A 72089-nucleotide genomic window follows, 5' to 3' on the forward strand; every position below is an offset into this window, starting at 1 on the left:
CGACCCTGATCCAGCCCCACCTGTTGTCATGCACACATACAAAACAAGACAACAGCCGGATAACTCCGGTGAGAATAAATCCCAGTATAAAACATGGTAAGCATGTATATAAACAAACTAATTCATAAAACATGCGATCATGTATAAACACAATATATTTCATAATCTATGAAATTAAGCATGCAACTCAAATTGGATAAACATGCATATCAACAATCTAAATCATAAAACATGCTAGCACAACTGAAAGCAATAACGATGGGTCCCATGATCTAGGAGCCACATCCATATAAGCATGAAGTCCTAATCAAATCATGTCTAGACTTGACTCGATCTATAACTCTAGGGATCCCGGGGTGAATAAGACGTCACTGGCTGTCACCTACCCTACCAATCGAGGTGCTGTACGTCTTATTCCTAGACTTCGGCCTGATCTGTATCCACGTCTACAAAGGGGCGGTGATCTTCCCCTAAGCTGAGATATCGCCGAACATCTAGAAGTCTGCCTGATCTCCAGACTGTCCTATCTTAATGCATGAATACAAAATCTGTAAACAAGCATAATCATTCTAATGCAATGCCACATGCTCTGTAAACAAAGCATAGCAAGATTTATATACAAGTTCTATAAACAAATCTATACACAATCATATAGTATGTGATTTATTGGGCAACTCAAATGGTGATCTCAATTGAGTTGTTTCTTCCCGAATATCACATGAATTATACCTTTGTCGTCCCCCTCTGAGGAAGACGAAGTCTTGAAGTCCAGTCTTTCCATATCCGATCTGAAATGACAAATATAAATACACTGTATCAATGTGTAACTCAATTCACAATCTGTTCTGATCAATACTCAATTCAGTACAAAATCTGATCAATATCTGAACAAAATACAATCTGAGTCATATCAATAATATCACAATATAATCTAAATCATATCTGAATCTGATTAATCTGTTCCAGCGTATGAATATCTAAAAAATACATCTTCAGAGATGCTGACATACAAAACACAGACATACGGTATTCTTTCTTCGATCTGACTTCACATATCTACTGAATAATCTATCCAGACGTACAAGAATAATCATCTCTCTATTCTTCAATCAAGAACAATACAAATCTAGTGTTTAATCTCAATCAATATCTTCTGAAAATCATAACAATTACAGAAACAGTCTGTTCTTTAATCTGACTTCAATTCTACAATGTCTACGGTAGTAAAAACACCATATCTGAATCCCATGCAATTCTAGCAACATCATATTTTCAAAACACTACAAAACGTAATAAAACTTACGTCCTTGTGTAGCTCTAGTCGAGAGGAGTACGATACTGCGTTCGAATTCGAATTCTGATACACGGATTCTTCGTAACCCAAATTCTAAGCTTAAGAACTAAACTTTCTCTCCCAAGCTATCGATTTCCCCTTTGAATTCTGAATCAAACGTGTCATGCTTCTATATATATACTGCATGCACCAACTGAAACGTGGCATCATTCTCTGCATTGCACATCACACCGCGGGTGCGGTCCCTGCAGCACCGCGGGTGCGCTTCAGTCTCGGCAATTCTATCTAAAATGCACAATTCATGACCGCGGGTGCGGCCCTTCCAATACTGCAGGTGCGGTCTGGCACCGCGGGTGCGGTGTATGCAAGACCGCGGGTGCGGTCTTGCTTCGCCCAAAATTCTTACCCTACTGAACTTACACCGCGGGTGCGGTGTACACAAGGGTGCGGGTGCGGTCTTGCACATTCTAAAATTTATAGTTTGCTCCGAGCAACATCCCATAATCTTATCTGATCAATTCTACAAGTCTTGGGATATTTCATTAATCTTGTCTGATCAATTCTACGACAATTCTGGGGCATTACAACAGTCTAAATCAATCTCATGCCCCTCAAACTGTAGTATACAATGTCTAACTGAAGTCACAGATATCAGACCACTTCCCAACGGAGAAGAAATAGACACTACAGTAGACAATGACTCTACGGGCAATGCATGTGTCAATGCAAAATGCTCAAAAATGAATTTATGGGATGCACCTGTGTCTATCAACACATCTGCAGGATAACCGCAAATAAAACAGTTACCTGCAATCAAATCGTCTGGCGCATCCTGTGCCTGCTCCTCTGTCAGCGCGAACACTCGAGCCTTCTGTCTAGGAGGTTGGCTCACTGTCTGACTACCTCCTGGTCTCTGCTGGGACTGTGCAGAGGGTGGCTGAAATGAATGTACAGATATCTGTCTCTCAATCTGAGGCACTGATGCAGATGACCCTGCACTCTGGGGTCACTGTGCACCTCTCTTGGGACAAACTCTGGCAAAGTGTCCTTGTTGTCTACAAATATTGCATCGGTCCATGACTCCCTGACACTACTCAGAGGCATGCCTACCTCCACAAGAACTGCAATACACACCTGTATAGTCGGTACTCTGGCCAGGACCTCTCTGTCATGACCCACTGGAGCTCGACGAACTCTCCCTGATTTCTTGAATTGTTTGCCCTTGGCTTACAACTGATCTTTCCTCCCGCTACTACTACCACCGCTCTCAAATCGAAGAGGGGGTTGAACTGAAGGTAGTGGCGGTCTAGGAGTCGGAGCAACGTAAGGAATGCTTCGTTGCCTAAGTAATCTAGCTTCTGCTCCCTTGGCACGGTTCAACGCATCAGTAAAGTTGTTAGGCCTACCGGTGTTCACCAAGGTGAAGATTTCTGGATTCAAGCCATCTATAAACTGATCCGCAACAGCCTCTTCATTCTCGGCAACATGAGGAGCAAATCGGAGCAATGACGAGAATTTGGAAACATATTCTTCTATATTCAGTTGTCCTTGCCTCAAATTGGCGAACTCGGCACCCTTATCTTTTCGGTAAGACACAGTGAAGAATCGCTGATAAAACTCAGTCTTGAACACCTTCCAAGTAATCTGTGTACCACGGTGCTCCAATGCTCTCCTCATAGTAATCCACCAGTTCTTGGCCACATCTTGCAGTTGGTGCCCAACTAATTTCACTCGTCAGTCATCAGTGTACTCAAGGGATTCGAATAGCATCTCGATATCCTCTAGCCAACTCTCACACTCGACTGAATTTTCTGTGCCTTTCAGTGTCGGTGGTCGGAAAGACTGAAACCGTTTAAGCCAAGTCTCCATCGGGTGTAGCAGTCACGTCCATCGGATCACTGGACGTACTGCCCTGTTCTGGTGCCTGACCTGCTGCTGGTTGCGGTACTCGTCGAGGCGGCATATCTGAATATCAAACAGAATAGTACACAATCTATATACAATCTGTCTCAGTTCTCCTCTGATCCAGAATCGGTTCTGATTCAGTCTTGACAATTATATGCTTTAAATCAACTCAGATACAATACAACATATAGTAGGGAAAGCAATAAATCATGCAAACATATCAAAAGCAAGGAAGATGACTCGATATACCCCGCTCATTCTAATCTATCTCAGTCTATAGAACCTACAGCTCTGATACCACATGTTGTGGGGACCCGGGCTCTAACTCGATTCTTTTGGGATTAATCGGATCTTTATTATAAAATGTGGATCAAATTTTTGCTTTTAACATTAAATCAAATGTATATAAACTAAACATAGGATCTTTCTTTATTTAATTACAACAACCATAAGTACATATCTTGTTCTAGTACATTCATCCAAACTAGTGTTTAATACAAACTACAATCTACAAGTAGTACAAGCCTAATACGAAACCACTAGTGATCTTCTGCGCCCGAAGTCACCACGCTACCTCGATCTCATCTCTGTCGTGACCCAGATCCTGTCCCACCGGTTGTTATGCACACATACAGACATAACAACAGCCGGAAACTTCGGTGAGAATAAATCCCAATATAAAACATGTATGCATGCTAATACATAATCATAAATCATGCATGAAAGCAATAACAATAGGCTCCATAGTCTATGAAATCAATCTATATAAACATGCAATTCAAATCAAATCATGTCTTGTCTCGAATCAACTCTAATTCTAGGGATCCCGGTGACGTCACTGTCTGCCACCTACCCTCCCAATCGGGGTGAAGGTACGTCTTATTCCTAGAATTCGGTCGTGTTTGTATCGAATGTCTACAATCGGAGGAAGTCTGCTCCTATGCGTCGATACATCGAACATCTAGAAGTTTTGCAAGTCTGCCAATGACTCTCCTATCTTAAATGCATGAGTATAAATCTGTAAATGCATCATCATATCAAAAGATTTGAATATTAATCTATAAACAAATCATAATCATATCAAAAGTTAAATAACTATTCTAGTATGTGATTTTATTGGGAAACTCAAATTGAATCTCATTTGAGTTGTATCTCCCAAAAGTCACATGAGTTATACCTTCTTGACATTGAAGTAAATTGCAGTCTCGAAGTCAGTATCAAATCTGTCAATCCAACTCTGAAATGAAAATGTTGAGATGCACAATGTCAATCCACAACTCAACCTAATACATGTTCATAACAATATTCAATCTCGGTGTATTTCGACGGCATAACGACGTAGTTTCTTGCTACCGATCAACTCAAATATCAATATCAAATCTCAAAAATAAATAATCAACACCATATATACATCATACTCTCAAAATCTGCATATTCTCAATCATAATACATGCTGAAAATCGTAGTACACGCATACGACATCATTTCTTCGATCCGGTTTCGAATCTAAAATAACTACAATCATATGAACACATAATCTCTATCATATCAAAATTCCTCCAATCTCTCAACTTCAAAACATGAAAGAAAGTATTGAAACTTACATCCTTTCGTAGCCCTCGATGTAAGGAGCACGGATATAAGCTTGGCTCAAAAATATAATGGCTAGATTCTTCACAATCACATTTCTAAGATGGCATGAAGTTAAGGCTTCTTTTGAATTGCTCTTGGTTCTCTCCTCTGGAATTCCAGAAAGAATGATTCAGCCTAAGTCTATATATATATATATATATATATATATATATATATATATGCCATGTGTCATCATAAAGAACAAAGGTGGATTTCTCGCATGCAGCACCGCGGGTGCGTTCTCTTTCCACCGCGGGTGCGCTAAGCTCTCCGCATCACTTTTCATTTCTCACAATTCGACAACCGTGGGTGCGGTGTCATGTTGACCGCGGGTGCGGTCTTGGTTCGCACCAAATTTCCTAACCTACTGTCCATCAACCGCGGGTGCACTGCATCTTGGACCGCGGGTGCGGTGACCTTACTGTAAAAATGGCCAATTCTCTGCCTATCCACCGCGAGGGCGGTCTTTCTTGAGGCGCGGGTGCGGTCTCTTCTTTGTGCAACACTTCATTATCTCATTTAGTGCTACTCATTAAATGTCATGCATTCTCATATTTTTGAATATCACATCAATGAAGACTAATAATCTCAAGACTTACAATTTCCCCTTAATAATTGCATATAAATATTACGAGAAGTTTAAGCTAGACGAATTAAATAAAATCTTATGCTTAGAAGGTTAATCGTCTGTTGTAATGACTTTGTCTTTTCATCTTCCTCGTCCCTGTGCTATAAATAAGGGTAGCTCAGTTAGTCTTAAACACATCAGCAAGTAATATTAAACAGATAAATGGCAGGTGTAGGTAGCTCAAAAACTCTAGACTTGGCAGACGACTTCATGTGCTCAACTGCTGAGCAGCGAAAGGCTGAGATGGAAGATGAAGTCTTCCATCAAGTCCTTTGCTTCTGGGAGGAGCTACAAGAACTCCAGTTTCTCTGGGGAGAATGAGATGGCTACCACTCCCATACTGGTGGAACAACTCGAGAAATATCGGGAACGTTTGCACGTTGCTGGTGTAGTGCAAATTTTTGAAAGTGATAATGTATACAAGCTGATGCTCTACAAGGAACGAAGGATCCTGGAGCAAATAGCTGAATTTGATAGCTTCCTGAAGACTTCCACCGGTGATTTAAACCAATGGATGACCAAGTGGAGGTCTTTTGTTCAGGAGGAGTTGTACGATGTAATTCGCACCAATTTCTTCAAATGAATAAAATGATATTTTAGTTTATCTTTTCCTTTTATTTTCCTGCATTACTTAATCTCATCAGTTGACAAGTAAATCACGACCAAAATAACTGATAAAAATTTACTAACAAAAGATTAACTAACATCAGTTGAAATTCAAATGGCTAAAACAAACTGAACATAATAACTGCCAAAGTTAACTGTCATTAGTTGAAATTCACATGGATGAAAAACTAACTGAATGAACAGTAAATGACAATAGAACTGACAAATGAATTAACAACTGATATATCGACAACATAAACTAATTAGGATAAATCAATTAATCCAAGTATATTGCGAAAATGAGAAAACTTAATCTCGGGCAATGGTTTGGTGAAGATATCAGCTGCTTGCTGTTCAGTTGGGATGTATTCCAGTCTGATGTCCTTCTTCAAGGCATGATCTCTGATGAAGTGATGCCTGACATCTATGTGCTTGGTCCTGGAGTGACGAACTTGATTGTAGGTAATAGCAATAGTACTTGTATTATCACAGAATATGGGCGATTCTTTAGCATCAACTCCATAATCTCTCAATTGTTGCTGAATCCATAGCAGTTGAGCACAACAGCTTCCAACAGCAAGGTATTCTGCTTCAGTTGTGGAAGTTGCTATGGATGTTTGCTTCTTGCTGAACCAAGAGATCAGTCTGTCTCCTAGAAATTGAGATGATCCACTTGTACTTTTACGATCAAGCTTGCATCCTACATAATCTGCATCTGAATATTCAACTAGATTGAAAGATGAGTCTTTAGAACACCGTAACCAAACATTTTGTGTGCCTTAAGATATTTTAAAATACGCTTGGTAGCTGAAAAATGTGATTGCATAGGATTTGACCGAAATCTAGCACACATACAGACAACAGATACAATATCAGGACGACTAGCAGTTAGGTACAATAATGAACCTATTAAACCTCTGTAAAGTATCGTCTCAACTTATATTCTCCCTTGATCACTGTCCAGTTTTACTGATGAGCTCATGGGAGTACTTGCAGCTGAACACGATTTCATGCCAAATTTCTTCAGCAACTCCTTCGTGTATTTAGTTTGACTAATAAAAGTGCCTGCCTCAAGTTGCTTCACTTGTAGTCCAAGAAAGAATGTCAGTTCACCCATCATGCTCATTTCAAATTTCTCCTGCATCAAATTAGCACATTTCTCGCATAATTTGGGGTTAGTTGACCCAAATATGATGTCATTAACATAAATATGAACGAGTAAAATATGATCATTCTTTAAAAATTAGAACAATGTCTTATCAACTGATCCAACAGAAAAATCGTGATCAGTTAGAAATGTTGAAAGAGTTTCATACCAAGCTCTTGGAGCTTGTTCAAAACCACACAAGGCTTTGTTCTAATGGTAGACATGATCAGTAAAATGATGATTGACAAAACTTGGAGGTTGTTCAACGTAGACTTTCTCTTGCAACTAGCCATTTAGGAATGCACTCTTTACATCCATCTAGTAGACTTTGAAATTTTTTAATGATGCTTAGGCAAGGAATATTCTGATAGCTTCCAGTCTTGCAACTGGTGCATATGTTTCATCGTAATCAATTTCTTCTTCTTGACTATATCCTTGTGCTACAGTCTCGCCTTGTTGCACACAACTGAATCATTTTCGTTCAGTTTATTCTTGTACACCCATTTTGTACCAATAACAGTTTTTGAGATTGGTCTTGGAACTATGTTCCAGACATTGTTATGGGTAAACTGATTCAGCTCTTCTTGCATTGCATTTGTCCAGTTTAGATCAGCAAGAGCTTCATCAGTTTTCTTCGGTTCCAATTGCGATACAAAAGCTGAATGAATAAATAGATTGAGCATTTGATTTCTTGTTCTTACCAGGTCAGATGGATTACCTATCATCAATTCTGGAGGATGTGATTTCTTCCATCTGAGTTCAGCATTAGTTGCTTCTGTATCAGCAATTTCTTCAGAAAGCAACTGAATGTTTTCAGTTTCAATTGGAGCTATTTCAGTTGGTAACTGACTATCATTTCTTTGCTCTTCCAACTGATTTTCAGGAACTACTTCTTATTCAACTGATTGATCTACAATTTCAGGTTCGGGTGTTTGAAGGATGTTTCGATTGTTATGATTTTCTTCTTCATGATCATCCTCCAAACTGATATCTATAAATCGATGAACTAGCTCAACTGGATCAGTTGGCTTATCAGTTATAACAGTTTCATCAAAAACAACATGTATAGACTCTTCAACTTTTAAAGTGCTCTTGTTAAAGACTCTATAAGCTTTGCTAACTGACGAATATCCCAAAAATATTCCCTCTCCAGATTTAGCATCAAAGGCTTTAAAATTATTTTTGCCATTGTGAAGAATAAAACATCTGCAGCCGAATATTTTGAAGTAGAAAACCACATTTTTTCGTCCATGCCAGATCTCATAAGGTTTTTTCAATTGATTTTTATTAATCATCGATCTGTTCTGATTATAGTACGTAGTGTTTACTGCCTCTGCCCAAAACCTTTGGGAAATACAAGAATCTGCAAGCATTGTTCTAGCAGCTTCTTTAAGCGTTCGATTTCTCCTCTCAGCTACACCACTTTGCTGAGGAGTTCTAGCTGCTGAGAGCTCATGCTTAATTCCCGCATTCTCTAAAAAATTTGAAAGAATTTAATTGATGTATTCAGTTCCTAGATCAGATCTGATTCTATCAATTCCAACTGATTTCTCATTTAATATTCTTTTGAAAAGCTTGATCAGTTGAGTAGCAGTTTGTTCTTTGGATATGAGAAAAATAACCCAAGTAAATCTTGAAAAATCATCTACAACCACCAAGGTGAATTTCATTCTCCCTAAACTCATGACTGCTATTGGACCAAATAGATCCATATGTAACAGCTTTAAGCGTCGAGAAGAAGATTTAGTGCCCTTGTTTTTAAAAGAAGATTTAACTTGTTTACAAAACTAACATTCTGAGCAAACTTTATCTTTGGTAAAATCCATTTTGGACAAACCAGTAACAAGATAGTGATTATTCAGATACGCAATAAATTTGAAGTTCAGGTGGTTTAATCTCTTATGCCACAACCAGTTTTTAGAAGATTTTGAAGCAATAAAACATACTAGTGAATAAGGTTGATCATTCCAACTGACTTTGTAAGTGTTTCCACACCGTTTGGCAGTTAGTATGACCTCATCAGTTGCATCTTTGTCTGAACAAGAATGTTTGTCAAACTGGACTGAGAATCCATTATCGCATAACTGACTAATGATAATCAGATTATACTTAAGATTCTCAACTAATAAAACATCTTTAATGATAAAGTTACCATGGATAAGCTTACCCTTACCCATAGTTTTACCCTTGGAATTATCTCCAAAACTGATGTTTGGACTAGTGAACTTGATCAGTTGAGATAACAAGTTTGCATGTCATGTCATATGGCGTGAACATCCACTATCCAAGTACCATATAGATTCAATGCTTGTACCTGTTACCTGGAATCACACACAAGATAAGATTTTGGTACCCCTTTTTCTATTTGGGTCTAAAGTTGATTAGTCCTTTAGGAATCCAGACTTGGATCAGTCTAACTGACTGTCCAGTTGCCGTATTCCAGATTGTCTTTCTCGATTTGTGTGTGCTTGGTGTGTAGTGTGCAGATAAGACAACATGTGATTCGGCTCTGTTCAACTTATTGTTCGGCCGATATCTTTTCTGAACCGGCTTGTTGTTATAGTAATTGGAGTAGCCATTTGAATAATTCATGCTGAATCTTTTTGACGACTGTGAGTCAGTTAAAAATTTTGGGCTATAACCAATACCATATCTTTTAGCCTTGTTCGTACTTTCAGTAGGCTGTTCAATCAGTTTACTTGGCTCTGTTTGTTCTTGTGCCGCAGCTGATTTGACAAAGTGAATATATTTCCCTTTATCCATATTCAGTTTCGGTCGAGTATCATTGGAAGACATTTCATCTTTGTTACTGAACCCTAAACCAGTTTTATCAGTAACTGATTTCTGTGAGTTCTGTATATCAGTTAATACAACAGATGATTTGTTCCAAGCCTGAATAAGCTAAGTTTTCTTTGAATTTTCAAGAATCAACTTTTGATTTATTGATTGATTCCTGCTTCTTTCAGCATTTAGCTCAGCAATTTCCCCTTTAAAACTCAACACATCAATTGATGCATCAGTTGTAGTTTTATTGTATATGGGATCATTTTGCTTTTCTCTAGCCCTTTCAAATGATAAGGCAAGCTTATGGTACTCACTAACCATGTCATGAAGAGTTGAAATGAGTTCTTCTCTAATGAAATCAGTTGAGCTAAAGTCAAATACCTGTTGACTGCTTGACTCCACTTCTATGTCACCAGTCATTAGACACTTCACTTCCTCTTCACCATCACTGGAACTGCATGAGGTTTCTGGCTCTGACTCTTTGCTGTCAGTTTGCCCATTTTGATTTGCTCTCTTCGGCTAAGAGCACCTCATGCTTCTTCCGGAAGGATTTCTTATCAACTTTGGGTCTCCTCTTGTGCTCATATAACTTCTTCTTTATTTCAATCGAGCCTTGACTGTCCTTCTTGGGTTTGGTACAATCAGCAATGAAGTGACCGGGTTTGCCACAGTTGTAGCAAGCATTTGATTCCTCTTTGGAATTTTTTCTCTGATAGTGCTTCTGGAAATTCCCCAGATTTTTCCTCATAAATCTTCCGAATTTTTTAATGAAATTGATCTACAATTTCAGGTTTGGCATCATTTCTTAGTTGATCAGCAACCTTCTCGACTGAACCAGTTGGTTCTGTTCTAACAGCAGCTAAGGCAGTTGTGACTGCTGGAGTAAAGGGTTCTCCTTCTCGAGTTTGCAGCTCGAACTCATATGCCTTCAGATCAGCAAATAGATCATGAAGCTCAACCTTGTTCAGGTCCTTGGATTCCCTCATTGTCATGGTCTTTACGTCCCACTCCTTGTGTAAGGTCCGAGATTATAGAAATGATATTATTTTAAATCGAGATTATTGAATTAGAGGATTATGGAGTGTTCAATTATATTCCAAGATGTTTGAACTTATTTAGGATTGAAATTGAATCGAAATGATTGAATAGGGGCCGATTCGCAAATAGTGAAAAGTTGAGGGACTAAAATGCAATTAATGGATTGAGTGGGACACTTGTCTCTTCATGCAACTTTACATATATATTTCATTCCTTCGACAATTACAGTGAGGAAACGTGAAAAGCTTCAGAGAAATTCCTCAAGATTCCTTAAATTCTAGAAAATTAATTTTGTACAATCCGTCTATCAGAATTTAAATCTTAACACAGTTCTGTGCTCCTCTCGTCACCTACTACACAAGGACGTAAGTTTCATTACTTTCTGATATGGTTTGAAATTTATGTATTGGTAGAATTGTGATTTGATCATTATTATGTGTTCTGGGAATACTAGACATTGCATAATCGAAGCCAGATCGAAGAAGAGACTGATTATGAAATTGTTATGATTTTCTGATTATACCGATTGAAAATGGGACAGATTTGGATTATGAATTGATTATGGATTATATCAGATATGGATCAGATTATATACTGATTTGAGTATTGATCAGAACAGGTTTTGAATTGAGTTATTTACTGATATTGCAATTATACGATTGTCATTGCCAGACTGGGTATGGACAGATCAGAATACAAGACTTCGTCTTCGTCAGACCGAGAAGACAAAGGTATAAATAAATGTTGATTCGGGATTGCACAACTCGAGTTAGGTTTGACTTGAGTTTCCCTAAATCACATACTTTATTTTATTGCATTGATATTTGCAGATTATCAGATCGATATGTTAAGTTTATTGAATTATAGCAGAGCCTGAGTTTGAGTCTAGGGCAGATCAGCCTAGCTAGGTCAGAACCGCCAAGTCTTGGACAGAACTGCTAAGACACTAGAGTTGTGGTATATCGATGAGCTTAGATATAGATCGACTTCTATTGTAGACACTCGATATAGCATGCCCAAGTCTAAGTCTTTGTCAGAACTGCTCAGACCCTAGACTTACGGTGTATCGATGAGCTTTAGATGTAGATCGAAGTCTATTGTAGACACTCGATACAGAATACCAAAAGTCTAACTTAGATCGGGATCCCTAGATTAGAATGAGAGGTGAGTCGAGTCTTAGATATTGAGACTAGAGTTTGAGTTACACATCCGTATTAATTTATGTTTCGTAGATTACGATTCATGTTTTATCTACAGACTGGTATTGATACATGTTTTGATGTTTGTTTGGGCTTTTATATATGTTTTATATGATTGCATGTATACATTGTTTATACTGGGATATTTATATCTCACCAGAGTTATCCGGCTGTTGTCTTGTTTGTATGTGTGCATGACAACAGGTGGGGCATGATCAGGGTCGAGAAGATGATGAGAGATCGAGATTAGAGTGGTGATCACAGACTTGGATGTAGATAGGTTTTATTACTCGATTGTAGTAGTTGAACCTAATTTTAAATTAAATGCATGTTATACAGGATTTGTATTATTATATTGGTTTGTATAATAGAATGATTCCATTACCTTCCGCATTTTTAAAAGAAAAATTTTTAGACCCTGTTTATCCTAATTGATAATTAAACCCCAAGATGATTAAGAATATGATTCGCGTCTGGGTCCCTACAACAGATTGTATCAGAGCGATAGATCCTTTAGACTGAGGTAGAAGAGAATGAGCGGGGTAGATTGAGTTTTCTTTCCTTGCATGTGATTGCTAGCATGCGATTTATTTTAATGTTGATTGACATTTTATATGTTAGCATGATACTATTTGTTACTGCTTTGAAATACATGTTATCTAATTATCTGATTTGAATTGGTAATATGTATTATTGAGTATGAATCAGATTTGATTCTCGATCAGCAATAAGATGATCAAAGAAAGATTGGAACAGATTTTTAGTATTGGGTTACTAATGTTTTGATAAGCAGATATACCTCCACGGAGAATTCCAGAAAGAGGTAGTACTTCGACTGAACAGATGGATGTATCAGAAACTCAGATGGAAATAAAGTTGAAAGAGTTTCAGTTATTACAGCCGCTGATTCTGAGTGGTACCGAGACGTCTGAAGATTGTGAGAATTGGTTTGATGACATAGAAATACTGTTCGATTTACTTGCCTGTACAGATGAACAGAGAGTTAAAATGGTGCCTAACCAGTTACGAGAAGCCGCCAGGAGTTGGTGGATTACCAGTAAAAGAATGTTAGAACAGAGAGGTACAGTTAATTCGTGGGAAATATTCAGAACTGAATTTTATCGAAGATTTTTCTCAGTTTCTTACCGAGAAGACAAGAAAGCAGAGTTTGAGAATTTGAACCAAGGACAACTGAATATTGAAGGATATGTTGCTAAATTCTCTACCCTACTGCGTTTTGTTCCTCAGATAGTTGGGAATGATGAGGCTGTAGCGAATCAGTTCATCAGAGGATTGAACTCGGAGATAGTTGCATTGATGAATATGCAGCGACCTTATCATTTTGCTGATGCCTTGAGTAGAGCGAAGAGAGCGGAGTCGAGTCTGATTAGACAACTAACAAGGGTGTGTGCGATACAACCCCAGACACAGCAATCCCCTCTCCGAATTGATCGCGGCAGCACGAGTGGAAAGCAAGATTTGCTGAAAGCTCGAAAGAAACAGTTTAAGAAGTTATGGAGTGGTTCCTATAGCTCCAGTGGTTCTAGCCCGAGTTATACTGGAGTGTATTGCAGGGCCTGCGGAGGAAGACATCCCATGGAGCTATGCCAGGGAGTTACTGGTAGTTGTCGTATCTGCCGATAGCCGGGGCACTTTGCTAGAGTTTTTCCACGAAGAGATTCCCGAAGATTTCAGGGATCAGGACCATCTGGTGATAGTGACCGAGGAACAGACCCAAGAGACACTTGATGATATAGTGACAGGTAGTGTTCTTTTAAGATTAGATTGCATATGTATTGATATATACTAATGCATTCTCTACTATTATTTTTGACTGAGTTGCATTGAGATATACTATATCTGTTGGGTCTGTATTCACTATAGTATTGATGTCTTTACCTTTTGGGAAAGAAAGATTGATATCAGAGAGTTCTGTGAAAGGTTGTATATTACGATAAGAAAAGAATGAGATCGAGTTAGATTATGTACTTGTGGTTTCTGATTTGATTGCATTATTGATATTAATATGCTAAACAAGTACAGAACTATTATAGATTCTTTTCAGAAAATTGTAAGATTCAGACCAAATATGGCTGATGAGTAGAGATTACACAGGTAAGGATTTTAGATTCAGAATTCCTTTGATATCTGTGTTGTCTAGGGACTCGATTAATACAGAAAGGCGCAGATGGTATCCTTATGTATTCAGTAGATGTACTGAAATCGAGCCTAGAATTGACAGATCTGCCAATGATATACGAGTTGGCTGATGATTTTCCAGATAAAATTGCAGATTTGCTTTATATTAGAAAGATAAATTTCAGAATTGAATCGATACTAGGTATTGGTTGTATTGTAGAATTCAGTACAGAATGATATTGAATGTACAGAATGATACAGAGTGAATTGAAAGAATTGAAAGATCAGTAGAAGAGTGTCGACCAGGAGTTACATCCGATTTAGTGTTTCTCTTTGGCATGTTTCAGTATGTTCAGAGATATTCTGATGAGTCATGCTTATTATATCTATGATATTCTGATATAATTGCATCATCTGATTGATTGAATCGAATATCTAAAGATTGTATTGAATACTCTGATAACTGTGATTTGTATACAAAAAATTATTCAGATAGAAATCTTGCTTGAAACAGATTGTATTCAGAATAAGCGATATCTGAAGTTAGTATACTGCTTGATTTTGACACAGTTGAGATTGTGATCAGTGGCTGAGAATGATACCGATATCAGAAAGATCAGAAGTATCAGAAATTTCAGAAATGTCAGAAATTTACTTTTGCCTGAGTTGGCAGATTATCTTATACGATTGTTGTTTTGTGTTTTCTTGAGTATTGTTATATTTCCACAGCCGTATTTGATACAGATCATTGTGAACCGTTGAGATTATATACAGTTCAATCCGAATCAGAGTTGAATTCGAGAATTTCAGTGATTCAAAAATGTGATCAGAATGTTCAGAACTTGAATTCGATAATCAGAGCAGAGCATCGATCAGAGTAGCAGATATGTGATTTTTACTGTATGAGAATGATTATCTTGTGATGTCAAATGTTTCAGAATTGTATAACAGAATCTTACTGATAGTCAGAGCCGAATACCAGGTAGGTATTTTTCTTTAATTTATATTGTTAACTGATTAGTTGTATCAAATAGTTCGAATTTGAAATGACAGACAGTGTCAGCAACACACAGTAGTTGATTCAGTTTTCATTCAGTGACTGTAAATGTATGATATTCGGACAGACAGTTTTGATAGAGACATAGTAAATCAGTTATGGCAGAATTTATGCTGAAATATTGACAGAATTTGTACTGAAATGTCTGAAGCGCCAATAAATGAAGATAGAAAGATAGAGATCAGAATATTTATTACAAAATTTGTATATTTCTGACCAAACATGGGGAGTATAATTCGATGAATTTCGTAATAAGATCACTGTAATACTTTCCAGATTGTGATATGGTATGATTGTGATTGACAGATTGTTCAATCTATATCTATTAATTTGTACAAGATGACGTACAAACATGACCATATGACAAAGATCGATGTCAGAGAAATGGTCAGATTGACCAAAATGTAGAACTAGACTATATCATATTGTGATTTTGATTGATTTTGTACTTGTGGCAGAATATACCATAAGCTTTCTCATATATTATCCACCGACTGACAGATAGCCAAAGTGGACTATCCAGATATTGGAAGATATTGGTGGAACTGTAGTGCTAGATGCTAGCATTAATTGATATGACAGATGGTCACTTTATGAATTATCGTACAATGATAGTCATCAGGTGGGTAATGAGATAGTTACAGACAAGACAGTGTACAGTGAGTACTGCAGATTTCTTTGACAGAGGAATAAAATCGCGGAGATATTTGAGATTGGATCCGATAGAATCAGAAATATGACAAAGAAATTGAAGATAATTCAGAAGAGAATGAAGATAGCTCAGACCAGACAGACTTAATATGCCGACGTCGGATGGTGACGATTGGTATTTGAGGCCGAAGATTTAATATATCCTTGAATGGGATAAAAATATTTGGTAACAAATGATGGTATTGATTTGTTATGAGCTTTAGTGGGTATATACGGATGTTGTATAGCCAGTATTGCGAGATTGATTTTGTCAGAGCTATTTTGAAGAGTATTATGATATTATACTTTTGAATTCTTATTCCAGATTGGAATCAGAGATCAGTAAAAGAAAAATATTTCAGAACGAAGATTATTTTGTTGTTGAAAACACAGTAAGATTGTCAGTAGATCAATGAGGCTATCTGAAAGACAGAATCTGATATGAGATTGAAATTTCAGAATTGATTCATTGAAATAAGTTTTCTGATTTACCTCTTGTATACGTTTCGTGTTAATATTTGACTTGATTACCTGTGATTTCGAGGACGAAATCGTATCTTAGAGGGGGAGAAATGTAAGGTCCGAGATTATAGAAATGATATTATTTTAAATCGAGATTATTGAATTAGAGAATTATGGAGTGTTCAATTATATTCCAAGATGTTTGAACTTATTTAGGATTGAAATTGAATCGAATAGATTGAATAGGGCCGATTTGCAAATAGTGAAAAGTTGAGGGACTAAAATGCAATTAATGGATTGAGTGGGACACTTGTCTCTTCATGCAACTTTACATATATATTTCATTCCTTCGACAATTACAGTGAGGAAACGTGAAAAGCTTCAGAGAAATTCCTCAAGATTCCTTAAATTCTAGAAAATTAATTTTGTACAATCCGTCTATCAGAATTTAAATCTTAACACAGTTCTGTGCTCCTCTCGTCACCTACTACACAAGGACGTAAGTTTCATTACTTTCTGATATGGTTTGAAATTTATGTATTGGGAGAATTGTGATTTGATCATTATTATGTGTTCTGGGAATACTAGACATTGCATAATCGAAGCCAGATCGAAGAACAGACTGATTATGAAATTGTTATGATTTTCTGATCATACCAATTGAAAATGGGACAGATTTGGATTATGAATTGATTATGGATTATATCAGAGATGGATCAGATTATATACTTATTTGAGTATTGATCAGAACAGGTTTTGAATTGAGTTATTTACTGATATTGCAATTATACGATTGTCATTGCCAGACTGGGTATGGACAGATCAGAATACAAGACTTCGTCTTCGTCAGACCGAGAAGACAAAGGTATAAATAAATGTTGATTCGGGATTGCACAACTCGAGTTAGGTTTGACTTGAGTTTCCTAAATCACATACTTTATTTTATTGCATTGATATTTGCAGATTATCAGATCGATATGTTAAGTTTATTGAATTATAGCAGAGCCAGAGTTTGAGTCTAGGGCAGATCAGCCTAGCTAGGGCAGAACCGCCAAGTCTTGGACAGAACTGCTAAGACACTAGACTTGTGGTATATCGATGTGCTTAGATGTAGATCGACTTCTATTGTAGACACTCGATATAGCATGCCCAAGTCTAAGTCTTTGTCAGAACTGCTCAGACCCTAGACTTACGGTGTATCGATGAGCTTTAGATGTAGATCGACGTCTATTGTAGACACTCGATACAGCATACCAAAAGTCTAACTTAGATCGGGATCCCTAGATTAGAATGAGAGATGAGTCGAGTCTTAAATATTGAGACTAGAGTTTGAGTTACACATCCGTATTAATTTATGTTTCGTAGATTACGATTCATGTTTTATCTACAGACTAGTATTGATATATGTTTTGATGTTTGTTTGTGCTTTTATATATGTTTTATATGATTGCATGTATACATTGTTTATACTGGGATATTTATATCTCACCGGAGTTATCCGGCTGTTGTCTTGTTTGTATGTGTGCATGACAACAGGTGGGGCTTGATCAGGGTCGAGAAGATGATGAGAGATCGAGATTAGAGCGGTGATCACAGACTTGGATGTAGATAGGTTTTATTACTCGATTGTAGTAGTTGAACCTAATTTTAAATTAAATGCATGTTATACAGGATTTGTATTATTTTATTGGTTTGTATAATAGAATGATTCCATTACCTTCCGCATTTTTAAAAGAAAAATTTTTAGACCCTGTTTATCTTAATTGTTAATTAAACCCCAAGATAATTAAGAAGATGATTAGCGTCCGGGTCCCCACACCTTGGGAAGAACTCTAATCACTTCTAAGGGAACTTCTTTGTTGGTATACACTTTTCCAAGTGCATTTAATTCATTGATGATTTAGCTGGTTCTTTCATCATATTCATGCATCGTTTCACTAGCTCTCAGTTTGATATTGTCAAACTTCTGAACAGCAACAGAAATTATATTCTCTTTGGTTTGTTCATTCCCTTCGCAAAGCTGGATCAGCTTTTCCCAAATCTCTTTGGATGTCTTACATATTTTGATTTTACTGAATGTTAATTTGTCCAGTGTTTTGTACAGTATGTCCTTTGCTACATTTTCAAGATTTGCTTTTCGTTTGTCCTCAGCAGTCTACTCATCTCTGGGCTTTTCAATTCTATGAGGTGCCCCATCTGTGATTGCAACTGCTGTATTGGCTTTCATAATCTTCATTGGTCCGTCAGTGATGACGTACCACATGTCATCGTCTTGTGCAGTTAAGTGATCCTGCATCCTGATTTTCCAATCATCGAATTCCTCTCTGGAAAACATTGGGATCTTGTTGATGGAATACATGATCAATAGTTTGAGTAGAAATATTCTAAGACAAGATACAACCGCTCTGATACCACTTTAAAGGATCGGTTACAAAGGTGATAAGTGTTTAGAAGGGAGGGGGTTGAATAAACACTCACTTCGAATAAAGGGTTCAGTTTCGTTACAAACTGATACTCGGTATCTCGTCAGTCGATAACAATCAGTTTAACTGAAAAACATTTGCGGAAATAAACTGACTGAAAGATAGAATAGCTGAAATGTAAAACACGCGATTTGTTTCTGGATGTTCGGAGAATAGAATAACTCCTATGTCACCCCTTCTATCACGAACATAGGATATTCACTAAAAGACTTTGATCGAATACAAACGTTGTACTGACTCACTTCAGTTTGTTCTTAACACTGCCGAACTAAAACTCTTAGTTCACAAGTGCTTTTACAGTGCGTGACTGAATACAACACAACTGAATAAATCTAACAAAGATTTCAAGGTGCTAGTAAGCTCGTAAATATAGCCTTGATTGGTACTGATAAAACTGATTAGAGTGAGCTTTGATTTCTGATTGCGAGTTGTATTTTAGTAGAGTAACAACAAGCTTGAATAGAATAGTAGTTCGCGTGTTATTTATCTCAGCTGCTCTCTTCACCTATTTATAGGCTTCACTCTCAACGGTAATACTAAATATCATTTGAAACTTTATATCTGTTGATAGCCACATCGATATACTCTTACAATCGTACACTGCAATCTCTGAAATGCGGCGTCCCACTACTAGTTGTAGTCTGTTGTAATATTTGTCGGTTGTCGTTCTCAACCGATGACATGTACAGCTGAAGAACCAGTTGAAAGATACTTTTCTTGAAAACTTATAACTGATTTGTTTCAACTGATCAGTTCCCAACTGATCAGTCAGTTATATTTCTGCTTCAGCTGATGACGTGTATAATTTATAGCTGGTATGCATTAATCTTTAGCTAATGGCAACTAACAGTTGCAATTCTTGAATCAGTTAAGCTCGATGCCTTTGATCAATTATTCAAAATACGTTTCGAAGCTTAGTTTGTCAAATCACTGAAATTTATTTTCCAACATATATGCTCTGCCAGTAGTGGGGCACATGTTTTTAGGGCAATCTACCGCCTTGTGGCCCTCTTTCTCGCATATGAATCATTTGTAGGTTACCCATAAACATTTTCCGAGGTGGAAGCAGTTTGATTGCTTGCATGGCTGACCCTCTGCCGGCTTCGGAGCCATTGGTACCTGTGGTGGCCTCTGTTGACCCGACCTCTTAATCTGTCACTGGGACTTCTCCTGCCCCTGATGTTTTGGTGGTCCCGTGAATTGTTTCTTTTGTGGCTGGGAGCTGGACTGGCATGAGATATCTTCCTCTGCATCTCAAAATCAATGTCCCTCAGGGGCTGCTCCACCCGAAAAGCACAAGCGGTGGCCTCACCATTAGCTAGCCGGTCTCATCATCATAACATCCTGGTGCAACGTGGGTCTTAAGCCATCCATGAAATTCCTCAGCTTCTGGGCAGCATCTCTCGCAATAAGGGGCACAAAATGACAGTCCCTGTCATACTTCTTGATAAAGTCAGCCACAGTCGAGTCCTCCTGGCAGAGACTCATGAATTCCCTCGTCAGGTGACCCCTGACATCTGATGGAAAATACTTATCGTAGAACACCTCTTTGAACAGATCCCATGTGAGGGTAGCCAAGTTCAACCCGTGCGCTGCTCCCTCCAACCAAAGGGATGCATCATCTCTCAACATATAAGTGGCGCACCTGACCCAGTCGCCATCCAGCATCTTCAAATACTGGAAATGTATCTCCAAAGACCAAATCTAACCCTCCGCTACGAAAGGGTCAGTAGTACCCCTGAACTCCTTCGGGTTGAACCGTCGAAACTGCTCAAAAATGTCTGTCTGAGGTCGAGGAACCTGCTGCGCCGCTCTAGAAGTCTAGCATTCCTAGAGAACTCGAATAACGGCATCCAATGCCGCTGGTGGGGGCAGTGGAAGACCTCTATCGCCTCTGGAAGTATCATCATGACAGTTTGTGCTAGGGGTGCGTCTAGGAGGCATGATATATGAATACAATCCAAATTCTAAACGTAAACAATCATGCAATTTAATATAGCTTTCAAAACATTTAATCCTTAAACCCTGAAAACATCTAGACATGTACTGTAAATCGCTGTAAAACGTATAATATGCAATCATGCAGGTGATAGCAATAAACTATTTAAAATATTTAAAACATAAAAGCTTACAGACTTGAGATTTGGATACTGAGCTGTAAAAGTTGGCGGTGGCACAACCATTCACATGACCCTTGCTCTGAGACAAATTGAAACGTCTACTGCTTAAAAATGCTATAATTTTTTTTTAACAAGCTCAAACTCAAAAATTACATAAATTAAGAATGCATGCAACACTGCTGAAAGTATCACATTTCAAAAATAGATTTAATACAATGACAAATAGAAATACTGCAGTTTAAAAATATCAGCCGTGTCGACGACACTAGACTTACGTTAAAAATAAAATAACAGGAAGTAAGTAAAAATTCTCATGACTACCAACATGTCAAAACAAAAGCATATAAAATAATCACGTCCACTCCTATATCAAATCATGATGTGCGGAAATTATATGGTCCTCGGGTTCAAATGCGCACATCCAGCCTTGCCTACTTAGACTTCGACGCCTCCAACCTCCTCAACAAAGTGCTCACCTGCAACATTCACGCCTAGTGAGTCTAAAGACTCAACACACCTGCCACGTTAATAGCATAACAGGCAACAATGAAAACTTCCCTAATAAAAATACATTCCATGAACTTGAAATAAGCATGAACTTAAACATTTCATATCATGGCATAGCGTGTAATAACATCTCATCATATCATTAGATACTTATTCATTCTCCTTAATCAAATTTAGTTCGCTAGTTGTGACTTTCGTATCAGCTCTATTCGATAGATCCATATACATAAAAACCGTGGTACCCGTCACCGAGGACATCATCGACAGTAATACCTATACACTGAGCCTTGGCCTTACAACTCATTGTATACATATATCGTCTGTCACAAAAAACTATCATCCTTCAAAACATCATCATTTTCATCACTTTTAAAAATATTAAAACCAAGCATGCAACGTATTTTTTTCATAATTACCAAAAAGGTCATATACGTGATACATAAACTGTAACGCCCTTACCCGAGACACTACTAAAAAGACTAATAAACATGCAACATTAAACTTAATAACAACAATTAAACAACGGAAACCAAATACTTAATCATCTTACAACTCAAACGAAAACATAACAATAACAACAGTCTTATACGTTAATACAACCATAACGAAAACATCATACTGAACGAGAAAAATATAAACCACATAAAACCTCCACTGGATCACCACCGAAAACCCAACTGCTCTAGCCACTGCCCTGGTCGTCCGAACCGTCCAAATTAAGACATGCCCCGTGGAATGGGGTGCCAAAGATTCAAACAAGGACGTGAGCGACAATCGCCCAATACGAGAATGTACGAGATACAAACTGATATGATGATGCGAAATGCAATATGCTCGGATATCAAGGATCAAGTCAAGAATCTCATGCTCAGTCTAGAGGCGCCTGAGTGTGTAGTCTCTGATCTGCCCTAGGCATGTTTTGCCTTAAACACTCATCATCAAGAGGTGGACCTACAATGTCCAGGTCATCGGAACCCGCGGGTCCCGTCGGACACTGTAGCTCTCGATGCCTCATCGTCCACAATACAGAATGAGGCTGAGCGTCCCCAACAAATGAGATATATCTCAAAAGATATCAGGCTCAACATGATATGTCATTCATAATATGCCAAAGAAGTAAAACATGTATCATGCAACAGATAAATATGCAGCATATAAGAGTGTCTACTACGCTTGATATCTCAGTCAGTACATCACGTACCTCAATAAAACAATCAGACATAAAGCTTTGAACATAGACAATACCAACCTAATGAAATCACTATCAAACCAGATCCTGAATTAAAACATACTACAAAGTTTTCCCTAATGATCCTTAAACCAATATTTAAGGCTTTAGGATTATGCATGTCCTTCATATGCCCGCTGCTGATGTCTCGATCTTAGTTCATTGACCCCTCCTCAAGTCGACACTAGCTCCGAGACTTTCCGACACCAAAGTGCCCTAAAACCTGGCTAGAAAACCTAAGGTATATGGCTAGAACTCTCTATGGAGAATGCGGTGAAGGAAACAAAAGTATTCAGCTTCCATTTATAGGCTGAATCCGGACTATTTCAAAAAATCCGAATCAATCTTATCTACCATGTGTCAGAATCTCATTTGTCTTGTTGGATTTCTCGAGATAATGTAATCTGATGTAGATCGGGTTATCCATTTTGAAATTCGATGGATCCCAACAGCTTGATCCTGAATTATCAATTCCTTAATAATACTTAATTAACAACTCATTAATTATCTCTTAATTAATACTTCACTCCAAATGAAATTCGGGTCATTACATCCTCCTCTCCTTACAAAGATTTCGTCCTCGAAATCAGAACAGATGTACAATACAACTGATTAAAATACAACTCAAAACAAATGTTGATACTTTGAGTGCATACGACTCTCTAACTCCCAAGTCGCTTCCGCAGCACCTCGGTGTTGCCATTGCACTAAAACAAGTAAAATGGTCTTGTTTCTGAGCTTTTTCTCTTTCCTACCTAGGATTAAAAGCGGCTGCTCAACATAAGTCAAGTCTTCTTCAAGTTGAACATTTGTCGGACCAAGAACGTGCGATTCATCAGCTACATACTGTCGTAGCAACGATACATGAAAGACATTATGAATGCTGGATAGATACGGTGGCAAAGGCAATTGATATGCCAAGTTTCCAACACATTCCAAGATCTCAAAAGGCCTGATGAATCTTGGAACTTTAAGGAAAACTGTTTCCCCTGACTGAAACTATAGAGGTCTACGCTTGGTATTCGCGTAACTCAATTGACGATCTTGTGCAGTTTTAATTCTCTTATTGATCAATTCCACTACGTCAATCATTTGTTGCACTAATTCAGGTCCTTGAAATTTTCGTTCTCCTACTTCGTCCCAAAACAATGGAGTAAGACAATGTCTACCAAATAATGCTTCGAATGGAGCCATACCAATGCTACTATGGTAGCTATTGTTATATGCAAACTCCACAAGCGGAAGGTGATCATGCCATACTGGTCCAAAATCCAAAGCACAAGCACGCAACATGTCCTCGAGTGTCTTAATAGTCCTCTAAGACTGATCATCGGTCTCTGGATGATAGGCAGTCCTCAGACTCAATGTAGTTCCCAACGTTTTTTGAAAACTTCCCTAGAACCTTGAGGTAAAGCATGGATCTCTGTCACTAACTATACTTGTTGGCACACCACGATATTTAAGAATCTCTAGGATGTATAGTCTTCCCATGTGATCGAAACCATATTCCCGACTATATGGAATGAAATGTGCTGACTTATTCAGTCGGTGAACAACAACCCAAATTGCATCACAATTCATAGAAGACAGGAGCAAGTGGGTGACAAAATCCATCGTTACATGCTCCCACTTCCACTCAGGGATAGGAAGATTCTGAAGTAATCCTCCTGGTCGTCGATATTCAGCTTTCACTTGCTGACAAACCAAACACTTGGCTACAAACTGGTAAACGCTTTCTTCATACCTTTCCATCAAAACTTGGTCTTCAAATCCTTATACATTTTCATGCTTCCAAGGTGGATACTCAAATTACTCCCATGAGCTTGAGATAAAATCTCGTATCTCAATTTAGAATCTTCTGGAACTACGATTCTTCCTGACAGACACAAGGTTCCATCTGTTTCGAACGCAAAGCCAGATGTGTTGTCTCTGTTAGCTAAACTTGCTAACTTTTTCACCTTCTGATCAGGAAACTGAGCTTCTCTGATTTTGGCATACAACATCTGTTCAGATAAAATGCTCGTTACTCGAATGTGTTCCATTCCTTTCTTATGACGGTAGTGAAATCCCAGAGAACAATAATCTTGGATTACACTTGATATGAAGCTTGTCTGAAGTGCAGATAATCTCACCTTGTGACTAAGAACATCAGCTGTAAGGTTCACTGATCCTCGATGATACTTGATTTTGCAATAATAATCCTTTAACAAATCCATCCATCTTCTTTGGCGCATATTCAACTCTGCTTAAGTGAAGATATACTTCAAACTCTTGTGATACGTAAAGATCTCAAATCTCTCTCAGTAGAGATAATGTCGCCAGATTTTCAAAGAAAAAATCGCTGCCAATTCCATATCATGAACAGGATAATTTTCTTCATGCTTCTTCAACTGTCTGGATGCATATGCAATCACATGACCATTCTAGGTTAAAACACACCCAAGTCTTTCAAGTGATGCATCAGTGTAAACAATGTACCTCCTGATCCAGATGACAGAACTAAAACTGGTGCAGTTGTCAAAATTTGACGCAGTTCATTGAAACTAGTTTCACAATCATGTGTCCATTCAAACTGCACATTCTTACACATCAATTGTGTCAATGGTTTGGCAATCTGAGAAAACCCTGAGATGAATATCCGGTAATAACCTGTCAAACCTAGAAAACTTCTTATCTCTTGAGCTGATTCCGGTCGTGCCCAACTCAACATTGCTTCGATCTTGCTAGGATCCACTGATATCCCATCTTTCGATATAACATGTCCCAAGAAGACAACTCTGTCGAGCCAAAACATGCACTTATTCAATATAGCATACAATTGGTGATTACTTAAGGTTAGCAATCGAAATCCTCCATAGCCAATATCATCAAATTGGCAGACAAGTATTTTCCCTCAAACTCTAACCAACAGTCTACTACAATCCGCTTAGCTAAATCCTCTTGTCCCATCGGTGTAGACACCGACATCAAAACATCTATTGACACGTAGGGGAGTTTATGCTTCTTAACAAACATTGATGCTATGAATGAATGCGATGCCCCAGTGTCAATTAATACATATGCATGAATACCACATAAAAGAAAATTACATGCAATGACTCTCTCGTTTTGCTCCTCAGCTAGTTCTTGGTTTAGGGCAAACACTTGCCCCTAAACTCGTGGGCGTTACTGAGATACTTGTGATATTCCTCCACGACGAGAACCTTAAGCAGGAAAAACTTTCTGTTGTACAGTGGCCTTAGACTGTTTTCCACTGTAAGACCCTGTCATAGAACCTCCGCCTCCAATCTGATTCTCCAAATTAGGGCAATCCCTCTTCATGTGACCAAAACCACCACAATTGAAACAAGCACCTGTAGCTCTTCCACAATTCTCCGTCGGGTTATTGCCTCCTCAGTGGACACATTGTAGCTTTTTCCTACCAAAGCTGTTCACCCCTCCAAAACCGGAAGAAGAAGAAGATGCAAACTTCTTGAAAAACTGAACCCTCATTCCCAACGAACTAGAAATTTTGCTAGATTGAATAGCCTTCCTCCTTGCAATACTAATCTCGGCTTGACGACAATGATTCACTAATCCTTCGTACGAACTAGGATCATCACAGACAGAAACCCCATCAAAAATCTCCTAGTTCAAACCATTCAAGAAGTGAGAATATTTTGATGTAGAATTCTCACTGATGTGAGGAGCGTACGACCACAGATCTGTAAAACGCTTCTGATAATCCTCAATGCTCGAATCTGTTTGCTTAATGGTAAATAGTTCCATCTTCTTCGCCTGACGAAGAGCTGGTGGAAAGTGATGATTGATGAAGGCCTGACGGAAATGTTCTCAGCGAATCCGCCCATGCTGCTGAACTAGAATGGCAGAAATAGGTTTCCACCATTTCCGAGCTTTTCCTTGGATCATGAAATCGGCTAACTCCATCTTCTCATCCTCGTCATAGTGCAGCACTCGAAAACACTGCTCCATGATATATACCCAAGCTTCAGCAACATCATCATTATCATCTCCGGTCAACGGAGGAGGTCCAATCTTCATGAAATCCATAATGTTGACACGGTTCCTACGTCTCCTTTCATCATGATCTCGGTGACACCTTCCATCACGTGACGATGTTCTCGGCTAGCTTCATAATCGCCATAACGGCCATGTCCAACACTTCCATGACTGCTTCCACTTATTGACATCTGAAAGGAAGCAAAAATCAACCTATTGATCCTCAAAACAAAATTTCTAACGTCCCAAAAATTTTTGCATGCTCTGGTACCACCAAATGTAGCGCCCTTACCCGAGCCACTACTAAACAGATTAATAAACATCCAACATTAAACTTAATAACAACAATTAAACAACGGAACCAAATACTTAATAATCTTACAACTCAAACGAAACAGAACAATAACAACAGTCTTATACGTTAATACAACCATAACGAAAACATCATACTGAACGAGAAAAATATAAACCACATAAAACCTCCACTGGATCACCACCGAAAACCCAACTGCTCTAGCCACTGCCCTGGTCGTCCGAATCGTCCAACCTAAGACCTGCCCCGTGGAATGGAATGCCCAAGATGAAAACAAGGATGTGAGCGACCATCGCCCAATACAAGAATGTACGAGTATTCAAACTGATATGATGCATGGAAATGCAATATGCTCGGATATCAAGGATCAAGTCAAGAATCTCATCCGTTCACCGACCCCGTTAGCAAACATACTACAAAGGTCTTCCTAATGATCCTTAAATCAATATTTAAGGCTTTAGGATTATACATGCGTCTGTCGTCAGCCCGTTGATGATTTCTAGATATCAGTTCACCGACCCCTCCTCGAGTCGACACTAGCTCCGAGACTTCCTGACACCAAAGTTCCCTAAAAACTGGATAGAAAACCTAAGGTATATGGCTAGAACTCTCTCTAAAGAATGCGGTGAAGGAAACAAAAGAATTCAGCTTCCATTTATAGGCTGCATCCGGACTATTTCAGAAAATCCGAATCAATCTTATCTTCTACGTGTCAGAATCTTATTGGTGTAATTGGATTTATCAAGATAATTTAATCTGAAGTAGATTGGGTTATCCATTTTTAAATTCGGTGGATCCCAACAGCATGATCCCGAATTATCAATTCCTTAATAATACTTAAATAACAACTCATTAATTATCTCTTAATTAATAATTCATTCAAAATAACGATTCGGGTCATTACATAAACATTTTAAAACACGATGAATTTGTGATCAGGGCGCTGCCAAGACTAAAAACTCGACCGAGGTGCAAAATGACCATTTTGCCAATGGAAACCCTAAATGACCATTTCACCCATAGACCTAAAAGTTTCAACCCGAAGCCAACCAAACTCCTTAAAACCCTTAAAACATAATTGTAAGAATTCTTAGACGTAAACTCAAGCCCGTTTCAAAACTTATACGATTCGTTTTAAAACTTGAACTGGGTCCCGATTTTAACCCGAATCGACACGAAACTTAACCAAACTTTTCCAAAATTTTTAACACAACTTTATCACATCCCAACAGCCCTTAAACCATCTATACCAATTCTCTAAGCCCCTCAAACCGCCCCTGCAATATGATGAATTTTTCGGCCTTTTCTAATCTCCAAACCCTAGCAACGCCAACTCATGTTTAATCAATCCTAAACCTATCCCTCGAGGACCAGCCCTTCCTATCCCACCTTAGGACCCTCCTGGACCGACCTAACGCAAACTCACAGCTCCATGCATGCTGGAAGTCCAATCCACTCACTAGCCTCCACAACGGCCAACCATGACACTCCCTTCACTCGTCTCCCTCGTGCGGCCCTAAGGTCAAAACCAGCAGTGTTTGAGCCATTCCAGACCATGACTCAGACCCACTAGAGTCTGGTCCAAGGCCTGGAGCCACCCTCGCACCATCGGCTGTCCCTAGTATCATCCGTTCTACCTGACACCTTGAACAAAGTTCAAGATCCGGACGATTCCCTCTCAAGCTCGCCAACCCGATACTCAAGCGCCTATCACACCTTGATCCTCGACGTGTAAAGCCCCTTAAGATCCTAATCCTTGCAGTCCCTTGCACCATAATTGAGCAAATATCAGAATGAAGCAAAAAGATGCACTTTCATGTCAAATATTTGCATAAAAATGAGACCTCAAGATAGTTAAATGAATTCTCGTGCATTTACATGTATTTCAGCATAATATTTGCGTGAAGTAAGGGAAAAAAGAGATACATGCGTGCCTTAACGCTTTTACGCTTGAAAGCTCGAAGATACCCATGTCGAACTAGCACAGGAGGAGCGGTGAATAAGCTTGCTTTAATACTTCAGAGAAAACCGAGACTTGCAGCTGCAGAGGGCTTCGAAAATATGGCTGCTGCTATAGTGTGGGTGGGCGAATGGGTTAGGGTAGGGTTGGGGTTTGATGGTCTTCGGTTCAAGTAGAAATTAACACACCAATTGCACTCCAGAAAAATATTTCGTTTCGATACGTTTTTGAAAATATTGTCTTAACCCTCAAAAAGTCCTATGAATCGTTAAAATGTGTACAGTTAAAAATATAACCCGGCGGGTAAAAATACCCAACAAAGGTCCATTTTAAAAAATCATAAAAAAACACCTCATATTACAAAATTTAAATTAATTATTCAATAAAAATATTTTTCTTAATTTATAGTGTCCCGAAAAATTTGAAGGTTCACGTGAAAAACATGCATCCAAATTATTAAATTTCTTTGGTATTTTATTAATTTGTTTTAAAACATTAAATGCATGTTTATTTCTTAAATTAAGTGTTTAATTTTTTTTATGCATTTAATGATTAATTCATGCATTATAGAATTTGTTTCACAAAATTTGAAAGGTTTATGCTTTAAAGATTTTTAAGCTTCATTTCGCGCTCAAACGAGGATCGGAAACCGAAGAATTTTCAGGAAAATTATTTTAATTAGATGATTCATTTTTATTAATTAATATAAGATGTTTTAAAGGTTATTTTTAAGAAATGAGATTTATTGGGTATTTTACCCGCATGATTTTTATTTTTAACGATATGTAAATTTTATCGAATTGGGGGATTTTTTGAGTGTCCGGCTAATATTTTCAAAACTCTCCAACAGGAAATATTTTTCGGGAGTATGTTTGGATTTAATGACAACTATTTTTAAGCTTATTTTTCGGGAGTATGTTTGTATTTAATGACAACAAAATTAAGTATTTTTAAGTCTATTTTTAAGCTTATTGGGCTTAAATATTTTTTTAAACCTTAAAATGTCAACTAGGGCCCATTTGCTTAACCTTAATCTATATATATTAATACCTAATTAACTCTACACCTATAATTGCACACTCCACCAACCTACACCTCTTCATTTCAAATTATCCCCAATCTCATTATATCGATTCCAAGAGTCTCCCTTCAGCTAAAGCATCGGCCATATCAATTCTCTTGCAAGAAATACCTATGGTGCCTTCCCTTCGCGCAGCTCTTCAAAGTTTTCATTCAAACAAAATCAAAGGCATGTCATGTACATTATCTCTGCATCTTTTACGCCATAATATATGCTGATATGTGTGTCATTCATGTTGTTTTCAGTTCATGCATCGTTTTTATGGGTATGTTTCGGTTGATCATGAAATGTATATTTTCTTTGCATCCACTCACGTTTTCTGGAATTTTGCAAAGGGAATGCTGTTTTGTGGATGTTAAGGGAACGTTCAGAAGAGCAGAGCGAGGTTGTGAAGCTGGTGTAAGGTTTGGTGGGGTTGGAGTGAAGGCTGAGAGGGTAGCGGGCTAGGGGTTCTTCGTTTCCATTGGTTAGATCGGGGTGTAGGTGAGGGTCGGTAGTGCAAGGGCGACTCTAGACCTTGGACAGACTCTCTAGAAAGGCACGAATGCTGCTGGTCCTGTCCTAGAAGCCGCAAGAGAGAGTTGGGTGAGTTGGGTTCGAATTTTGTGTTTTGGTTCCTAGCGATCGGGTTGGTGTCTGTAGGCTACATGGAGCTGAATCTTTGGGTTGGTTTGGTCCCGTAGAGTCCTAGGGTAGTTTAAGTAAGGTGGAGTTGAGGCTTGATCTGTCGGTGGTGAGCAAGGATGCGAGTTGGAGAAGAAAAGGGTAATAGGGTACAAAAATGGGGTAGGGCCGAAATTTATGGCATTGTCTGGAACCATCAGCCGTGGGTTTAAGGGTCTAAAATTAAGATTTTAGGACCATTATATTGTTTTTAAAGTATGGTAACAAGTTGAGAAATATTTGGTTAGGTTTCAGTTCGAATCGAGTTAAAACTAGGACTGCGGTCCATGTTTTAAAACAATTCGGTTAAGTTATGAAATGAGCTCACGTTTATGTCTAAGAATGCATTTAAATATTTTTTGGGACATTTTTAAGAGTTTGGTAAGTTTCGGATCAAAATAATGAGTTTTGGAATTATCCGTAATTTAATCACCGCACGAAACGTTAATTAAAGGATTAATTGAAACGCCTAGATTTTTAGGCTTAATAAAATTATGGGAAATTATATTTAAGCTCAAATAATTATTAGAAGTCTAATTTTTTAATTTGAGAATTTTATGCTAAGGTTTGGATTAATTCGGGATTAAAACGCATTAATATGTTATAATAAAGATTAATTTAAAAGTCATCGATTTATGCCAAATAAAAATATGAGAAAATTCATGTAGGCTTAAATAATTATTTGGGACATGTTAGAGTCAATGGAATTAAGAAAATGTCAAAAACGAGAAATTTTACATCTAGGGGCAAAATGGTAATTTTTGCCAGGGCAAAAATGGTCATTTTGCACCTGGGGTGAGATGTTGGTCCTGGCAGCACCTTGAGCACAAATTTATGATATTTTAAATGTTTATGCATCATAATCACGATTTTAAGATTTTATGAAGATACACGTCGCATGCTTGGATTTAAGAAAAATTGCATTTATTCATAATTTTTATAAGTGATGAAAATGGTAATGTTTTGAATGATGAGAATTAGTTGTAGCTATCAAAGTATATGTAAATGTTTAAGACGTATATGTAAATTCTGATGATGTGGCCTAGGCATAGTGGATGGGTAATCCTGTCACTGATGTCTGACAGCCGCCGGGTACCGCGGTTCTATGTATGATGGATCCATCGTAAATGTTGAATGATGTATGATAGTCACCTCTAATGAACTGAATTCACCAAAGGAAATCATAAATGATAAACGATGAATGATGAACGATAAATGATGAATGATAAATGATGAACGATGAATGATGAATGATGATTAACGATGAACTATTTTGACACGTCATGATTATATACGACACGTTTATGTTACGTTTCTAAAGTTCATGAAAGAGAGTATGGTATTTTTCACTAGTTGGGCGATGTACATGTATTTGCTATTAACAGTGCAGTTGTATTGAGTCTTTAGACTCACTAGGCATTTTTTATGCATGTGAGCTTGATGATGAGGGGACTGAAGGTGACGAACTCTGAGTAGGCAGATCTGGTGCGGTGACAAGACCCGAGGACCTCATGTTTTCCGCATAATGATTTATGAGATTTGAGAGGAGATGAATATTTTAATACATTGATGATTTTAAGATTTTTATACGTTTATGTTTACGTATGATTTTGCATGAGTTTGGTTATTTCAAACTGCATTATTTTTACTGTCAAATATATAAGGTCATTTTTTTCAAATGTTATATTTTTCGAAACAGCGCAAGCATGCGAAACGTTGATATGTTATTTGAAAATGCAAGCTTTAAAAAAATATATATTTCCGCACTTTTAAAACGAGTAGTCGCTAGGTATCAGAGCAAGGTTCCTGTATAGGGTTGTGCCACCGCCAGCTTCTGCCGCTCAGTCTTCAAGCCTCAAATCTGTAAGCTTTTATGATTTAAATGTTTTAAAAGATTTACTCTTATCACCTGCATGTTAACATGATTTACGTTTTATGACGATCTATGGTATATGTTTAGCTTCTTTTATGATTTAAAGATTTACTGTTTTTTTTATAAAAAAAAAACCAGATAAAATTGCGTGTTGGTTACGTTTGGAATTGGAGGTGTCTAAGAATTCGAATATTGGGCTTTAGGAGAAGTTGATAGTGATTTGACTATATTGATTTTTAGGTCAGTAGTACTGATGTCCTCCTTATGGGTCATAATTTAATCTTGAAGATTATGAAAGATTTTGGGACTTTAGAAATTCTAAGAAATTACTGATGGTTCGTGGTTGCTAGTTGAATTAATTTTTGTGGATAGACTACGAAAATATTTGGAAGTATAAAAAACATAGAATTTATTTAGGATGCATGCCCCATCTAGTTGGATTTACTGATTCCTAATTGTAGTGACCATTAATTTGAGGACCTAAGTGCAAAATTAAAATTCTGAGGGACTATTTTCTAATTTACCAAATTTTGAGATTAAATTTTTAGTTTCAAGAATTTTAAGGTTTAATGAAAAAAAATCGAAATTTTTATGCGGACAAAATGCAAATTTCGAAGAGTTGTAGGCAAAAAATGTAATTTTCGAGAATTTAAGGACGAAATTGAAAATTTCGAAATTTTGAGGAATAAATTTGAACTTTTGAGGAACACTTGGGTTAAACTAGTAATTTTCGAGGTTATGGAATTGATTTTGGGTTTAATAAGCTTAAAATTATTGAACCTTATGTTACAAGGACCCTATAAAATGGAATTAGGAACGCCAAGAATTTATGGTTAATTGTGGAATTTCCAAAATTAAGGACAAATTGGATAAGTTTTGAGGAAATTAAGAATTAATGTTGAAATTTTAAGAAATTTGAGGGACTAGTTTAACAGTAAGTGAGAATTGATGGCTTAAATGATAGGAATTTTCGGTGATTTATGCTTGAAGGATATTTAGAACCTTTAGATATATGGGTTACAATGTTATAAGGAATGGTAATCAAGGACAATGTAGGATGAATCAATCTTGGGATTGAAAATTTAAGCGTTAGAGAAATGATGTTGTGGCAAATTAAGAATTTAAAGTGATGACAATTTAGGGTCAATTTGATCGGTTAGTTAAGTTATAAGTATAAACATTACTAAAGTTGATCGGTTAACAAATTTTTTGGAACTTGAGTTTAATGTGTCATAAGTTTTTTTCATGATCTTCACAATTAAGATTATACCTTTGTTAGAATTTAATCTTTCTAGAAAGTTGGGTACGACTGATGGTTAGGTTATTTGATAGACGAAAGTAAGAGTTGAGGTAGACACCTTGTCTTGAGTAATTCTGAAAGTCATTAAGAAAATTGGGGCTAACATAAACCGTAAAGCATTTTAAAACCCGAATAAATTCCAAAACATAATATTTTCATGCGTAAATTTTAAACTTTGACTTTTCATTCCTAAACTACCCTCATGAACCATGATCCAAAACTTGTGGACCAAGGTTCAGGAACATTTTTTCCTTACATAGCCCTAACCGAGCCCTTTCTTTCCCAAGCCAAGCCACATGCCTACAACCCCGAGCCACCATCGGACCACCCTGACCCACGACAGCCCAGACACGAGCTTACACTTCCTATACCACGCTGACCGGCCTAGACAAACACTGAGCCAGCCCTGAGCCGTGCGAGTTCTCCTCTTCCTCCTCCCATGCGCGCGCCTCAGCCCTTTTTCCGCAACAGACGCGTCCAGGCCCTAGCCACATAGACCAAACCCCTAGACAAAACCCCTAAGACTCTTTTGGAAACTCTCGGTTGTTGCCCTCCTTCATCTAGCCTCTGTCCAGCCAGTGTTGAGCCCTTCCTCACTCTCAAGCCATAGCCCCACAAGGATTGGTCCAAGCCCTGGTGCTGACTCCCCTTAGCCGAGACCCCTATGTGCCCAAAAGCACCATGGAAGGCTCTAGAAACCCTAGGTTCCGATTTTCCTTAGCAATGCTCGTTTCTAACCTACATTCCTATGTTAAAAGAATCTTTTATGACCCCTAAATGTCTCATATTGGTAGTGTTTCATTTGGATTGATAACACAAATCATACATTCATAGAAACGTCAAAAACATTGAGAATAGACCCTTAAACGTTGCATATTTTGATCTAAATAATTTCCATGTATTATGGATTGAATTGTGCAAAAAAAAAAGTTTAGAAGCGTATGTTTACATTTGGAACACTCGAATATTCAATCGTTGACATGGATTGCGAAGAAGACCGAACGGGCGGAAAAATACGTTGGATTTTTGCTCTCCAATTTTTCAAAAATTTTAGTGTGTGATGTGTGTGATTTTTAGCCCCCACTAGAAGTGTTAGAATCCTAAGTTTTAATTTATAAATTTCAAAAATCATGTTTAAAAAGGTTGGGGTTTTGGGGTTTTTGAGTTTGGGATAATTAGGCCCAAAAAACCTAGTTAAATTAGATCCATTTAATTATAAAATAAAATTTTTCAAAAATAATAACTTTCGAGTCCATAAAAGTCCTTCGTTTGACTAAAACCTGCTTCTCAGATAGAATAAGGATCGACTCGTAAAATCATCTGGGCTCTAGAATTTTCAAAAAATCTTAATCATATTTAAACATATTATCAAGCCTTAGAAACACTTATCGAAAAATATTTCCATCTTGGTCGTCCCCAGTCTTCTTTCCCCGGCATAATATTGAATATTCGGAAAAAATCCTTAATTTTATGATATCGTATAATTTAAACATTTAATCACATAAAATATATCATTTTAGCATTTAAAATCAATTAAATAAAATAAAAAAGTAATTTAAATATTTTGCATGTATGCAATTTCCGTTGACTGAGTTTTGGACGATACAGTAATACACATAGTTATTATAATGTGTGGAATCATATGAGCAATCAGCTTAATATGCTCAAAAATGTGTTTCCAGTTCGGTCTGCATTGTGATCTGAATCCATAATAGTTATCTTACTTATTTTAGGCACTCATTTCAACAAAACCCAATGGCCGAGAAGAAGAAAGGTGGTCAAAATCATCTTGGCCTTTATCCATGGAACTGTGGGCCACTCACTATATTATATTCTTGCATATTGCGTCACACTTTCTATACTACTTAGCCTGCCCTCACTGAAAGCACTAAAAACAAGCTGCTGAAAATTGAGGTCCATCAAAGACATATCCTGTGAAAAGAAATATGTGTAGGTATTTTGCAATTCAATAGTGAGTATTCTTGGATATGCTGAAAAACTTAAAATTAATTATTTTAATTTCTAACTCAAAGCATAATAAACCAAAACACAAAGATAATAAACTTACATCATTGCACAACCAACTAATAGGTGTTGCTAAGTCAAAGAAACATTTCTTATTGTAAGATGAGATAAACCCTTATTTAATTGTTATTTATGTAGCCTGATCAATCACAACCTCACATCGTGCCCACAATCTAAAAATGAATCATATAGTTGGAATTTATGAGTTTCAAAGTGTGAGAACCCGGGATTTTACGATCCGAAGCAAATCAAAAGTAACTTCAAAACTCGAGAAGGAGCTCATCAGGAGGCCAAGCTACAAGTAACCACATCTATCGAAGTATTGTCACGGAAGGAGTAAAACCCCAGCTCAAGGACTCGATCCCTCAGCTCGAAGAAGCTCAACCAAGTATGTCCAAACAAGACCAAAAAAAAAAGGGAGCTATAAGTTGAACCAAGAGTTTGGACAAATTAAATGTGCAAGAAATGACCTTCGCATTAACCCATGAAGGAGCTACGGGAGGAGCTAAGAGCAAGGACATATTGATGATGCAGGAAATGACCCTTTAGAAATTCAAGATGACATTTAAGGAGTGCATCAGATTTTGAGCCACATTCATGACTAATCTAGAACTCGAAGAATGCATGGGATTTTGGAAAATTATGCATGAAACTTTGGACCAACATTATGAATGCATTCAAACCTTTCTTGACACTCAAGAATTCAGCCAAAGGGGGAGACAAAAAAGGTCTAGACTCATCTATAAATAGGACATGCAATGCAAGGAAATGCACTTCACAATTTATCCCTCAACCTCTCAAAATTTCGGCTCTCCCCTCGTCGCAAAAGCCTTCGGCCGATTCACTCAAGGAGGAAGCCTTGTTCATGCGGTTCAAGTGTTAAATTAAACTTTCTACACCAATGTGTTGCTGAAGTAAAGATAGTAATCGAAAAGAATACGTCGATGTGCTGCAGAATTTTCAAGAGGCAAGGTGCCAAAGTTTACAAATTCGGTTCTACCTTCAATATACGGTAAGTGGGCTTTTGTTATGTACTTATAAATAAAATGACATACATGTATGTTTGTCTTGAATTTCAAAATGTAAGTCTATATGGTTTGAAATTTCGATCGATTATATGTTTCTTCCATGCTTCGAATTTCTTTGATTCCGCTGTGTCTGTTGAAAATTCTGAAATCTGAAACTTCTGTCTGATAAGTTCTGTCTATTAATTCTGAAATCTTTGTTACACTGTTACGATTCAATTTGAAATGGGACGAGAATTGTGATTCTGCCTGGCCCCCAATGGTGGGTATAAAACCATTTCTGTCTGGCCCCCAATGGTGGGTATAAAACCATTTCTGGCCTCACCCCTTAGAGTAGTAACATATTGGGGACAATTTGACCATGAAATGAGATGAGTAACAGTGTTCCGTTTGTTCTGATATGATCTGTTTCTGAACTGTTCTAAGAAATCTGTTTCGTTCTGAAATATCTGTCTCATGTTCGTTTCTGTTATGATAAGTTAAGTAGTAAGATTTGAAAGATGGTTAAAGAATTGTTTTAAAGACTTATGTTCTATATGTATCTTTGGAAATCGATCGACCCCCCACTTGCTGAGTGTTTCCCAAAACACTCACCCCTTACAAATTTCAGATAAGAATAAGGAGCAGATTGATGAGGAGGAGCAGGAAGCTTTTTGGGGATGGTGAATCAACGATCGATAGCAAGCTAAAGATTTCGTACTTTTCTTTTGAATCCATTTCTGAAAAATCTGATGTAATCTTCATTTTTATTGTCATTGTAAGACAATATTACATTTATGAAAAAGACTGGTTTAATTTGATACGAGGCTTTATTGTTTTCAATTTAATTGTTAAACAATGCCGGATGTCCAAAACGCTTCGGACTCGGGGCGTGACAATTAAGTGGTACCAGAGCCGCCAGGGTCATAATCCCGCTGGGATTTTGATAGACAAAATTTGTCGAAGTCAAATTTTTGCAAAAGCCTAGTGCATCCCAATTTGAGTCCAACATTCATCTGTTCTTGAAATTCAACTTCCATCTGTTCCCTAAATTTCGAACAAATCTCAAAAATATATCCCTTCAATCGTTCCGAAAATCCTCAGCATCGAAAATTTCACAACTCCTTTATTTCTATTATTTGTGCCTTTCTATCTTTTATGCGATTCTGATATTTTACCTCCATTTGTTTTAGGAAATGGATGTCCCTCGTACTCGTGCTCAGGCTGCCCTCCATATGCGTAAACTCACAATAGATAATCAGGCTAGGGAGATTGCGACCTTGAAAGCGCAACTTGCTAAAGATAAATTGGAAAAGCAAGAGCTCAGTGAGATGAGGCACATACTCGAGACGGACGTGCAACGACTCACTCATCACTTGGAATTGGCAGAAAGCCAATTACTACAGATACCGACCAATTCCGCTCGCATCACACGATTGGCTTCACTTAACAGGGATTTATTGGAGAGAGTGGAGACAGAGCGAGGACGTGCTGCTCAGGCCCGTCAGTGCCAGGAGGAGTACATCGCCAGACAAGATCGGTAAATCTTAAGGCTCCACGGCACCATGGACAGGCTACAGGAGCAGAATAAATATCTGCATTCAGTGATAGAAAAATGGAGGAGGAAGAAACAGCACCGATGGAAGTGGATGGAGTCGACAGTGATAGCGACAACGGAGAGATATTTGATTAGATTAGTGTTATGATAAAGTATCTAGATTGTAATAAATTGCGACTGAGAAATTATGTGTATCGAATTATTTTGAAACTTCTATTGCAAATTTGACGAGTATCTTATCTATAAAAAAGTTTTTTTTATAGGAAACCAGTATGGATCTCCAAAGCATTATAAACGAACTTCTAAAACAACTTCAGGAAAAGGAGTCAGAAATTAAATCACTGAAAGAAAAAAAATGAAAAACTTGAGAAAGATAACTATCAGTTGGACAGGAACAACGTAGGCATGATGGAGGATCTCCGTGAAGCTAGAGTGGAAGAAAAGAAATTACGCGAAGACGTTAGGCTATATGCAGCTTATCACCTAGAGTGAGAACGTCGTCATGAGATCACTAAGCAAGAGTTAAACAAAGCTCAGGACAGGATTGGTTCGTTTAAAATCCGAAATGATAGTCTTTTCAAAATTCAACACCGCCTTCAAAGACAGATTGACAAGCAGGAAAACGACAAGAAAGTAAATCAATCAACGAACAGGAGCTGAAGGATCAAGTTAACAACCTCGATCACCACAACACACAACTGCATAATTACATTGAGCACCTACAAAATGAGATGGTCAATATGGAAGAACTCATAGAACAACTGGGAGAGAACCCTGTGGAGGAAGAAATTGATGAAGCAGTAGGGGATGGAGAAGTAATAGACGAGTATCGAGAGAGAGTTCTAGAATAGGCTTCGATTGTATCCAGAAATATTTTATTAATCGTTTGTTTTAAAAAATATTTGGTTGTATGAAAAATTTTACAATTTAATGAATTATTTCTTTGATTAAGTATTGTGGCAAACAAATTAATAAAATACCTGTTTATAGGAAATGGCAGGTAGACCACCTCGAAACCACCGTAACCCTCGTGGCGCCAACCAAGATGAAAACCCACCACCACCACCACCAAGAGTGAATCTCAGTCAAGAGGATATGATGGCAATAACCACTATCGTAGCTGCGACGTTGCAAGGATTCGTGAACCCATTGGCTAACACCATCCAACCACCACTTGAACCACAACCGCGTGGGATTAAGTACCATTACAAATCTCTCAGAAGGAATCGAGTTCCAACTTTCGATGGGAACCCAGACCCAGAGGTCAGTCACAACTGGCTCAAGAACGTCGGAACACAACTACATTTACTGGAGATACCTGAAAAGCTGAGAGTGGAGGTTGTAACACCGCTTTTGGAAGACCAAGCTAGGAAATGGTGGGAAACTGTGTCCCCATCTTTGGCAGAGGTGGAGGAAATCACATGGCAGATCTTTAAGAGAGAATTTTTGAAACAATAATATCCCGCTGAGTTCCGACTACAGAAGTTGAGTGAATTTGAAAATTTCAAACAGGCTCCGGACATGTCAGTAATGGAATACACTTCCCGATTCAACGATCTGGGAACATATGTCCCAACAATCATGTCGGATGAAACGTTAAAAATGCATTGTTTCAAGAAGGGACTAAACAGTCGAATTCAGTGAGCATTGGCAGTGTTTAAGCCAAACAGCTTTGTAGATTTGATGGGCGCAGCAATGAGAACAGAAACTGATATCAAGCGGCGCGAGGAAGAAAACAAGAACAAAAGACCGATGAACAGTCAATCTACTCAGAATGGTTCCCAGTTTAGGAAACCAAATTATTCGAGTGGGCCTCCAAGATGAAATTTTAACAGTACTGGCAATAGGGAAGGGAAGTGGTGCGACACCTGTAAACAGTATCATAACAGAGAATGCTATCGGAAGATAGGAGCATGTTTCAAGTGTGGACAGGTGGGTCATATGATTAAATATTGTCCAGACAAAAAGGACAAAGGGACGGGTCCCAGCAAGAAAAATGAAAACAAAAACAATGCTCGGGTTTATGCAATAACCCAAGAGGAAGCTGATAACACCAATGAAGTGGTGGCAGGTACCATCTTACTCAATAAAATGCCTGCATATGCTTTGTTTAATTGTGGTGCCACACATTCATTTGTGTCTAGAAGATTTGCTAAAAAGCTTAAACTTGAGCATGATATTCTTAGTGAACCGTTAAGAGTAGCAACACCTGCCAGCAAAACAATTGAAACACACAAAGTGTATAGAAACTGTACAATTTGTATCAGCAATCAAATTTTTGAAGTGGAACTAATTCAACTCAATATGGTTGAGTTTGACATCATCTTTGGAATGGACAGGTTAGCTAAAAACCATGCCACAGTAGACTGCCAAAAGAAAAATGTTAGACTCCAGACTCCTCATGAAGAAGAGATTTTATATCACGGGAAATCAAAAGAAAGAAAATCTTTGTTATCTGCCTCACAAGTCTGGAAAGCCATAAAAGGAGAAGAAGAAATTTATTTAGCAGTGATCAATGAGGTCTAAGAAGAAGTTCCAAAGTTGGCGGATATTCCAATTGTTCAAGAATTTCCAGACGTTTTTCCCGAGGAACTACCGGGAGAGATACCAGATAGGGAAGTAGAATTTGAAATCAATTTGGTCCCTGGTGCTGCGCCAATATCAAAGGCACCATACCGAATGGCTCCAGCCGAATTAAAAGAGCTGAAGGAGCAACTGCAGGAATTATTAGACAAGAAGCAGATTCGCCCCAGTGCATCCCCATGGGGAGCCCCAGTGCTTTTTGTAAAGAAAACGAACGGAAGCATGAGGCTATGTAATGACTACCGGGAGTTGATCAAGATCACCATAAAGAATAAGTACCCACTCCCAAGAATAGATGATCTTTTCGATCAGTTAAAGGGAGCCAGGGTCTTCTCAAAACTAGATCTGAGATCTGGTTACCATCATTTGAAGGTCAAAGAGGAAAACATCCCTAAAACTGCTTTTAAGACAAGATATGGACCTTACGAATTCACAGTAATGTCTTTTGGCCTAACTAATGCTCCTGTAGCATTCATGGACCTGATGAATCGGGTATTCAAACCATACCTCGACAAGTTTGTGGTTGTTTCATAGATGATATCCTTGTGTACTCACCAAGCGAAGAAGAACACAGAGAACATCTGCGTCTCACTTTGCAGACACTACGGGAAAAGGAACTATATGCCAAATTCAAGAAGTGTGAATTTTTGATAAAAAGTGTGGCATTCCTAGGCCACATAATCTCTGAGTTAGGAGTGTCAGTAGACCCTAAGAAGGTGGAGGCAATCAAGGATTGGCCACAACAAAGACAGTGACTGAAGTAAGGAGTTTTCTGGGTTTAGCTGGTTACTACAGAAAATTTGTGGAAGGATTTTCTTCGATAGCCATTTCACTTACCAAACTTACTCAGAAAAAATCAAAATTCATTTGGAATGAAGCTTGTGAAAAGAGTTTTGAAACTCTGAAGTCAAAACTCGCATCCACACCAGTACTAGTTCTTCCCGAGGATGGTAAGAATTTCACTGTATTCAATGACGCTTCAAAGGGAGGATTAGGGTGTGTGCTTATGCAAGAGGCTCAGGTAATTGCTTATGCCTCAAGGCAATTGAAACCATACAAGCAGAATTACCCCACTCATGATTTGGAGCTAGCCACAGTAGTTTTCGTGCTTAAAATATGGAGGCACTATCTTTATGGAGTAAAATGCGAAGTGTTTACCGATCACCAGAGCCTCAAGTACATTTTCACTCAAAAAGAATTAAACATGAGACAAAGAAGATGGATGGAACTTCTCAAAGACTATGACCTATCAATCAATTACCATCCGGGTAAGGCAAATAAAGTGGCAGATGCGTTGAGTGCAACCAAACCTCCGGGAGACCATCAAGTTGAAGCAGAGTCAAGATACCTCCATCCTTAAAATTCAAGAACAAATCCAAGGAGGAAAAGTTCAAGAATTTCAAATTGATTAAATTGTAATACTCTGGATGAAAGGACGATTGTATGTGCCAAATGTAGATGGAATTCGAGAAGAAGTAATGGCCGAGGCACATAAATCGAGATTTTCAATACATCCAAGAAGCACCAAGATGTACCGGGATTTGAAAAATAATTACTGGTGGAACGGCATGAAGAAATATGTAGCTGTCTTTGTTGCTAAGTGTTGAGTCTGTCAACAAGTCAAGGCGGAACATCAGAGGCCTGGAGGACTTTTACAACCATTGGAGATACCAGAGTGGAAGTGGGATAACATCTCCATGGATTTCGTAGTCGGGTTACCAAGATCGAGGCAGGGTCACGACGGAATCTGGTTGATCATTGACAGACTGAACAAGTCTGCCCATTTCTTGCCCGTTTGGATGAATTATAATTTGGATAAATTAGCCACTTTGTATATGGACAACATAGTGAGGCTACATGGAGTTCCAGCGAGTATTCTGTCTGACAGAGATCCAAGATTTGTATCAAGATTTTGGAAAAGTTTCCAAAAGGCTATGGGAACCAAGGTTACTCTCAGCACGGCCTATCATCCCCAGACTGATGGCCAAACCGAAAGGACAATTCAAACCCTCGAAGATATGCTGAGGTCATGTGCACTGGATTTTTCTGGGAATTGGAGTGAACAGTTACCCCTGATCAAATTCTCTTATAACAACAGCTATCATAGTAGTATCGAGATGGCTCCATATGAGGCATTGTATGGAAAGTAGTGTAGGTCACCTCTATATTGGGACGAGGTCCGAGAAAAAGCTGTTACCGGACCGAAACTCATTCAATTAATCGTTGATAAAGTAGTCATAATCAAGGATGAAAGGGGATCGGTTACGGTGACCGGAAGCGCAACGGAAGTTCAAAAATTAAATTTTGAGCAAAAATTTTCGGCCACCTCAATGATTTGTGCAACAAATACTATAAAACACAAAAATGACATACATAGGGTGTTTAGAAGTTTTACCTATCAATCACAAGGATCGATGTATGGCTCCAACTTTGTTGTTAAACAACAAAGCTCTTGAATGGCATGAAGAAATCTACAAGCTTCCTCCTACCTTGAATCTTTCCTTCAAATTAAGCCCACCACCAACTAGGTAGATCCCCTCATATTTTGCACTAGAAAAATATGAGGATTTTCCATTTAAGAAGAGAGTGTTTCTTCAACCATTGAAGAAAGAAAAATTGGAGAGAAAGTGAATAGTATTTTCGGCACTATTCATCCTTGGAGAGAAGGAGAGACATTTTTTTGGTTGTGGGAAAAGTAGAGTCAAAAAGGTGCATGCTATGCCTTGAAAACTCAAAAAGTAGTCTCCCAACCTTTCACCTCCCATGCATGCATATTATATGGTTTTTATCAAAATAAAAACCATGGACTAAATTTAATTATCTCAAACATATTTGAGACTAATTAAACATTACTTGAATTTACCCAAGTCTCACTAGTTAAATAATTAATTTAAATTGAGCTCTACAAGACTCGATATAATTTAATTAATTCAACACTTGAATTAATTTAATTATTTGGACTCTACTAGGTCCACTAGTGTTTAATTAATTCAACACTTGAATTAATTTAATTTAGTCCATAATAATGTTTATGAAAATCACAATTTTCAAATACATTATTCACTTGGCCAAATTTTAATTTAGGAACACTTCCATAAATTAAAATTTATATTTCTCTCATAGAAGTCATACTTCTATTTTTCTTTACACTTATAAACTCATTTATAAGTCGTTCAACACATTGAACTATTTTCTCCTTTATAGAAGTCATACTTCTAATTTTCCTTACGCTTATAAACTCCTTTATAAGCCGTTCAACACATTGAACTATTTTACTTCTCAACGGGATCTAGAAAGCTATTACTTGTGTGGCCCTCAATGGTTCATTGATACAACTAGCCGTGGGTTCACATCTCTATGTGATTCGGACTAAACATATCCTTATATGAGCACACCCCAATTGCTTCATTCTTACTTATCAACTCCTTGATAATAAGAACGTCAGAACTCAAGTCTGATAGTACCCAACCCATCATGTTAAACGCCTAGCAGCATCGCTTACATGATTCCCTAGGTATCAAATGATAGTGCATGCAAGAACCATTCAATTATGGTTAGCGTACAGTACGGTCCCTTCAACTCATATATCCCGATCGATTCGACAACCATTGGTTTATCGAGAGTTGTCAATGAATCGATACTATGTGTCATGTCGTAGTTGCATCGATGGTGTAATCTATGAAACCCCTTTCATAATTACCACCATACTCTGGCCAGAGATTTCAACCTACATACACATGATAACACATAGGATATCCATACTCGAAGGTAAGCGGTGAATCCCCGACTACAATGCATCGACTCCTATGTGTTTCGACAGAACACCCAACCTTGCCACCTGATGACCTCATGAGAGTCGGTAAACAAGTCAAAGTGTAATTCCAGCACATAGAGTCTCAATGTTGTCCCGGGTCATAAGGACTAATGGTGTACAACCATAAACCAAGACTTTTCCACTCGGTAAGTGAGAACCACTTGGAAAGTCCTTTAATGGAGGGTTGTTCAGTGCACTCTACCAGGAGCACCTATCTGCATGCTCGGACATCACAATGTCCCCTACCAATGAAACATGGTACTCACATCGCAGATACTAGTCTCTAACTCGAGCGGCCTATATCCTTCTTAGTGGCGGCTGAATCGACTAGGAACCGTTTAGAATATACAGTATTACAAATATGAGTTTCATGATACTCATCATATGAGCGTCTCATATTCTTTCTACTATTTGTATATTCAAGGGCTTTATCTATGCAACTAGCATGGGTATATAGATAAAGATGTGCCAAAATAATAATATCAAATATTACTAAAATAAAGATTGCTTATACATAGAGTTTCATTGTGAACACTCGGCCAATACTTGGCTCGACGGGCACCTACTCTAACAAAGGAAAGACCTAAGGCAGCCCAAGATAGGCAAAAGAGTTGGGCCGATTTGAAGAGAAGATCGTTAGAATTAGAGATTGGCGAAAAAGCTTACGTTAAGGTCTCTCCCATGAAAGGAGTAGTTCGGTTCAGTAAATCCGGAAAGTTGAATCCGAGATATGTGGGACCGTTTGAGATACTAGAGAAGGTGGGAACCTTAGCCTACCGATTGGCGCTACCACCCGATATGTCAAAAATACAAGATGTTTTCCACATCTCACAGCTGAGGAGGTATGTTCCAGACCCGAGCCTTGTACTTAAAGTTGCACCACTGATGATTGAAGGAAACCTCAACGAAGAACTCAAATATGAAGAAGTCCCTATCCGAATAGTGGACACAAAAGATCAAGTTTTGAGGAATGGGACAATACCTTATGTTAAGGTACAATGGTCCAATCATACTGAAAGAGAGGCAACTTGGGAACTCGAGGAGAAGATGCGATCACAATACCCTCATCTGTTCGAAAGATAAAGTTAATGCAAGTTTCGAGGACGAAACTTTCAATAAGGAGGGATGGATGTGAGAACCTAGGATTTTACGATCCGAAGCAAATCAAAAGTAACTTCAAAACTCGAGAAGGAGCTCATCAGGAGGCCAAGCTAACAAGTAACCACATCTATCGAAGTATTGTCACGGAAGGAGTAAAACCCCAGCTCAAGTACTCGATCCCTCAGCTCGAAGAAACTCAACCATGTTTGTCCTAACAAGACCAAAAAAAGGGAGCTATAATTTGAGCCAAGAGTTTGGACAAATTAAATGTGAAAGAAATGACCTTCGCATTAACCCATGAAGGAGCTACGGGAGGAGCTAAGAGCTAGGACATATTGATGATGCAGGAAATGCCCTTTAGAAAATCAAGATGACATTTAAGGAGTGCATGAGATTTTGAGCCACATTCATGACTAATCTAGAACTTGAAGAATGCATGGGATTTTGGAAAATTATGCATGAAACTTTGGACCAACATTATGATTGCATTCAAGCCTTTCTTGAGTCTCAAGAATTCGGCCAAAGGGGAGACAAAAAGGGCTAGACTCATCTATAAATATGACATGCAATGCTAGGAAATGCACTTCACAATTTATCCCTCAACCTCTCAAAATTTCGGTTCTCCCCACGTCGCAAAAGCCTTCGGTCGATTCACTCAAGGAGGAAGCCTTGTTCACGCGGTTCAAGTGTTAAAGTTTCTACACCAATGTGCTGCTGAAGTAAAGATAGTAATCGAAAAGAATACGTCGAAGTGCTGCAGAATTTTCTAGAGGCAAGGTGCCAAAGTTTACAAATTTGCTTCTACCTTCAATATACGGTAAGTGGGCTTTTTTTTGTACTTCGTTTGTATTTTTAAACATTGATATAAATAAAATGACATACAAGTATGTGTGTCTTGAATTTTGAAAATGTCAGTCTATATGGTTTGATATTTCAATCGATTACATGTTTCTTCCATGCTTCGAATTTATTTGATTCCGCTGTGTCTGTTGAAAACTCTGAAATCTGAAACTTCTGATAAGCTCTGTTTGATAAGTTCTGTCTGTTAATTCTGAAATCTTTGTTACACTGTTACGATTCAATTTTAAATGGGACGAGAATTGTGATTCTATCTGGTCCCCAATGGTTGGTATAAAACCATTTCTGTTTGGCCCCCAATGGTGGGTACAAACCCATTTTTGTCCGGCCTCCAATGGTGGGTATAAAACCATTTCGGTTTGGCCCCCAATGGTGGATATAAAACCATTTCTGGCCTCACCCCTTAGAGGAGTAACATATTGGGGACAATTTGACCATGGAAATGAGATGAGTAACAGTGTTCTGTTTGTTCTGATATGATGTGTTTCTGAACTGTTTTGAGAAATCTGTTTCGTTCTGAAATATCTGTCTCATGTTCGTTTCAGGTATGATAAGTTAAGTAGTAAGTTTTGAATGATGGTTAAAGAATTGTTTTAAAAGACTTATGTTCTATATGTATCTTTGTAAATCGATCGATCCCCCACTTGCCGAGTGTTTCCCAAAACACTCACCCCTTACAAATTTCAGATAAGAATAAGGAGCAGATTGATGAGGAGGAGCAGGAAGCTTTTCGGGGATGGTGAATCAACGATCGATAGCAAGCTCAAGATTTCGTACTTTTCTTTTGAATCCATTTCTGAAAACTCTGATGTAATCTTCATTTTTATTGTCATTGTAAGACAATATTACATTTATGAAAAAGACTGGTTTAGTTTGATACGAGACTTTATTGTTTTCAATTTAATTGTTAAACAATGCCGGATGTCAAAAACGCTTCGGACTCGGGGCGTGACACAAATTTTGACAAAAAAATCCGCAAGAGAACTGAAGACCCAAACTGATCGTACGTAACAAAGAGATCATAACTGAAAGAAGACTAATCAGATTTAATTCGATTAAAAAATGAAGCTCTTATGAGTATGTAGAAGTCTTAAAACTGTTGACACGAAGCTCAGTAAACAAATTGGAATTAAAACTGATGACTTCGCATTACTGTACTGAAAATACCTATATCAACTGAAGTGTTCAAAAACTGAGAAGACATCAGTTAAAACTGATTTTGTCCAGCTGAACTAATCTGTTGACCAGTTTGACTTCTGATCAGTTAGCCACGTTATCAGTTATATCAGCCGACAAACTGGTAGTCCGTACCAAAGTAGAACAGTCAGATACTTCGTACCTGAAACGTCCACTACTCATTTTACTTTAAAAAGTACTAGAAATTTTTTTTCCTTCTTTTACTTCGGCCGAAAATATATACATATATATAGACATGTATTTTTAAATTAACTTTGCACCATTTTTCAAAAAAACTAAAAAAACCAACTATATTTGAAAATTTAAAGGAAAGAATTCAAAACATAAAATCGTTAATCATTTACCAAAACTAAACTTAGCAATATTTCAAAATAAAACTAACTATAACATCATCTCAAACCCTCTTAATAGCATCATAAAAGTCAAAAAAATCTTTAACGTAAACTTAATTTAAATCGCTGAAAACTAGCGCTGGTCCTCGTGTTATATGCACCTTCAATTCAGCAAGATCAACCATCAGTCCCTCAAAAATTTCAAAATCATGCCCGCCTGCATCAATCATACCTAGTGAGTCTATTGACTCAACAAATCTTAACCATGATAACAAGTAATACATATACAATCACATGCAACAATGAATTTTTTTTCTTAAAATAGCCTTTCATGAACATGCATAAACTTAAACAATTTTCCTTTCATCATATACATTCTCCTTTTAGTCATATATGTATATGTTTCTTTTTATTGAATTCATATCGTTAATTGTGACTTTCGTATCAGCTGAAGATGGATGGATCCATCTATGTATTAACCACGGTACCGGGCGGCGGAGACATCAGCGACACTCTCACCCATCAACTAAGCCTTGGCCTTACATATCATCGAATCATCGTATTAGTCACAATCAATTCCCCTCCTCCAACTTTTCATATTTTCATCACTTATAAAAATTTACGCATATACATATTTCATTTTCATTTTGAAACCAATCATGCAACACGTATTTTAGCGTTAACGCTTTGTCATAAAATTCTATAAACATTTAATATCAACATATTAACATTATTTACAGCATTCAGGGCACTGCCAAGACCTCTAACATTTTTCAAGTGTAAAATGACTGTTTTACTCATGGATTTAAAATTTCTCAATTTTGACTTTTTCTTACTTTTGTTGACTATCACTACACGAAAAATGATTTTCTGCAGCACGTTATCAACAGCGTGCATTAAAAGCACTCTGCGAATAGTGCTTTTAACGGCGTGCATCAATATGTGCGCTGTTAATATTGTTACACTTGACAGAAATAACGGCGTGCATTAAAAGCACGCTGCGGAAAGTAATATCTGCGGCGTGCATTTATGTGTGCTGTAAATATTATATACTTTCCGCAGCGTGCTTTTCATGCGCGCCGTTAATCACATATACATTAACGGCGTGCATTAAACGCATGCTACGGAAAGTAAAATTACTTACTATCCGCAGCGTGCCAAAATGTGCGCTGCTAATACTCATGCATTCATGGCTTGCATCGACAGCACGCTGTGGAAAATGTTACGAAATTTCAATTAGCGACGGTTTAGAGAAACCGTCGCTAATATAAATATTGCGACGGTTTGTAAACCGTCGCCGATATAAATCGGCGACAATATAACAAAATACCGTCGCGAGTAGCGACTGTTATTCAAAAACCGTCGCTCATTGCCATAAATCAGCGACGATTATACATAACCCGTCGCTCATAGCGACAAATTTTTTGGAAACCGTCGGTAATAGTCGCAAATTGTGTATAAATATACGATTTCGGTTCCACTTTCCTACACACTATTTTACAACACTTAAAATTTTTCCTTCTTATACGATTTTAACTTCGATTTATGTACGTTTTTTTGTTTCGATTTTTGGTTAATTTTTAAGTGTTTTAATTAAGATCATGAGTTTATTTATTATAGGTGTATTGTATTTTTTTAAAAAATTTACTAAATTATAAAAGTAATTTTTTTTATTTTTACGCAGATTTTAGCGACGGTTTATACAACCGTTGCTAATTTTAAATACCGTCGTTACAGTTGCAAACCGTCGCTACATTTAAACACCGTCGCTAATATGTAGCGACGGATTTGTCACAAACCGTCGCTAATATTTAGATGTTTTTTTAACATTAACGGCATTCATTGCACGCTGCAGATAGTGTATTAACGGCGTACATATGCACGCTGTCATTAGTTTAGCTATCAACAGCATACTCTGCACGCCGTTATTAGACTAAACCGCAGCGTAAATCGCACGCCGCCAATAGTGTCAAACTTAAGACGGCTTTCAACTTTACAGCGTGCGTCGCAGCGTGCCTTTCCGCGGCGCATATTGCACGCCGCGGAAACCCACTTTTCTTGTAGTGTATAGACCATCTCAAATAATTATTTAAGCTTAAATCTAATTTTTAACATTTTTATTTAGCTTGAACTCGAGAATTCTGATTTAATTCCTAATTACTAATCAGTTAAGCGTTTTAATCTCGAATTAACTCAGACTTTAATATTTTCTCCCAAATTTTAAGCATAGACTTTTTATTGCATAAATTACCCTTGTTAGGCATGAGCCACCCCCGTGGACCCACGATTCAAGCCCTAAGCCCTTAAACCAAGTTTTAGAACCCCACAAGTTCCCCTTGAGCCATCTCTCGTTTTCTCCGAGCCACACCTGAGCCACCCTGAACCAACCACTAACTAGCCTACCTAGGAACCCTATTGGACCCACTGGACTCACCCTAACCCACGCTACATCCCCTTGCACGATGCAAGAGCTGTGTGTCCCTTGCTTAAACGATAGGACTCTTCACAACTTAGCTATGACTCCTACCCTCGAGCCACCACCGAGCCCTCACCCACTGGACCATGATCGACTCCTGCTCGCCAACCTCAGCCAGCGCCAAAGCCCCCTTCGCAGAGCTGTAGCCCATGGTTGCAATGGAAGAGTCCCATCTTGGTTGGGCTCTTCCCTAGCTGCGGTGCATGAGTCCTAGCTATGCTAGGCTTCTTCCTCACACCCAACCACGCACAGCCCGATCCCTGATCCATCCTTCTTCGAGCCGCAAGCCTTGGTTCCCCTTAGCCGAACCCTAGTACACCATAACATGAAATTTTTTTTCAAGCCCTATTCCAATCATGTGCAGCCTTTAACCATGACTCATGTGACTCCTGACACGATGGAAAATCATCCCCTCAAGTCACCCTAACATGGCAGCCACTTCATGCAATAATAACATAGGTTTTGTTCCATAAAAAATACATGTTATTGACATATCAAAGCTTAAAACCGAAAATAATCATGAGGTAAACATGTTTTCCATGCAAACATAATTCAAACACGTAATATGGTGTGATAGGTGAGAAAAATGAGATTTATGACATGCCCTTGCATGTATTACGCACGAAAAACAAGTTGAGATGCGAAGAACTTTGACGTAGGAAACCCTAGGATGAATTCCATTCAAAAACCTTGAATTCCCTTGAATAATCTCGTGTGGTATGTGAAATAAATCTGATGAGAGAATCCTTGTGGTGTTGGAGTGGTGAGGGGCGTGGGGTTTGAGGGTATGGGGTACGGTTTTGGCTTATTTATTGTCAAATAAATTATGTAGCAAGCTTAGAACTATTAATATGCTATATTAGGCACATTAGGCCCATTAGTGAATATTTAAAATATTTCGTTTAGGAAAGTTCGTGAAAAGATTAGCCGAGTTCTCGAAAATTCATATTTTAGTCGAAAATCGAATACTGGTTTAAAATAAGACTCGACGTGTAAAACATCTCAAAACCTCATATTTTCGAAATTGTCAATTAAATTAGGCCATATATTAAACACTTAAATAAAATCATTTAATAAAAATATTTTCTTTTTTATGGTCCCTGGTCTCCGTTCCTCGATCATTCAAATAACCTTATAAACATTGTTTTCATGCATTCTTGTAGAAAGTAAATTTTATACATGAAAACATGCACATCATATTCAATTTATGTGATTAAAACTATTTAATTAGTCATTTTCCATTTTCCCTAGATTTCCAAGTATTTAGGTTACGTTTCCGTGTTTTGGACCTTACAGTACCAATGTCAGATAAAGTCATCTGCATGGAATAAAAAATGATTCAACAGATATTAGTCCTTAAATGCATTCGATGTGACCGTTGAAACCAGAGACTATATATAGATGTCGATTCAGTTGAAGAATGTTTGTGGAAAAACACTGAACGAACTATCTAAAATCATCAATTAGTTGCGATACATTCTCAAGCATTTTTCAGTTTAAAAATCGCAGATTGTAGCTCTATTTTTATTGTATCTATTCACAGCATTGAAGCTACTTTTTAGACCTATTCAATTATCTACAGTAAAGTGTTGGAAAACTAAGTGTTTCAGATTGGTAGTGTAAAAGTCCAACTGAAGTGGATTATTACAGTATGTTGTAATGCATCAAAGTCTTTTAGTGCAAACATATCCTTGAGATAGAAGGGTGACGTAGTAGCATTTGAAGTCTCCAAACATCCATAAAAACTCATGTGTTCTATTCTATCATTTATTTATTTTTTATAGCGCCTCATCCTAAGTATTCAATCTATTTTTCAGTATAATTCCGCATTATCAATAGTTGACTGATTTATATTGACAAACAAGATATCAGGATCAGTTCAATCCGAAAATTGATTCATATCCAAAAGATTCAAAAAGCCAGAGTGTTTATTCAACATCCCTTCCAAACACTCCAACTACATTATCCGATCTATCAAGTAGTATCAGAGCAGTTATTCTTGTCTTGAATACTTTCACACGCTCAAACTGATAATCATTTCTTCATTCAAAAAAATCAACATGATATCCAGAGAGGAATCAGAATGCGGGATTATCTAAAAGCTCAAGACGATGACATGTGATACGTCATAACTGACGAACCCATGAAGATTGTGAAAGCAAACATTGTTTTTGATCTTACTGGCAGAGAACCACATCGCATAGAAAAACCACGTGATGAGTGGACCTCAGAAGATAAAAGGAAAGCAAACTTGGACAATCTTGCCAAGGACATTGTGTAGAAGATGCTGGATAAAAACACATCAGCAAAATCAAAATGTGTAAATCAGCTAATGAAATTTGGGAGAAGCTGATTCAGCTGTGTGAAGGAAATGAGCAGACTAAGGGAAAAAAACGTTCAGTTGCTGCTCAAAACTTTGATAATATCAAGATGAAAGCCGAAGAATCAATGAATGAATTCGATGAAAGAGTAAGCTGCATCATAAACGAATTGAATGCACTAGGAACAATGCACTCAAACAAAGAGATTGCCTGAAAAGTGATACGTGGCCTTCCCAAGGAATGGTATGTGATAGGATCGATTAATTGGTAAACGAGTATTTTGAAGGGGGGTTGAATAAACACTCTCGATTTTCAGAATCTTTTTGAATGAAAAGTCAGTTTAGTGACAAACTAAACTCGGAATCTTGTCATTCGATATCAATCAGTTAACAATAATGTGCGGAAATAAACTGATTGATTGATAGAATAAAAACCGAAATAATAACATACAAGATTTTATCGATGTTCAGAGATTTCAAACACTCCTACGTCACCCCTTCTATCACAAGGATATGATATCTACTAAATGACTTTGATCAATACAAACTCTTGTACAGACCCACTTCAGTTTGGACTTAACAATTCCGAAATTGAAGCTTTTAGTTTAAAAATTTTTTCACACTACTCAACTGGACGTAGCACAATTGATTTCTTTCAAGATCGAATTTACAACAAAGTAATCTGTGATAGTAAGCTCGAAAAGTAACCTAGAATGTTACGAATATATCTGATAAGTGTAAGCTTCTAATTTCTTTGAATATGAGAGAGAATTTTAGCAGAGTAACAGCAAGATAGATAGAATGGTGAATCATAGATTGTTCGGGGGATATTCAACTGCTTTTCTCTACTATTTATAGACTTCTCTTCAATAATAATAATCATTGTAATTTGAATCTTTATATTGAAAGGGATCAATTTTATGGTGACCGAAAGCGCAACGGAAGTTCAAAATTGTTTACAAAACATGAAAACCGAAATGTTGAGGAGAAAAATTTTCTGCCACCTTGTACTAGTGTGCAACATATACAAAACACCTTTGTCATACATAGGGTTTTGAGAAATAGTTACCTATCAACCTCTTGAGGTTGATAATGGCTCCAACTAAGGTGTCTTGAATGGATGAGTTGATCTACAAGCTTCCTCCTTTCCTTCAAAATCAAGCCCACCACCAACTTAAAAGATCCACCTTACACTTGCACTAGAAAATGTAGGGCATTTTTCTTTTGAGAAGAGTTTTGTTTTTCAACAACTTGAAGAACAAAATTTTTGAGAGAATAGCCACAAAAATTTCGGCCAAGGGGGGAATTGGGAGAGTGAAGTGTGTTGTCTAGGTTGTGGGAAAAGTGAAAAGTTGTCTTGCATGCCATGCAATATTTTATTCAAAAGTAATCCACACCCCTTCACCTCCCAAGCATGCAAAACCTAGTGGGCTTGTAACAATTACAAAGGTCCCATGGACTTTTTAATTGTCTCAAACATATTTGAGCCCAATTAGACTTTACTTGATTTTACTCAAGCCAACTAGTTAAATAATTATTTCCAATTGGGCTCTACAAGGCCCAGTGTTATTTAATTAATTCAACACTTGAATTAATTTAATTATTTCGACTCTACTAGGCCCACTAGTGTTTAATTAATTCAACACTTGAATTATTTTAATTTAGTCCATAATAATGTTTATGAAAATCACAATTTTCAAATACATTATTCACTTGGCCTACTTTTAATTTAGGAACACAATCATAAATTAAAAATTACATTTCTCTCATAGAAGTCATACTTCTATTTTTCTTACGCTTATAAACTCATTTATAAGTCGTTCAACACATTGAACCTTTTTTTTACTTCTCAACGGGATCTAGAAAGCTAGTACTTGTGTGGCCCTCAATGGTTCGTTGATACAACTAGCCGTGGGTTCACATCTCCATGTGATTCGGACTAAACATGTCCTTATATGAGCATACCCCAATTGCTCCACTCTTATTTATCAACTCCTTGATAATAAGAACGTCAGAACTCAAGTCTGATATTACCCAACCAATCATGTTAAACACCTAGCAGCATCGCTTACATGATTCCTTAGGTATCAAATGATAGTGCCTGCAAGAACCATTCAGTTATGGTTATCGTACAGTACAGTCACTTCAACTCATATATCCCGATCGATTCGACAACCATTGGTTTATCGAGAGTTCTCAATGAATCGATACTATGTGTCATGTCGTAGTTGCATCGATGGTGTAATCTATGAAACCCCTTTCATTATTACCACCATTCTCTGATCAGATATTTCAACCAACATACACATGATAACACATAGGATAGGATATCCATACCCGAAGGTAAGCGGTGAATCCCCGACTACAATGCATCGACTCCTATATGTTTCGACAGAACACCCAACCTTGCCACCTGATGACCTCATGAGAGTCGGTAAACAAGTCAAAGTGTAATTCTAGCACATAGAGTCTCAATGTTGTCCCGAGTCATAAGGACTAATGGTGTACAACCATAAACTAGGACTTTTCCACTCGATAAGTGAGAACTACTTGGAAAGTCCTTTTATGGAGGGTTGTTCAGTGCACTCTACAAGGAGCACCTATTTGAATGTTCGGACATCACAATGTCCCCTATCAATGAAACATGGTACTCACATCGCAGATACTAGTCTCGAACTCGAGCGGCCTATATCCTTCTTAGCGGCGGCTGAATCGACTAGGAACTGTTTAGAATATATAGTATTCCAAATATGAGTTTCATGATACTCATCAAATGAGCATCTCATATTCTTTCTACTATTTGTACATTCAAGGACTTTATCTATTCAACTAGCATGGGTATACAGATAAAGAAGTGCCAAAATGATAAAATCAAATATTATTAGACTGTTTATACATAGAGTTTCACTGTGAACACTCGGCCAACACTTGGCTCGACGTGCACCTACTCTAACAATCTCCCACTTGCACTAGATCCAACTACCCATATGCTTCAAACCCATCGATTCGCGATGCTTCTCGAATAATGGTCTAGGTAAAGGCTTAGTTAGCGGATCATCAACATTATTTACGGAGCCGACTTTGTCAATCGTGACATCTCCTCTCTCCACGATCTCTCTAAAGATGTGGTACTTTCTCAATACGTGTTTGGACTTCTGATGAGACCTCGGCTCCTTTGCTTGAGCAATGGCTCCCGTGTTGTCACAAAACACCGGGACTGGAGCAACTTCATTAGGAATGACGCCCAACTCTTGGAAGAAATTCCTTATCCAAACAGCCTCCTTTGCTGCAGCTGATGCAGCAATATATTCTGCCTCAGTGGTGGAATCCACAGTACTGTCTTGCTTGGAACTCTTCCAAGAGACAGCAACACCATTGAGCATGAATATGAACCCAGAGGTTGACTTCGGGTCATCGATATTGCTTTGGAAGCAAGAGTCGGTATAGCCTTCTAATTTCAGTTCTCCACCCCTATTGACCAAGAACAACTTATTGGTCCTTCTCAAATACTTGAGGATGTCTTTCACAGCTTTCCAGTGTGGAAGACCAGGGTTGGATTGATATCTACTCACTACACTTAGTGCAAAAGTGTAGTGACCCGTTCCAGAATCACCTACTAATCAAAAACTAAGCATGCAATTAACCTAATTAATTATAATCAGAGATAACAGCGGAAATATGGCCAACAACAATAGTTATACAACCCAATCGAAATCGAAGTCTAGACTAACTCAAAATGAAAAATCCAGTACAACCATATCGAATCAAATGGAAAACACTGAAAACTAAACCAACCAGCTACTCAACGTCCTCCTCCTGCTCCTCCTGAGCCATCCAACCTGAGGCCTGCCCCGTGGGAATGGGGTGTCCAAGAATAAACAAAACCGAGGACGTGAGCGATAAGAACGCCCAGTACAAAAGTATGAGTATACAAACCTATATGAAATGCACATGCTATGATATGATACCAGGGTAGTCAAGAAACAGGAATCACAAAGGATCTCAAAATGCTCAGTCTAGAGGCGCCAAGTGGATAGTGCCGCGCGGTCCAACCTCTGGGTCACTGCATCCACTACAAGACAGACGTGGACCTAAAATGTCCCGGACCACCGAAGCCCTCCCGACCCGTCGGCCACTGTGTACTCTCGGTGTCCATGCGTCCACAAGACAGGGCTGAGCGGCCCCAAGATATAGCTTATCTCGAAAGAGATACAGCTCAACAGTAAAGGCTATCTCGAAGGAGATACGGCTCAACATGATATGCAATATGCATCATAACTCGTGACATAATAGCATGCATCATATGACATATAACAATGCAGCAAATACTCATGCAACACATATATGAATGTATACTCAACCAGGATATCTCGGATAGTACTTTCGTACCTCTATCACAGCAAGCCTAGCCTTACGCAACACCGCTAATCAGGTCTAGCACAAGCATACGCATCAAAAGCATACTCAATCAATACTACCATGCTCGACTAGCAAAACCAGTACTCCCTAGTACTACCAAAGGTTTAGGGTTTACCTTCGTCCGTCGACAGCCCTTTGATGTCGATTGCCTTGAAACTCAGGCGCCGCTACGCCACTACTCCTGGCAGCTCTTGGCTATCGCTCGACCAACAACTAACCCTAGAAACCTTCCAAATCCTCTCAACTATGAGGCAAAATCATGAATTGGCAAGTCACAAATGAGAAATCCGAGCACTATTTATAGGCCATGTTCGGATCCTCCGAACAACACTTCGGAACGTCCGAACGCTACGTGTTCATTGGCTCTTGACAGCTCATGATCGGATCCTCCGATCATACACTTCGGACCGTCCGAACATGCATGGAAAATGACGTGTCGATCAACACTTGACACCTATGATCGGATTCACCGAACTACACTTCGGATCGTCCGAACTCTTCGGTGCTTCCGAACCCTCTTCGGTCCGTCCGATCATGACCATAGCCAAAATTACACCTTAAACCTTCTTAATCACCATTACTCCGTTAATTACCCAATTTGGAATTCGGGCTACTACATTCTCCCCCCCTTAAAAGATTTCGTCCTCGAAATCAGGCTTAGAGAATGAACAAAACGAAATAACAACATCATTAATACATCTCAATTGTTGTTGAATACAACTGATACTATGATTACAACTGAAAACACAAACTTATACAAAGCACAACTCAAAAGAGCTCTGGATGCTCCGAACGCATACGACTCTCTAACTCCCAAGTGGCTTCTTCAGTGCCTCGACGCTGCCACTGCACTAAGACAAGAGGAATGATCTTATTCCGCAACACCTTATCTTTGCGATCTAGAATCTGAACTGGTCGCTCCACGTAAGACAAATCCGTATCAAGTTGAACTTCAGATGGATGTAAGATGTGCGACTCATCTGCTACATAACGTCTCAACAAGGATACGTGGAACACATCATGAATACTTGATAGGTACGGCGGCAACGCAAGTCTGTAAGCTAAATCTCCCACACATTCCAGTATCTCGAATGGACCAATAAATCTCGGAGACAGCTTACCCTTGAGACCAAATCTCAAAATCCTGCGAAAAGGCGAAACTCGGAGAAACACCTTCTCACCTGGCTGAAAATGAAGAGGTCGACGCTTTGTGTTCGCATAACTAGCCTGTCGATCCTGAGCAGTCTTAATCCGCTTCTTGATTACTGCAACCTTATCTATAGCCTGCTGGACTAACTCCGGTCCCTCTACCTGTCGTTCCCCGACTTCATCCCAGAATAATGGAGTACGACAACGTCGCCCGTACAACGCCTCAAATGGTGCCATACCAATACTACGATGATAGCTGTTGTTGTACGCGAACTCAATCAAAGGCAAATGATCCTGCCAAGCGGGTCCGAAATCCATAACACAGGCTCGCAACATATCCTCAAGCGTACGGATAGTCCTCTCTGATTGACCGTCAGTCTCCGGATGATAAGCAGTACTCAGACTCAGTGTAGTACCCAAAGCTGACTGGAAACTACTCCAAAACCGTGAGGTAAAACGAGGATCTCTGTCACTAACAATACTGACAGGCACTCCATGCAAACATACAATCTCCTGAATGTACAATCGAGCCATACGATCGAAAGTGAAATCACGATTATACGGCAGAAAATGAGCAGACTTGGTGAGTCGATCCACCACTACCCAGATAGCATCGCTGTTCCTCGAAGATAATGGCAAGTGAGTAATGAAATCCATCGTAATATGCTCCCACTTCCATTCTGGAATAGGTAAGTTCAACAACAATCCTCCCGGTCGACGGTGCTCTGCCTTAACCTGCTGGCAAACTAGACACTTGGAGACAAACTGATACACGCTGCGCTTCATCCCTTTCCACCAAAACCGCATCCTCAAGTCTCTATACATCTTGTTGCTTCCTGGATGAACACTTAACTTGCTTCGATGCGCCTGAGACAATATCTCGTCCCTCAAAGTGTCATCCTCTGGTACTACAACCCGATTAGATAAGCACAGAAGACCATTGGACTGATAATGGAAATTGCTATCACCACCAACTAACCGAGCTAATCTCTGAGTCTTGAGATCAGACATCTGAGCTTCTCGAATCCGAGTGAACAAATTGGGCTCAGATAAAATGGTAGCAACACGAATGCTCTCCATACCTTTCCGATGCTTGAAGTTAAACCCCAACGAGCAACTATCCTGGATGGCACTAGTCATAGCACAAGTCTGAAGTGCAGAGGCTCTCACCTTACGACTAAGAGCATCGGCTGCGAGATTCGCAGAGCCTGGATGGTACTTGATCTCGCAATCATAATCCTTCAGCAAATCCATCCAACGACGTTGCCTCATGTTCAACTCAGCCTGAGTGAACAGATATTTCAGACTCTTATGATCAGTAAAGATTTCAAACTGAACACCGTACAAATAATGACGCCAAATCTTCAGCGCAAACACAATAGCTGCCAATTCCAGATCATGAGTGGGATACTTCTCCTCGTGAGATTTCAGCTGTCTGGAAGCATAAGCAATCACATGACCGTTTTGCGTCAACACACACCCTAAGCCTTGAGTGGAGGCATCGGTGTAAACACTGAAACCATCAGATCCTGACGGTAACACCAAAACAGGTGCGGAAGTCAGAAGTCGACGAAGCTCTCTGAAACTATCTTCGCACTCGGATGACCACTCAAATGGAACATCCCTCCGAGTAAGTTGCGTCAATGGTCTGGCTATCTGAGAGAAATTCACGATGAAGCGACGATAATACCCTGCCAGACCTAGAAAACTACGGATCTCAGCCACCGTCGTCGGACGTGACCAATTCAGCACTGCTTCAATCTTGCTGGGATCCACAGAAACTCCTTCCTTGGAAATCACATGACCAAGGAATACCACACGATCAATCCAGAACTCGCACTTACTCAGCTTAGCATACAATTGCTTCTCGCGAAGAATCTGCAACACAATCCTCAAGTGTTGGGCATGCTCTTCCACACTGTGGGAATAGATCAAGATATCGTCAATGAAAACCACCACAAACTGATCCAGAAAATCTCGGAAGACTCGGTTCATCAGATCCATGAACACCGCTGGCGCATTCGTCAATCCGAATGGCATAACTAGAAACTCGTAATGCCCATAACGAGTACGAAATGCAGTCTTGGAAATATCATCATCTCTGACTCTCATCTGATGATAACCCGATCGCAAGTCGATCTTGGAGTAAACAGAAGTACCCTGAAGCTGATCGAACAAGTCATCAATACGGGGTAAAGGGTACTTGTTTTTGATCGTCACCCGATTCAGCTGGCGATAATCAATGCACAACCGCATCGATCCATCCTTCTTCTTGACAAACAAGACTGGAGCTCCCCAAGGCGAAACACTCGGGCGAATATAACCCTTATCAAGAAGATCCTGCAATTGCTGCTTCAGCTCTCTCATCTCTGACGGAGCAAGACGATAGGGGGCACGAGAAATCGGTGCAGTCTCTGGCATTAAATCTATGCCAAATTCCACCTCTCTAACCGGAGGAAAACCAGGAATCTCATCTGGGAAAACATCAGGAAATTCACAAACCACTGGAATATCCTCTAGACCAACACTACCTGTGGATGAATCAATCGCATAGATGAGGTAGCCTTCCCCGCCCGACTCTAAAGCACGACAGGCTTTCAGAGCAGATACCACTGGCATCGGAGGTCGCGCTCCCTCACCATAGAAAAACCAACTAGAGCTTTCAGTCGTACGAAACTGAACAAGCTTCTGGTAACAATCCACAGTAGCTCGGTAGGTAGTCAATAAGTCTATACCCAAGATACAATCAAAATCTTCCATCTCTAGGATCATAAGATTTGCAGTCAACTCGTTACCCTCAAAATCTAAGGGACAACCCATCACTAGACGCTTCGCTAACACCGAATGACCCATCGGAGTAGAAACAGAAAGAATGACGTCTAGAGAAACATAGGGTAACCTATGACGCTTAACAAATCGTGCATAAATGAAGGAATGAGAGGCTCCTGTATCAATAAGAACAAAAGCAGGAATACCGCATAAATGAAAAGTACCTGCTATGACTCTCTCCGTCTCATCTGCAGCCTGATCCTGGTTCAGCGCAAAAACCTGACCTTGGGCACGAGGTCGAAGATTCGAACTACCCACTGCCTGACCCTGCCTCCTCTGCTGAACAGTCGTCTGAGATCCAGAACCGGATCCTGCTCCACCTCGCAACTGAGGACAATTCTTCTTAATATGCCCCATCTCTCCGCACTGATAACAAGCTCCTGCGGCTACTCGGCATTGCTCCGATGGATGGTTCTTCCCACAATGCGCACAAGACTCCTTCTTCTTACCAAAGCGGAAAACACCACTAGATCTAGATCCAGATCCAGAAGAAGATGAACCAGATTTCTTGAATGACTGAGATCGAGGCCTCAAAGTACTCGGAGGTCTAGAAGAAGAAAGAATAGCCCTACCACGCTGGAGACTGATCTCTGCCTGGCGACACCGGTTCACTAACCCATCATAAGAAGTAGGATTATCACAGACAGTGACTCGATCAAAGATCTCCTGATTAAGGCCCTGGAGGAAATGATCATACTTGGCCTCAGAACTGCCACTGATATGAGGAGCGAAGGGTAACAACTCAAAGAATTTCTGCTGATACTCATCAACAGACATACTCCCCTGCTTAAGGTTCAGGAGCTCAATCGTCTTGGCCTGGCGAAGGGCTGGAGGAAAGTACAGCTGCATGAACGCTGCACGGAAATCGACCCAAGTCGCTCTACCCTGCGACTGAACTATCGGCGCAGAAGTTGATCGCCACCACCTGCGAGCACGGCCCTCGAGAAGAAAACTAAGGGTCTCCATCTTCTGCTCATCGGTGCACTGGAATGCGCGGAAACAACTCTCCATGCGTTCTAACCAATCCTCCGCATCATCGGGAGTCTCACCGCCAACTAAAGGCTTAGGCCCCATCTGCATGAAACGATGCATATCGAAACGCCTAGGACCATCCCGACGATGACGATGCTCACGATGACGTCTATGATCGTCCTGGTCACCCCATCGACCTACACTCCCCTGACTACTCCCGTCATCAAAATGGTCAGCCATCGCTACAAGATAGAATAGGGAAAATGGTAAAATGGTCAACGGAAATCCCAAAACAGAATCTATATCCCAAAATCATACGCATGCTCTGATACCATAAATGTAGTGACCCGTTCCAGAATCACCTACTAATCAAAAACTAAGCATGCAATTAACCTAATTAATTATAATCAGAGATAACAGCGGAAATATGGCCAACAACAATAGTTATACAACCCAATCGAAATCGAAGTCTAGACTAACTCAAAATGAAAAATCCAGTACAACCATATCGAATCAAATGGAAAACACTGAAAACTAAACCAACCAGCTACTCAACGTCCTCTTCCTGCTCCTCCTGAGCCATCCAACCTGAGGCCTGCCCCGTGGGAATGGGGTGTCCAAGAATAAACAAAACCGAGGACGTGAGCGATAAGAACGCCCAGTACAAAAGTATGAGTATACAAACCTATATGAAATGCACATGCTATGATATGATACCAGGGTAGTCAAGAAACAGGAATCACAAAGGATCTCAAAATGCTCAGTCTAGAGGCGCCAAGTGGATAGTGCCGCGCGGTCCAACCTCTGGGTCACTGCATCCACTACAAGACAGACGTGGACCTAAAATGTCCCGGACCACCGAAGCCCTCCCGACCCGTCGGCCACTGTGTACTCTCGGTGTCCATGCGTCCACAAGACAGGGCTGAGCGGCCCCAAGATATAGCTTATCTCGAAAGAGATACAGCTCAACAGTAAAGGCTATCTCGAAGGAGATACGGCTCAACATGATATGCAATATGCATCATAACTCGTGACATAATAGCATGCATCATATGACATATAACAATGCAGCAAATACTCATGCAACACATATATGAATGTATACTCAACCAGGATATCTCGGATAGTACTTTCGTACCTCTATCACAGCAAGCCTAGCCTTACGCAACACCGCTAATCAGGTCTAGCACAAGCCTACGCATCAAAAGCATACTCAATCAATACTACCATGCTCGACTAGCAAAACCAGTACTCCCTAGTACTACCAAAGGTTTAGGGTTTACCTTCGTCCGTCGACAGCCCTTTGATGTCGATTGCCTTGAAACTCAGGCGCCGCTACGCCACTACTCCTGGCAGCTCTTGGCTATCGCTCGACCAACAACTAACCCTAGAAACCTTCCAAATCCTCTCAACTATGAGGCAAAATCATGAATTGGCAAGTCACAAATGAGAAATCCGAGCACTATTTATAGGCCATGTTCGGATCCTCCGAACAACACTTCGGAACGTCCGAACGCTACGTGTTCATTGGCTCTTGACAGCTCATGATCGGATCCTCCGATCATACACTTCGGACCGTCCGAACATGCATGGAAAATGACGTGTCGATCAACACTTGACACCTATGATCGGATTCACCGAACTACACTTCGGATCGTCCGAACTCTTCGGTGCTTCCGAACCCTCTTCGGTCCGTCCGATCATGACCATAGCCAAAATTACACCTTAAACCTTCTTAATCACCATTACTCCATTAATTACCCAATTTGGAATTCGGGCTACTACAAAAAGCCACGTCAGGACGTGTAGTTATCATCCCATACATGATGCTACCAATCGCAGATGCATGAGGAATGCTTGTCATCGCCGCTATCTCTGCATCAGTCTTGGGAGATATAGACTTGGATAGGGACACGTCATGACACATTGGTAGATGTCCTCTCTTGGACTCATCCTTCGAGAACCGTTTCACGATGGTATCAATGTATATGGACTGGGTGAGACCAAGCAATCTTTTTGATCTATCTCTATAGATTTGTATTCCCAATACAAAAGATGCTTAACCCAAGTCCTGCATCGAGAACTTACTCGCTAACCATATCTTAGTTGATTGCAACATTCCTACATCATTCCCAATGAGTAGAATGTCATCAACATACATCACCAGGAATGTCACAGCACTACCACTGACCTTCTTATACACACAGGGTTCCTCAGGATTCTTAGCAAAACCAAATTCTTTGATTGTACTATCGAATCTGAGGTTCCAACTCCTAGATGCCTGCTTTAGACCATAAATTGTGGGGACCCGGACGCTAATCATATTCTTAATCATCATTGGGACTAATTTAATCAATTGAACTAAACAGGGTCTAAATTTAATTTTTTTTTTAAATACGGAAGGTAATGGAATCAAACTCCTATACATATCAGTATAAAAGTATAAATCTGATACAACATACAATCATTTACATATCAGGTTCAAAAACTAACTATCAAGTGTTCAACCCTATCTCTAGTCCAAGTCCGTAGTCTCCACTCTAATCTCGATCTTTCTTCATCTCTGTGATCCTGAACCTGTCCCACCTGTTGCCATGCACACATACAGACAAGACAACAGCCGGATAACTCCGGTGAGATATAAATATACCAGTATAAACAATGTATACATGCAATCATATAAAACATATATAAAAGCATAACCAAATATCAAAACATGTATCTAATCTGACTACATGAATCAATGACACATTATCTGATCTTATCTTATTTCTAATCTAGGGATCACGATCTAATTTAGACTTTGATATGCTGTATCGAGTGTCTACAATAGACGTCGATCTACATCTAAGTTCATCGATACACCGTAAGTCTAGGGTCTTAGCAGTTCTGACAAAGACTTAGACTTGGGCATGCTATATCAAGTGTCTACAATAGAAGTCGATCTACATCTAAGCTCATCGATATACCACAAGTCTAGGGTCTTAGCAGTTCTGACAAAGACTTGGCGTTTCTACCCTAGCTAGGCTGATCTGTCCTAAACTCAACTCTGGTTTTTCTATCATTCAATAGACTAAACATATCAATCTGATAATCTGCAAATATCAATGCAATAAAATAAAGTATGTGATTTAGGGAAACTCAAGTCAAACCTAACTCGAATTGTGCAATCCCGAATCAACATTTATTTATACATTTCTCTTCGCGATGTGACGAAGATAAAGTCTCACCTTCAACTCTGTCCATACCCAATCTGGAAATGACAATATAAAACAGGCACAATATCAATATCAGTTCTGAACTCAAGACTGTCTCTGTAAATCTGAAACGATATATCGAGAATCATAATATCAATATTCCATTCTCAATTCAACTCTGAATCTGATTAATCTGAATTAACTCAAATCAGCGGCATAACGCACAATCTCAGTATTCCCGTCAATACCATATCACCAGATATTAACTACAAATCATAACCCATATTCGATACAATTTGTAATCAGTCTATAATCCAAATCTATTAAATTTCAATTAATATAATCTGAAAAATCATAACAATTCCAGAATCAATCTCTTTCCTGATCTGACTTCGGTTCTACGATGTCTAACATGTCAAGAACATCATATATGCATTATATCAAATTCCTACAACATCATCTTTTCAAATGATAACAGAACTCAATAAAACTTACGTCCAATTGTAGCTGTTGACAAGAGAATCACATAACCGTGTTCGGATCAAAATTCTGATAATCGGATCTTGCACAATAAATTTCTAGGCTTTGAAGAAATTTGAGAGAATAGCTATGGAGTTCGTTCGTTCTTGCTGGAGTCTTTGAATGAGAAATGAGATTTTTATATATTCAATGCATGACAAGTGTCCCACTCAAGTGCTAATTGCACTTTAATCCCTCAACTTTTCATTATTTGCAAATCGGCCCCGCTTAATCTTTTAATTCAATTTCAATCCTAAATAATTACATTTCAATCCTAAATAATTGCAAACATCTTGGAATATAATTCCACACTCCAAAAGTTTCCAATTACATACTCTCGGATTAAAATAATATCCTCTTTATTATCTCGGGCCTTACATTTCTCCCCCTCTAAGATACGATTTCGTCCTCATAATCACATGTAATCAAGTCAGATATCAACATGAAACGTATACAAGAGGTAAATCAAAGAACTTATCTCAATGAATCAATTCTGAAATTTCAATCTCATATCAGATTCTGTCTTTCAGATAGTCTCATTGGCCTACTGACAACCTTACTGTGTTATCAACAACAGAATAATCTTCGTTCTGAAATATTTTCTTTTACGGATCTCTGATTCCAATCTGGAATAAGAATTCAAGAAGTATAACATCGTAATACCCCTTAAAATAACTCTAACAGAATCAATCTGACAATACTGGTTATACAACATCCGTATATACCAATCCACAGCTCATAAAAAATCAATACCATTAGCGGTTATCAAATCTGTTTATCCCAGTCAAGGATATACTCGATCTTTGGCTTCAATTATCAACAGTCATCATCTGATGTTGACATATTTCATTTGTCTATTCTGAGCTATTTTCATTCTTTTCTGAATCAGCTTCATTTTCTTTGTCATATCTCTGACCGTTTCAGATCCTATCTCAGGTATCTCTGAGATATTATTCTTATACTAAAGAAATATGTAGTACTTACAGTACAATGTCTCATCTGTAGCTATCTCAATACTCATTTGATAGCTATCACTATAAAATAGTTCATATATTGACGCTAGATCATGTCTACTAGTGCTAACATCCAGCACTACAACTCCACAAATATCTTCTAATATCTGGTTAGTACACTCTGGCTATCTGTCAGTCAGTGGATAAGACATGAGAAAGCTTATGGTATATTCTGCCATCAGTATAAAATCATTCAAAATCACAATTTGATATAATCTATTTCAATATTCTGGTCAATCTGACCATTTTTCTGACATTGATCTTTGTCATTTGATCATGTTTGTACATCATCTTGTACAAACAAATAGATATAGATTGAACAATCTGTCAATCACAATCATATCATATCACAATCTGGAAAGTATTGCAGTAATCTCATTACGAAATTCATCGAATATACTCTCCATGTCTAATCAAGGATATACAAATTCTGTAACAAATCTTCTGATCTTTATCTTTCTATCTTCATTTATTGGCGATTCAGACATTTCAGTATCAATTCTGTAATAGCCGAGCCCGGTGTACGGTACGATTTAAGTTTCGTTTGCTATTTGGGTTATGTGATTAGATGTTTAGAGTTGTGTTTTGGACCATAGTATTATTGGTTATTATTGTCTTGAGGTGTTAGTTGTTGTTGATTGTTCGTTTCAGAGTTTCGGATCGATTTTAGTTGCGTTTGTTTTGTTCATTGCCGTAGCAAGAGTGCACCCGCGCTCTTAGAGGAGTGCCCCCGCGGTGTACTGTTCATGATTTTGGATTTGGGAGGCCGTAGCATCACCGCACCCGCGGTAGTGCAAGGACCGCACCCGCGGTGCTTACAGTGCCGCACCCGCGGTGTTCGTGGTTCAGGAATTGTTTGGATTGCCGTGAGCTTAGCGCACCCGCGGTGCTTGTGGCAGCGCACCCGCGGTCAAGGTATGGGCGAGTTTTTAAGTTACTTTTTGGAGTTGTTGGCCATACCTTATCCTTATCTTTCCCTCATTTTCGAGATTTCTCTCTTCTTCCAAGGGTTTTCTCCATTTTCTTTTGCTTCCTATCTTCGATTCGTGGATCTAGTTTGATTTTCGACTTGAGATCGAGGTTCTCCTTGGTGCTAGGAAGCTTAGGTAAGTTTTTGGTTGAGTTCTATCATGGTTTTTGGTAATGAGATGCTATAGGTTGACGTATTGGTTGGTTTAATGGATTATTTGACTTGTATTTTTGGATATAGAGTTGATTTTGGTGTTATTTATGAATTATTGTTGTAGGTGGTGTACCAAGAGTTTAGTTGGAGGTGTTCTATTGGTTTGTAAGGGGAATTTCATCCCTTTGCTCACATTATGTTATATGTATTGTATTTCAAAGGTTTCAAAGTGTTATTCCCTTCAATTGATCCATTGTTATGTATTGATTCCATTGATTATCTATTGGAGGCATTGTATGTCTCATTTATTGAAAAAGGGAATACAAGAGAAAAGATATAGTTTCCAAAGTGATTGTTTAAATGCTATTGAGAATTAAAATGTTTTTATTGGATTGATTGAATCATAGTCAGAGCATTGCATGCAATTAGTTGATCAACAACCATAGGCTTTTATCCCTCACAGTTATCGATGGGATATTTGCAACCACAGTCAGAGATACTATTGATATCAATCCAACCAGAGAAAAGAAAAATATCATCGTATTGCTATCTATTGCTATGTTATTGCTACAGTATTCATGTTTCAGAGTTGATGGTATTTATGATTTCAAGTCATGTTTTACAGAGTATACTATGTATCATTGCTATGTAGAGTTCCACTTGCTGAGATTTATTCTCATTTCAGTTATTTTCATGTGATGCAGATAAGAGCGACAGACCAGGATGTTGACTGTGGTCAGAGGTCATATGCATACGAAGATTGGAAGGATGATGTTTTTGTTATCATTTGGGACATGATCATAGGAATGATTGTTTTGCATTTTGTATATCATTTGAATGATCATGTATTTATTTTGTAAACATTTTATGAAATGTATTTTGAAACTCCTTCCATTTGAAAGAAAATTTTAAATTCCGCTGTATTTTTATCGTTACGGGTCAGGGTGTCACATTTAGTGGTATCAGAGCGGTGTTCTTCGGACCAATGCATATGACTTCGTCTACTTTCAACTGTCCGGGTATGTTTTCTTTGCATCTATTTATTCGTTGTTATCTATTGATTGGTGTCTTGTGAGCAATTGTAGAGTATGCCACCTAATAGGAAAGCAGTAGAGGGTGAGGACAGTTCTTCCTCTAGAGTTGTCGATGAGTTCGGCAAGTTGCTTAAGGAGCAGGCCAAGGTCCATAGTGAGCAGATTCAGCAGCTGCTTCGATTGCAAGGAACAGGACAAGGTAGAGGCCAAGGTAGAGTTCCAGTTGCTCAGGCTGTTGGCACTGATGCCGTCTTTTCTGCTTTCAAGAGAATGGATCCACCGGAATTCGCAAGGGCAAGATGGAGTCGAGTCCTAGACCACCGTCAGTTCCAGTTGATCCCGAGAAGCCACTGTGTCCTAAGTGTGGCAAGCATCATCGAGGAGAGTGCAGATTCGGCACTCATTCTTGCTATCGTTGTGGCACGGCAGGCCACGTTGCCAGAGATTGTCCACGAGGAGCTAGCCAAGGAAAGGTGCAGGGTCGTATCTTTACGATGACCAAGGAAGGTATTAATCATGATTCTTCATTGATCTCTAGTACTATTTTGATTTCAGGCAGAGTAGCTACGACTTTGATAGATACTGGTGCTACTCATTCTTTTATGTCTGAATTGTTTTTGAGATCTTTGGGTATAGTTCCTTCTGTTCTTCCCCTCCAGCTTAGTGTTGTTTTGCCTTCGGGGGACGTGTTGTGCCCGACATCGATTGTGTTTGCGTGCCCTGTTCGTATTGAGGAGCGAGTTGTCTTCGCTGATTTGATTGTTATCCCTATGGTTGCCTTTGATGTTATTCTTGGCATGGATTGGCTTTCGACTTACCGTGCAGTTATCGATTGTGTTGCTAAGAAGGTGACTTTTGCAGATGATGGCCAGGGAGGAGTTCTCGCCAGCTCAGGTACTTCGCTGGTCCTTCCTTTTATTTCTTGTCTTGAGGCTGAGAAGTTGATGTGTTGAGGTTGTGATGTGTTTATGGCTTCTATTGTGGATGTGGATAGACTGATTAAGTTGAATATTGATGATATCGATGTTGTGAGGGAGTTTGCTGATGTGTTTGAGGATGATGTTCCGGGTTTGCCGCCAGATAGGGATGTTGAGTTTTCGATCGATTTAGCTCCAGGTACGGTTCCTATTTCTAAGGCTCCGTACAGGATGGCCCCTACCGAGATGAAGGAGTTGAAGGCGCAATTGCAGGATCTAGTGGACAAGGGTTTCATTCGACCGAGTTCTTCGCCTTGGGGAGCTCCAGTTCTGTTTGTCAAGAAGAAGGATGGTTCTTTGCGTCTGTGTATCGACTACAGGGAGCTTAACAAAGTGACTGTCAAGAACAAGTATCCGTTGCCACGGATTGACGACCTATTTGACCAGCTCCATGGTGCCACTGTCTTTTCGAAGATTGATCTTCGGTCTGGCTACTATCAGTTGAAGGTTAGGGAGTCCGATATCCCTAAGACAGCGTTCCGGACCAGGTACGGTCACTATGAGTTTATGGTTATGTCTTTTGGTCTGACCAATGCCTCTTCAGTCTTTATGGATCTGATGAACCGTGTGTTCAAGCCTTATCTGGATAGCTTCGTCATTGTCTTTATCGACGATATCTTGATCTATTCCAAGACCAGAGAGCTTCATGCAGAGCATCTCAGAGTGGTTCTTCAGTTGTTACGAGAGGAATTATCCGACGCACGATTTGGAGCTAGCAGCTGTGGTTTTCGCCCTGAAGATTTGGAGACATTACTTGTATGGCGAAAAGTGTGAGATCTTCACAGACCACAAGAGTTTGAAGTATCTGTTCTCTCAGAAAGAGCTCAATATGCGACAGAGGAGGTGGTTAGAGCTTGTCAAAGATTTTGATGTGACTATCAGTTACCACCCAGGGAAGGTGAACGTTGTGGCTGATGCGTTGAGTCGCAAATCGAGTGCTTCTTTGAGTTCTTTGATTCAGAGGCCATTGTTGATGGATTTGCAGCGAGAGGATATTTCTTTGGTAGTTCCGGGAACCATTGCTCGTCTTTCAGCGTTGGTCATTCGGACTACTTTGACGGACAGGATCCGTAGAGAGCAGGCGACTGATTTGCAGTTGTCAGAGTTGAGAGCTAGAGCTGAAGAGAGGGGTAACTCAGAGTTTGGTTCGAATGGTGATGGTTTGGTGACTTTCAGAGGCCGTATTTGTGTTCCTATTGGCGATGATATTCGACGAGACATTCTGACAGAGGCTCATACCGCGCCAGATTCTATTCATCCAGGCAGTACGAAGATGTATCAGGATCTTCGTCGACTCTACTGGTGGCCAGGTATGAAGAAAGATATTGCTTTGTTTATTTCTCAGTGCCTTACTTGTCAGCAGGTGAAGATTGAGCATCAGAGACCTGCTGGGACATTGCTATCTTTGCCGATTCCTCAGTGGAAGTGGGAGCACATTACGATGGATTTCGTGACTGGTCTTCCCAGAGAGCAGAAAGGTT

This window comes from Primulina eburnea, chromosome 11, assembly GCF_022965805.1.
Source record: "Primulina eburnea isolate SZY01 chromosome 11, ASM2296580v1, whole genome shotgun sequence".
In the NCBI taxonomy this organism is placed as follows: Eukaryota; Viridiplantae; Streptophyta; class Magnoliopsida; order Lamiales; family Gesneriaceae; genus Primulina; species Primulina eburnea.